Here is a 70,613-nt window from a genome sequence, read left to right as displayed (position 1 = left end):
GCTTGACTTCTCTGGGATCACCACCCCCTCCTAAAAAAGCAGTTTTCTCCCCACAGCATGTGGATTTTACCTCATCAGAGCTTCCCTGCTCATTTTTACTGCTCTGTTCTTTTTGGTGAGTAAGAGCATATCTGATTCAGCATTATTATTAATCCCATATGTAGCTACGACGGGAGGAAGGGCAGTAATTAAGTGCAGTCGTAAGTTAAAAGAATTGAATGTGTGTTTCTTGCTTGCCTAATATCTGGCAAACGCCTCGTGTTTACTCAGTCATCTGCCGCTGATTCGGCTGAACTGGGAGGTTTTTCTAACCCGCTGCGTGCTCCCTTTGTCCTGGCCATGGGCACTGGGGGTTGTGGGACACCCTTTATCTCCCAAAGTTTTCTGCACTCAAAGAGCTCCTGGCCTGAGCCAGCACCCACCCGCACAGGGGTACCCTCTGCCCTGCCCAGGGCAGCTGACTTCTGAGAAACGCAACAAACACATTTCAGACTCAAATCTGAAAAAATACCAACTTCCACGTGAAAACAAAAGCTCCCAGAGAGGCTGAGGATTTGTCACAGGCAGCAGGGAAAGGGGCAGCTGGGTGAGGATACTGGAATGAGGCACAGCAGGAGAGACCAGGGCTGGTCACTGATACTGGGTACCAGAGAGAAAATCAGAGCGGGGCTGCAGGAGGGAAGAATCGAGCTGGAGAGAAGGAAAAGGTCAAAGAAGCTCAGAAGAGCCAAAGGAATTACCAAAACAACAAAGAAACAACCAAAGGGCAGCAAGCCACGAGGACACAGAGAGCAAATACCATCAAGAAGACGATGGCACTGGAGGTGACACAGCATGTCATGGTCCAGCACCTAGCAGGGGGCTCCAGCAGCCCCCAAACACCCCAGCCAGTACCACAATCCCCAGTGCCAGCAGGTGGCTTTTAAAGGGTGCTGGGGACTGTTCCTGCAATCCTGCTCCTCACAGGTGGGAACCCAGGGCAGGTGAAGCAGATATAAGGGTAGGGGCATCAACCCTTGAAGAAAACAGGTTTGGGTAAATTTTGCGGGGGTTGGCCTTATAGTTTAAGATAAAGAGCAGGTGTGGGGGTTTAGTTTAGTTTTTTTCTGAAACAAAAGAAAAAAAAAGAGTTCTCATGCTCTGTGAGATGCTGGTGTGCGGTTCTGTTTGCAGGGGATGGTCCACGGTTTCACCTAAAGAGTGAAGCTGCTGCTCATCGTTCTTCAGAGCTCCCCTCCTGCAGCTGTTCTGTGAGACCATTTTGGAAAGGTCCTAGACTGAAGGTAAGGTAACGCTCTGGGGGGAAAAAGCACGAATTAAATGCAGTGTGCTGGTAAAATGAGAGCAATAAGGAGAACGTAGAACACAGACCTCCCCCTAGTCTTATGCAGGGAGCTTCTGAGCGTTCGAGATTAAGCTTAATCTCCCTGAAATGAGGATGAGTCACGAGCTCTCTCCGAGTCGTTTCTCTCCCTCAGGCACCGGAGGGTTTGGGAATTTGCCCTGGTGAGGGTCAGCATCTGCTCCGAGGTGCTTGGCCGGAGGGAGGAGGCGGTGCAGAAGCTGAGCGCTCCGGTTCCTGCCCGGTGGTGCGAGAGCCGCTCTCGCTCTGCGGGTGCAGGTCGGTGCTGGTCCCTTCTTTAGACGCTGCTCTAATGTTTTGGCTGTTAGGAGCAGCCTCGGAACGTCCAGGTGTTGGACTCGGTGTCCCCCGGGGCTGCGCTGGGCTCTGCCGGCCCCGGGCACGGTGTGCCGGGGCTCCCGGAGCTCCGTGCTCCCTCCTGCCCTGCTTTCCCGTGCTGCTCCCTCCAGCCAGAGGATCATTTTTCAGACAGCCCCAGTGCCTTGCCCTGCAGTCAGACTATTTAGTCTGGTTTTGGTGACCCTGTCTGACTGTTCAAGAATAAGCTCTCAGGTTTCTCTTTTCTCTGCAATCACTACACTTTTTTTTTTTTTTTAAACAAATACCTGCCTTTGAGCCTTTCACAAGGACTTAAGGTGGTCCCATTCTCCTTCCTCCCTGCGAAGAGATATACTCGGGATAGCAATCCTGTGCAATTGTGCCGTGGGAGTGCGGGGTTACCTTCCCTTAGGAGTCCCCGTAGAGCGGCCATTCAGAGCTAATGTTTACCAAATAAATTAAAAAAGCAGGAATTCCCACGTTCCAGTATACAAACAGCGCTTATCTCTGAGCACTAAAGCAAAGACACTGCAGAGTTTTCTTTGGAGAAGTGATGATACAATTTTTGGTTTGACTAACGTGCTAAAAAAGCCCATTGTGCTTTAAATGTTAATTCTAAGCTTTCAAAGATTCCATCAGCTCTTCCCTTTGTGCCCTCAGCCATCGCCCATAGCCCCCGGGACGGGCTCCGTTGTGCCTCCCCAGCGTGAGCCGGTGCTGAGTCAGCAGAACAGGCTCCGGCTCCCGATGGGTGGCTGCGCCGGCTCACCGCTTAATTTTCCTTTAATTACTATATACAAGTTGAAGTTGCTAATCGCCCATCGCGGGCTTTACGTTCCAGCCCTCGATACTCCTGAAATACGGCGGCTGCTAAATGTACGGGGCGGCTTTTGTGAAAAATCGGCCTCTGTAGCGGCTTAAAAGCGTGAAACATCCTTCTCCATAAAAAACAAGCAAAGAATATATTTTTAAAATAAAATGTAAGGGACTGATGCCATATCCCATAAAACGCTCGGAGCAGGGAAAGTGCTGACGGCGACAGGCTGGGCAGGACTCTGCATCCCGCACAAGTGAAAGTGAAGCAGCACCCGGTGCCGGGCTGGGAGCGACGGATGCGGCCGGATTTATTGGGCCGACAGCAAAGCACCACCGCTGGGCGCGGGTCGGTCAGCTGCTGCGTGCTAATGAAGTCTGCGTTAATTAGCTGCTGGGGATTGATTTTCCCCATTTGTCTGTCTGGGCCTCTCAAACGGGTCTGGAGGAACTTGGGGCTTGACCTGCACTGCGTGATGTCTCCCCTGGCACCCTGGCCTTGGGGGGACGCCTGGCACCTCGGCCCTGGGGGGAAAGTCTCCATTTCGGGAGCTCATTCCAGGTCCGGGTGCCCTCCTGGGGGGCCAGCCCCCACCCCGGGACTCTGCTCCCGCTCCTGCCTTCCCACGACAGTTTTGGGGTTGGGAGGGTATTTTTATGACAATAATTCTTGCTGCTGTGAAGGGAAAACACAGCGACTGCCCGGCTCTGGGGATGAGGCACCGAATGCCCGTTGCAAACTCAGAGTGTTTTTGCAGGGGACAGAAAAACAGCAGCAAATTGATTGTAAAAGGCACTGGGAGGGTCTCTGCACCCCCTTCCACCCCACCACCCAGAAGCTTTTCAAGTGGAACAGCCTGCAGCGAGTACAATAAACACCTCAGCCGCAACCTGTCTCTCATTTGCATATTAGCAGCCTTAATTTTGATGAAATATGCAAATGTATGCAAAATGAAATTCATCTCATAATGACACAAGGCGATTAAACAATTTTTATGCTTAAATATTCTGTTTAATGAAATCAAACAGACCCATGCGTGTGACAAATTTGCCTCAGCATGGAGAAATTAGTGGATATCAAAAAACTAACGCAGAATCCCAAACACAGGACGTACTGTGCTGGGCATTGAAATTGCCTCTTCAGCGTGAAAATAATCAGTGTTTCTGATAACCAAATGAACTGGAAATTACATTACAGAGAACCACTAAAATAAGTTAGTGGAGAGGTACTTTTTTCCCTGCTCTCCAAAGAAATCCCGTTCTCCGGCCATCTTTTATTTATGTTCCAGATGTTAAATTGAGTAAATGCACTCGCGGGTTCTTTTTGGTCATTTTTGTGCTTTAAATAAAAAGGTGATCATATAGCCTCGCTCAGCTGCAAACAAAGTGTCCGTGGTGGATCTGGCACCGTTGGATGAATCCTGCGCTGTCCGGGGCGTTGCGGGGCTATCCCTGCCGGCGCGGCACAGCGCTGGCGGTGCTCCTGCTCCGCGGTCCCCATGCCGGTGCCAGCTGCGGTTCACTATAACGACGTGCTCAGTTGTACATTTGGTTTATTAGATGCAGGAGCCTGGAGCGGAGTGCCTGGAAGTACCATGCATCCCCCTGTGCTTCCGTGCGCTGCTTAAAGCTGACGCCAGGCTCATTAAATGTTTCCTTTGCCTTTCTCTGCAGCCCGATGATCTTGTCCAGCCTCACCTCCCACACGAGCATCCCTGGCTGCGGTGGACGTGCCAGGGCGGCAGGAGCTCAGAGCCCCTGCCCGGCCCTGCTTTGGTTCTCCTCGGGACACCCACGGCAGAGCTGGGACAAACCGGAGCGAGGGGTAGTCAGCGCGGGGCTCACGGCATCGAACGGGGCATCGGGGCTGCTGCTGAGTGCAGTGGAGTTGCAGTGCCAGTGGCACCTGGCGCTGCTCCAGCTGTGAGGAGTTGGCCCTGGCACAGTGCTGTCTGCCCCTGCCTTGGCAAGGAGGAATGGACTCACGGGGGTCCCCATGTCCCCCTCCACCCCCCTGTGCGTGGGATGCCCAGGTCCTGTGCAGGGAACGGGAAGGGGCTTTGCTTTGCTTGTGCAGCTGTAGTGGGAAGGGTTTGGTCTCACCGACACAAACTACATTTGATTTTCCTTTCCTCATTCTACAACAAAAGCTTTCTCCCTGCTTCCAGGACAGTCCAGCTTGGTGGCCCGTTCCTCCTCCTCTCGCCGGCACAGTGCTCTCCGCTGAAACCAGCCCTTCCTCCTGCTGAGGTCGGAACCCCCCTGGCGAGGGAAACACGATCCGCGTGCTCCAGCCTGGAGCAGCAACAGTGGTTCTCGCTGCGGCACTGGAAGGACGGACTGCGGTGACCCTCCGTCGTAATGCCGAGCCTGTTCCCGTTAATGGTTTGTCCAGATGTCGTTGCTTCCCCCTCAGCTCAGAGATGATAATCCCGAGGTAATTCAATATCAGTCCCCTGCATACTTGTGTTTTATTTTTCTGCAGACTATTCTTGTTACAAGTAAGTTTGGAAAGATGATTTTCCCATGTTCCAATTGACTTTGTTGTGCTGAATAATGGGTAAAGTCACAAGGGGCCTTGGTGTTTTCTAGAAGCAGAGGTGCCAAAGCTGAAGGTGCTGAAGGTCACCTGGTGAGATGGCACTCCAGGATGTATTTCCCAACTCTCAGTCTATCTTCTTATTTCTGTTTTTGGTTTGTTTTCAGCAGGCAAAATGGATGTTTCTGCTGCTTCCCTTGGCTGCCTTGTACATCTTTCTGCCAGGAAAAGAGAAAACGGGGAATACTTAATCTGTGCTTGGGTCAAACACTTTATACCTCCCATGGAATATTGGCACGGCCGGCAGCCTGCACACCACCTTCCCCTCCCCTTGTCCTCGTTCCAGGGAGCGGGAGGACAGCACCGACCCTGGGTGTCGGTTTGGTGTCTGGTGGCTCTTGCTTTGCCCCACGATTCCCCTCCTGCCATGGAGGAGCCCTGGCCGAAGCACAGCACCCAGCTTCGCTCCAGTCGCTGATAGACTGGCACGTTTCCATGGACTGAAAAGATAGTGGGGTTGGAAACGATCTTTCCTTTCATCCGTCGTTGCAGACTCATCCCAAATTTTCTGTCTGGAATCTTTTTTGCCTCTCCCATCAGGACAGCATCCAGATTTTCCTGTTTCCTCCCTCTCACTCCCTCGTGTCTCAGCTCTTTCGGCTGCACTGCGTCCCAGCCGTGTTTCTCTTGGTTGTATCCTGCATTTTCCTAAATCTTCTGAGTCCTGTGTCTTTTGCTGTTGGTATTTGCAGCTTATCCCAGCTGAGCCTCGTCTGTGAACTGTGTAGATAATGTGTTTATTCTCTCCTTCAGAGTATCAACAGCGCAACACTAGTCCCAGAGCCTGCCGGTGCCGCACCGACCCCATTCCCCCCCACGATGCTCATCCCAGTGCTCAGCCCGACCAGCTCCTGCTCCCGCAGCGCTCCAGCAGGTGAGCGGTGCTGGTGCCACGGGGCTGCACTGGAGCCGTTACACACCCCCCCACCCCCCCACTCCAGGCATCGTGCATCTGGAAATGCCATCGGTGCCTCCTGACCCGCGGCCGCGTGTTCTGACTGCTGCGCTCTCCTCCTGGCCTCGCGCTCCCCTGCGCCGCGCGGCCCCGACCCCGCCTCCGCTCCTCCCGGGCTGTCAGGGCGTAATTGATGATTTTAGGGAGTAGTTGACTCAGGCTGCCTGGTTTTGCTCTGTGAATTCACTCCTGCAGCCTGGATGCGGGAGGCCGGTGCCTCACTGTTGGAGCATGGGGCGGGAGCTGGGCACCTCCGGCCAGGCTGGGGTGGCTCCAACTCTGCTCGGTCCCAGGAAAATGTCCCGATGGACCAAGGGCATCCTAGGGAGCATGCCATGCTGTGCCACACTCTGCCGTGCTGCACCATGCTGTGCATGCCATGCTGTGCCAGAGTGCCATGCGGAGCCATACTGTGCAGAACACATCTCCCCGGCCCCTCTGCCCAGTTGACAACTGGGAGCTGCATGAGCATTTTTGGCACCTCCCTTCCCCCAAGGGAGACCCCTGAGTGTGGGCTCTGGGTGAGCCCCTGCCAGCCCCAGCGAGGGGCTGGGTGCACTCGGTGCCTCTGCCCCATCCGTGCTGCCTCGGCCGCGGCTCCCTTCCCCTCTGCCAAAAATTACAGCGCGCTCGGAGCTGCAGCGCCGAAACGCGGACCCCTGCCAGGCCTCATAGCTCAGCCATGATGTAAGAGCAGAAAGTCAGCAAAACCCCCGCCGCCGGCGCGGGAGCGTTAACCCTCGTGGGGAGGCAAGCTATGGGGCGGAGGTTCCTGCCCTGGGTTGATGCCAGCTTTGCTCCTCCATGGGTGCTGCTCCCCCAGTGGCTCCCGGCTGCTTGCACCCACCCTCCTCTGCCAGCAGCCCGGGCACCTGCGGGATGTCCCTTCTGTCCGGGACCACCTCCAGGCTTTGTTGTCCACACTGATGAAATCAGCGGCTGCTTTTCCCTGCAGAGCGCTGGGCTGTGCCGGCTGCCTGGTCCATGCTGCGCTGTTGGCAGGGCTCTGCGCCGGCCATGCCAGGGGGCATCCCCGGGCTCCCCGCCGCACCCGTGTCCTCTGATCCTGGCACTCCCCAGTGGGTGCCGCAACCAGTGTCCTGACCTGGTGTCGCGGCCTCCTGCCTGTCCTCTGTGTTTAAATCATTCCCGAGGCAACAGGTTACGGGCTGAGAAGTCCTTAAATTATCTGAGAAAGTTTATGAACTTTCACAGCGTAAAATGAATGTGACATTTCCTCACCATAATAAATGTTCATCAGAACTGACTTGATCCAAACAACCTTGTGCTACAAAGCCATCGGGCCATGAAAAACCTTTGACAAAACAATCTCCTTTAAATGTGGCTTTGCTGGAATTAGGGCTGATTACGATCAGATGGCTTAGTATTTTGACCTTGTTATATTCCCATTATTTTGACAATTCACCGAATATTTGTAATATTTCACTCTGGATGAGTATTCTCACAACGTGAAGTATGTACAACTGCTGCAGTCACGGATTTAGCTTCATCAAGAAGAGCTGATGTGCCGAATGCTTTTCCTGCTGCGCTGTGCAAGCAGGCTGTTCGGGACTCATAAAAAGGATGCAGAAAGATGTTCTTTGTCTAGAGAATGCCTAGCAAAATCGCACCCCATGTTTTTCATGGTCAGGGCTCGCCCTGCACTGAGCTCAGCTGGTGCTGGGAGCCGTGGCAGCTCCATTGCAGCATCCACAAACTGTGCTGGAAGGTGGTTGAGGAGCACCGGAGAGTGCTGGGGAGAACTGGGGAGCACTGGAGAGCGATCCTGGCCCTGTCCACATGTGGTTCCTGCACTGAGGTCTTTTTTTTCAGGGACCAGACAAGCAATGCCTAAATAAATAGGCAAAGTGGATGCAATTCCAAGCTCATATCATGTTACAGTAATCAGAGGATAAAATTGTTTTTCTCTGTGACCTTGTTACAACCGTTTGCGAAGTCTGTGGAGAAAACTGCGTGTCTAAATCAATCCTCCCCTTGGAAAGCGTCACCGTTCCTCTCTCGGAAGTCAATTAAAAAGGAGTTTTAGACGGGGAAGGGGACACAGGAGCGTGCGGCGCTGTGGGGACTCGGAGCAGGTTGGTCGGGTTTGGGATGAGAACTGGGGGGAGCTGCCGTCCCGGGACAGGACCCGCTGTGCCGGTGCGGTGGGAATGGCATGGATGGGCGGGGCTGATAGCGCCTCTTAATTGATTTGCTTTTGATGATGTGAGCTGGAGTTTCTTGTAAGAACTGCCGGCACAACTGGAGGGCTGCCTGTTATTATCAGCCTAAATAAATGCGGGTTAGCAACAAATTTGAAACATCTGCTTGGGACGAAACCGTCTCTGTTCAGGCTTTCCCAGCGAAGTGCCTTCGGGAGCGCGGCGGTGCGGGAGCGCCGGCACCGAGGGATGGTGCGGGGGGCTGGTGGCCCAGGGCCTTGGCCACTTTGCAGCGCGTCTGACCGGCCGCGCTTGGGCTCTGCCCTCCGTGGGATCTCCAGTGTTCCAGCAACGCTGCTGGGCGGCACGGCCACCACTGCCCGCGGCCAAGCGTGACCCCGGCGGAGCTGGGCGGGGGTCCCACGGCCCCTTCCTCACACACAGCAGCGCTGGGAACGATGCGGTGCCGAGTGCCAGACCCAAGTGTCGGCAGAGCCCCCGGTGCCGGTGGGGCTGGCGATGCGCGGAGCCGTGGGATGCTAAAGCAGAAATCCTATGTGGGGTGGCTCCGGCTTCACAGCCGTTCCCGGACTGCCCCTGCACCACAGCAGCTCCTCCCAAAGAGCTGGAATCTGCGGGAAGAGCTGCTCGAGGGAGCAGCCCAGCTGGGAATTCAGCTCAGATGAGCGCCCGAGTTCAGGGGCGTATTTGGTGCTTGTTGAATACGAACAAGGCTGGAAATTGCAGCCCCTGTTAGTGTCAGCACAGCGCCGAGCAGGGCCGCTGGTGCAACTAAGAGTTTTATTTGGGTTTGGATGCATGGGATGCTCGGTAGGGAATGGAGAGTGACGCCCGTGCCGGTGCAGGCAGCGCGGTGCGCAGGCTGTGAGCGCGCGCTCGGGGTGCGCTGTAAATTAAGCACTGGAGGATGTCGTGGAGACAAGATCCGCGTTAACCTCATGCACCAGGAATTCGAGAAAGCCACCTTGGCCACCCTTATCCTTCCTCCCGCGGCGTCTGAGACAGGCCAGACCCTGTCAGCCGGTCATCTGCCCCCGTCCTCCCCAACCAGCTCTGCTCCTGCCTGCTCCCCACCACAGCCCTATCTCCTCGCCGCTGGACGGCGGCCAAGCGCGGTCGCTTCTCTGAAAGACTCGCTAAATATGTTCAGCGAAAGAATTCAATTAGCCTCTTTCTCTTCCACACAAAGCTTTTTAAGAAAAAAAAAAGGGGGAGAAAAGGAAAAGAAGAAAGCTCTCCGTCTTCCAAGTCCATCTTCTCGGCTCATTGTTGCAGTCTCGCTGCTCTGTTTGGGATCTGAGCGTATCTCCGGCTCGGAAAGCCGAGCCCAGGGGAGCAGAGCTTGCTCCTGCCTGCGCACCATGCGCTCCCCAGGCATTCCAGAGGGAGAGCTGCACATCCCTCCTCCCTCTGGAGGAGGTGATTTACTGGGACCTGGAGTTTAGGGGATGTTTTGGTTGGGATTTTTAGTTTTATTCGGGACTCCTGCGAGAGATGAGTCTGGCCGAGCATACATGGGTTTTGCTGGAACACACGGATGGTGGGGAACACAGGGACCGGCACCTGTCCCTCGTCAGAAGAGCATCCCTAAAAACCACCATATTCCCCTGTGCAGAGGCTCCCCCGGCTCAGCAGCTGCAACCGTGCTCTTGGGCAGCCCGGGTGCCCGGGGGGCTCGGGGCGGGGGCTGCAGGCGGGGAGGGCTCAGGGCGCAGTGGCAGAATGGCGGCTGCAGATGCCGCGTGGTCCTACCCCAAATCCTTCCCTTCCACATCAGCAAGAGCCGGTGAGAGCCCCATCCTCACCACTACTGCCGGTTCATGCCACGGCAGTGCCCGAGTCAGGCCTGGCACCGCCAGGGCAGGACCTGCACGGTCCAGGGGGAGCAGATCCCTGTGGATGGAGTCCAGGAGCGCCGGGATCGCGGCGAGGCCGGCCGGGGTGCCGGCTGTCAGGCTAACGAGTTGGGAACCAATTTGTTACAAAATTTATGGAATGTTATGTAACTGCGAGGAACCAAAAGACAGACTCTCTTCAAATGATATCCCTGTTAATAATCTCCTTCATCCATCACTGCTGCTCAAGGATCCTCTCGCTTTTATGCAGAACATAAATTATCGGGGGCGGGGGGAGGGGCTCCATAGGCGATGGGAATTATAAACAGCTGATTGTCCACAAATTACACCTCCCGCATCGGCAGCGAGCGCACGTGAGAGCAGCCGCTGCCTCCGCGAGGACCCGCACCGGGGCTGGGGACCGCGGGGCCGGGGCGATCTCAGGGCTCTCAGGAGAGATGTCCTGGGACCCCCCCGGGCTGGAACCCCCCGTCGGCCCCAGGACACTGCTGGTGTGCGGAGCCGCAGCTGCCACCCCCGTGTCCGGTGTGGAGCAGCTTTGGAAAAGTTCGGGTTTCCATGAGCAGCTCGAAGGGCAGCCAGGCTGGGGTCTGTGCAAGCGTCCCGTGCCAGGGTCTGCGCGGGCATCCCGTGTCTTTGGCAGCCCTGGAAGCTCAGCTGCTCCCTGCATTTATGACCAGGACAGGGTATTTTAGCTCTGATGATGCAGAATCCGTATTTTTGTTGTAGCTGCTCCGTGCCTGTGTTGCCCTGTGTGCCCATGAGGACAACAGCACCGGGACCCCCGGCACGGTGGACACCCGTCCCCCTCCTGGGACGCGTCTCTCCAGAACCGGCTTCAAATCTGACTGGAGACGTCAAGAGCATTGGAGCCTGGGTGTCAACCTCCCTGTCCCGAGAGGCCTCATTTCCAGAGGGATGGCACTTGGTGTTCTCTGCCCCCCTTTCTGTTTCCCAGGTATTCACCCAGAGTCGCTCATCGCTGCCGCGAGTCTCGGCCACCGCTTTGATTTCACGGCATCCGTGCGGCGCGGCCAGAGCTAACGCTGGTGTTGGCTTTGGTGCGGAGCTCGGGGTTAAGGGGAAGGGATCGAACCACAGAATATATAGTGAAAGCAGCTTTTCTTGTTCCTGCTGCATCGTGACATATTTAAGCTTTCATTTAGCATAAATACTGTAGGTCAAACATCAGACAGATTCACCAATTATATTTTCCCCCATTAGATGAAATATGTTTCTAATTTGGCGATAGTTTTGTTTTATTAGACCTGTGGCAGCAAGGCTGACCCTGCTTCAAAATAACCTTTTCAGATCATTTAGCCCTAGTCTTTTGCAAATAGAGTTTGATAAAGCAAAAATGTGCCAGTCTATTTTTTAAGTGAGGGTTATGTGAACCCAATTCCTTCCCTGAGTCAAGCTGGGGCCCCAGCGGAGCTTCGGAGCCCTCGGAAAAGCGTTGTGTTACAGCCGCCCGTTGCACAGCGCAGCGGACGTCGCCGACCCGACGGGCCGAGCTCGCAACTAAAATATTGTTTATTTTGCATAGCGGGTTCGGGCCAAAGGATTTTTGTCTCTTTAAAATGTAATAAAGCAGCGTATCAGCATTTCTGGGGTTTACACACTTTCAAGTCCGTCGGCCTTTGGATGCTGGTTGGCAGTGCCGCGCAGTGCGACTCGCCGGCCCCGGCTACGCACCGCCCGGGTTTCGTTAAAAACGGGGAAGAAACCTCTGCTCTGAGCCAGAGAGCAGCAGCCACCAGGGATGGCTCAGGACCAGCTTTGGCATTTTGTATGCGGTGAAAAACAGATAGATGAGTTATTTTTACTCTATGCAATTCCATTTTTCTCCCAACTTATCTGATCCGCTGATTTTACCCAGGGCTTTATTTCCTCCAGGCTCCGAGGCGGAGGAGCTCAGAGCTTCTCGGAGCCCGCGGCCCTATTCAGCCTCGGCGGCAGATATCCATCAGCTCGACGGCCGTTATCGCGCCGGCTTACAAATCCATGGAGGAGTTTAACAACACGGTTGTGTCCATCTGCAGAAGTTTTTCTTGGCATCCAAGGTCTTTTCCCTGGCTCTGTCCCTCCGTGGAGCCTGGGTGCCATGGGTGCTGTGGGTGCCGTGGGTGCCGTGGGTGCCTCAGCCCCACAGCCCAGCACGGAATGAGCTCCCCCACCACAGAAGATTCCTCCTTAAATAGAAGTTTCTTAAACTGTCCTCCCTACCTCTCCTGCCTGCAAAAAGTGCATAAAGTTCCTTCTCTCTTTCCCCGACTCCTTCAGTCGTGTTTCCCGTGGTCACACCAGTTAAGGTCCTGCCTCATCAGCCGCTGGCGGGGAGCAATCTCAGAAACAAATCCGGAGGGAAGCCACAGGGCAGGGCTGTCCGGGCCCCGTGTGCTGCTGTTCCTGCTGCCATGGAGGGTGAGAGCTTCCTGTTGCAAAGCAGGAATGACGTCATCACCAGTGCTTTCATCATCATGAGTTACTGTAATTCAAAATAACAATAACAGCAAAGCTTCTCATTCTGAAGTTAAACCAGTTAGGAATCGGGATGTGTCTTACACGGAAAATGTTTTTTAAAGCAGTAATTTGAATTGAGAAAGTCATGCCTTAAAGTTTACTGAAAATTTGTATTCTTAGCAAATATTAGTTGCAACTAGTTAAATATTTGATGAAGCACAATGATAAAGCCCAAATGAAAAGTATCATCAGCAGCAAAACGAAATCCATGTAAAAACGTTCTTGAAATCAATATATTCCCGTGAAATGTTCTCACGCCACTGAAACTGCAGTTTCCAATGGAAATGCTCCATCAGAAAATTTCCTGCTAAGGCTACAGCCAGCCAGGAACCCCAGAGTGGGTGCATAAAGCACAGCTGAGGATGTTCTTCAGTAATGGAAAAGTTATTATCCTAAGAGGACATTAATGTTTTTTCCATTAATTGGAAGAAATTCCGAGGCTATGGAAAACCTTTAAGTGATATCACCGTGAAAAATTTCAAAGAATTCATACTGAGAAGGGCCTATGAAATCCAGACTTTTCCCAATGAAGACAGACTTTAAAGTAAACCCCTCTCCCTGCCACCCCGGGGCCTCCACGGTGCAAGGACCAGAGAGAGAAAAGTGCACGTGCCCTTGGTGGGGCAGCGAGACGAGGACCAGGACACAGTTTTGGCTGGCATAGGGAGCAGCCATCCCATCCCATCCCATCCCATCCCACCCCATCCCATCCCATCCCATCCCATCCCATCCCTCCTCCATGCCTGGCCTCCCCGAGCACCAGGAGCCACGGGTAAAGAAGAGCCTGCTGTCAGCGCAGCAGCTCATTCCAGGTGCTGTCGGCAGCAGGATTCTTCTCCCTTGATTTATTGCACCAAATTCCTGGAAGCAAAGCTGGACAATGGACCCATCCCAGAGCAGCACGGCGATCCCTGGAACCCCTTGGGAAGGAGCTAGCATGGTGTGGGGCTGGCACGGAGCAGCAGGATGAGCCCTTGCCCTCCAGCAGAGGGGTTGCAGGGGACCCTCGGCAGCTTGGGAGGTGGCAGAGGCACACGGGGGGGAGCCTGATCGTGGCTGTCCCTTCCTCAGAGCCCGAGGGGCACCTTCTCCCCGGGCTTCCAGCAAGGGCTGGAGCTCAGCACCGCTCCAGGTCTGGCACCGCTCCTTTTGGCTTGACCCAAACCGTTATTTGTGGTGGTGTTGTTCCTTGGTTACCCACGGGCTTGAAGGGCAGGTGAAACCAGAAAAGTGGTTCTGCAAAAATGCCACGTCCCTCTGCCACGCTGGCTGGGCAGCAAGGACAGCCGTGCTGGTGTCACCGGAACGCTCCGGCCCCGGTCCCGCGGCCACGCGCGTGCCCAGCTCTCTGTGCCGGCGGGCGATGGGACAGCCAGCCTGGCTCACACACACCAATTAGCCACGTGCATAACTGCTTGCAGAACTGGGACCTTAATTTGCTTTTAATTCCTCCCAACTTGCTCAGTCCCCCAATATCTCCCCGCTCCATCAGACGTTCTCTGTTCCAACACAAATACAGATTTTTCTGGAAATGTGATTTATTTCCCCTAATTTTGATCTCTTCTTGCATTCTTCAGTTTAAGAAGCAGAACCCATGAAGAGTTTGGCTGACATGAGTATTTGTGGAAAGGTTTCCTTTTATCCTCTCTTCCATATTTTTCTCAAAAACAGCTACCTAAATCCAATAAGATTAAGAGAAAAACCTTTAAAATGGGTTACATTAATTTAGTAACTATATCCTTCGTAACAACGAAAGCAGCACAATACTCTTATGTAATAAGTTCTGCCTTATAAATGCATTAATTCTTAAACTATATTGTTTTAATAAACAAGGGCACTATTATTCTCAGAAGAGTTTTCCAAGAAGGCTTGTGTTGTTGGATTATTATTCCATGACTTCCAAGTTCACTGAGCGGAGCTATTTTTTTTTATACTCATATTGCAGTAAAAACAACAACTTTCAAATACTTTGTCAAGTAGATCGGGAATCAAAATGGAAACTATTTGTGTAGGATGAGGAGTGCTGAAAACCTCTCGTTTCATGCAATTAGATTTAGAATCTGGGGCCCGGCTCACATTTTTTTTAAAAAAGTGTTTTCAGAAGGCGCCGTTATTAAGGGTGGAGGTTTAGGAAATTCAGGTCATCGCGGCGCTTCCCGGGCTAATCCCACTCTTGGGGATGCGCCGGAGCATTGGAGCATCATGGTGGAGCCTGAGAGGTGCCAAGGCAGTGCCCCAAGGCATGGGCAGGACCCTGCTGCTGGGCACACTCATCTGGTGGAGACGGGCCCCAGGGTACCCCCAGGGACCCCCACCCTGCCTCTGCCCACTCCCTCCCGAAGGCTCGCCGTCCGCAGCGACAGCCGTGGGGGGTTCCCAGGGAGCTGAGTCCCCCGTGCTCCACCCCCGTGGGGGCTGTGGGGCTGCTGCTTGCAGCAAAGTTTCTGGTGGTTTGTCCCGGAGGAGGCTGGTGGTGGGATGCCAAGCGATGTGCCCGCCCGGAGCTGCTGTGGCAGTGGGAATGCTCGTGCCGCACCTCCTCTGCCGGCACCCTCGCCCACAGCTCCCCGGGATTCACCCTGAACGGGGACCCAGGCTCCCACGTGCGTGCGCTGCCGGCAGAGACGGTGAGACTTTAAAAACATATTTTGAGATCCCATCGTTTGTCAAGGATATTCCCTGCTCACTGGTCGGGCTGGAAAACGGCTGGAGAACCGGACGGTTCTGCTGGGCGATCTGCTGAGGGTGGGCTGGTTAGAGAGACAGCAAGAGAAAGTGATAATAATAAGATAATTTGCACATTTCCCCCAAACCAGCTTCGTGGCGTCGCAGCCCCCTGCCCGGCGTGTGCCTCAGGCGCAGCCCAGGAGGAGAGGGGCACATCCTCCCGGGGAGAAGACAAGCTCCAGAGCAGAGCAGTCGGGTTTCATTCCCGGTATTCCCCTGGTGCAGCTGCTGCCATGGCACAGGGCAGCGGGGGCTCCCGGGGTGCCTCACGGGGATTCGTGCCACAGAGAGCCAGGAAAGCCTGGAAAAGCTGCTGTGCCAGGGCAGCTCGTGCCACCTGGAAAGGGGGAAATGCTCAGGGCATGCCCACACCATTTAATCAGAGATACCCCATCAGTGTGCGGCCCCGGGGCTCCGTGCTCTCCTCCGGCCGTTCCACCTGCCGCAGGGGGATGAGTAGCCCCCACCAAGGCGGCTGGCACGGAGATGCCTGGCATGGAGCTGCCCTTCTCGCTCGCCTTTCCGCTGGCACGGGCCATTCTTTCCAAACCGGATGCAAATGAAGGGAAATCTCACCGTTTGTGCCTCCGTCGAGTATCTTCTGCCTTATTTCCTTGAATTATTAGCTCTCTTTTATTGGGTTTGGCTTGCAGGAGGATGACTATTTCATCCATCAAATCAGAATCTTTTTAACACTAATACTGAATTTATAGAAGTGGTTAAACGAAGTGTTGACAATATGGACAATGTGTTTCTGATTAACGCTGCAATTTAAAGTGGAACTGCCAACTGCCGAGAGTTACTAAAACAGAGCAGCATTTTTCCAGACCCAGTGGGCTGGAGCTCAGCGTCGCAGCACGAGCAGATGTCAGACGCCGCGCGCCGCGCTCGCGACAGGCCGACGCTGCGGCCGGGGCGGCTCCGCGGAAGCTCTGCTCTTCCCCCCGGGGTGATCATGTCTCTGCTTTGCTCTGCCCTTTTTATTGCCCTGCCTGGGTGCGTTTGCCGGTGTAGGTTACGAGCAGTGAAACCTTTCCCTGCCCTTCCCCAGGGAAAGGGGATGGTGGGGAAGGACGCCCTTCCCAGCCCCCTTCGGAGGAGGTGTTATGTCCCACAGGGGCACCAGCACCCAGTGCAGCACGCGCGGGTGGGTGGGGGAGTGGCGATGGGACCCAACAGCCCGTCCCTTTAGCTTTGAAGGACAGCAAGGCAGATTAAAATATCCTTTTTTTTTTTTCTTCATATGTGACACAAAAAAGGAGGAGTCGTACAAAAGAAATGGTGACGGGAACAAAAGGGAGAGGGAGAGAGGGGAGTGCCAGCGGGGCCGAGCCATCGCAGCGGTGCCGAACCGAGGCGGTGTGATCACAGGCGACATCAGAAGGACCATCAGTTCCACCCAAAATCTCCTCTGAGAGCACTCGCGGGACCGGCAGCTTTGATCCCCTCCTTTCCTCTCCTCGTTAATCGCCTTCAGTCGCAATTCTGAACCTCGGGAATCCAACAGCTACTGAAATATCAAGTACTCAGGGCTGGGAAAACCTTGTGGAGTGGGAGGTTTCTGCAAAATGTTTTGGCTTCTCCAAGTTCAGAGCTGCAGTTGGAGTTCGGGAGTTTCCTTCCTCTGGTTTCACACCTGCCGGCTTTGCTCCTCGTTCGAGGGGGGGGCAGTTTTGGAAAAAAATGATGTTATCTTCTCCGTGTGCAGCTTAGGGTCAGAGGAGCCGGGCAGCCCTGGGCAGGGCTGGAAGCACACACCGACTTGCCGTGTGGCATTGCCCGCACACTGCGCGTGCCGCTCCGCAGACACACGGGCACTGCCACAGCCCCTCCTCTGGGAGACGTCACTCGAAGAGAATTCCCTCAAAATTAGTCTTGATTGAATTATGCTAATGTAAATCCCCCTGTTTATCCCCCACTGATGGTCAGCGAGGGCGTTCCGGAGTCTCCAGCAAATGCCTCACCCGCAGTGACAGAGCCACGGTCGCCGTGGCACTAACTCTCGGTGCCCGGGCTGCTTGGGGCTTCCTAAAACTGGGCTCATCCCAAGGCAACACTGGTGAAGGGGACGATTTCCAGCCTTGAGACAAAATAAAACCACTTTTCAAGCTTCTCTCAAAGCTCAAATTAAAGCCAGGCTGACCCCTGCCTGAGCTCCCTTCTCTTCACCCCCCCACCCCTCCCCAGTTTCTTGCAGTCCTCCCCCACCCATCCCCAAAATGTCCCAACCCCTGTCTGGCCTTGTTTAAGAGTCAGCTTCAATAGTACCTTTGTTAAGGGTGAAATCTCATTAACTGTGAGGTAAGAGGAAATGAAAAAGTGTAAAATATCCAGATTTATTACCTGTTGTCTTCTGAGCATTTGAAAATGGGGAGCTGGGGGCAAGGGGGCGAGTGGTGTCAAAGTTGGGAGCCCGTAGGGCTTCGCCCGGCCGGGTGCGCTGCCTCCTGCTCTGAGAGCATCGCTCGCTCCTAGTGCCCTTTTATCAAAAGGAAAAAAATCGAGTTTTGTGCTTTTGGAGATTAAAAAAGCGAATTGATCTGAATGCATCAGGCTGGCGGCCCTGAGCTCCGTCACCCCGCGCACGTGCAGATAGGGAGGTTTATTTGCTGAACTCAGAAATTTTTCTCAGCTCAAAGGCAAAGGCTTTGCAGGACGGGTACCGCCTGCTTTTCTTCCTGTTTCAGAGGTGAGCAGAAAAGCAAACCCACTAAACTCCAGTGTCGGCTTTGTTAACGCTGCTACTAAGGGAGCAGCCTGCGGGGTCGGAGGCGAGAGAGCGAGACCCTCTGCTCCCCAGCATCAAACCCAGGTGCCCCCGAGCTGCTCGTTCCCTTTCCGGACAAAGAAAGGATTCCAGGGCTAAAACCAGGCAGATTAGAGAAACCATGAAACCAGATAAAACAGTTCTGCTCCCTGAACGACCAGTGAGCCTCGTGCGCTTGATGGAGCATCTCAAGCGGTGCAGCTGCCAGGGCTGAGTTACTGCTGGCACGAGGGCTCTGCGATTGCCCCCCGCTTGGCAAGGGGCATGTTGTACCAGGGTGGCGAAATGCTCAAACGCCCGCTCGGGGGCCCGCGGGACCCCAGCCCTGCTCGCCCAGCACCTTTTTGTGTTTGCACGAGCGCGTGCACATCTGTGAGTGCTCAGCTCCTGCGCAGTGCAAAGCCCGGGCTGCTCACACCGGGCGGTCGGCAGACGGGGCTGGGCAGGGAGCAGCCAGCTGCAAACACTTTCTGGTTTAAATAACTGTTCCTGCCATCATGCCAGCAGCCTGTAGGGCAGCGCTGCCCGTCCAAAGCTTCCCCGGCCCATATCTTCCTCGCTGGCTGCGCGTCTCCCACCCAAGTTTCTGCAGCAGGAACCGCTGCCTCCTTCTCCGCCTCGCTCCGGCCCCGGTGCAGCTCTGGCAGCGGCACCCACGGAGGCTGCTGCGTTGTTAACGGCTAAACCAGAGCGATGCTGCTCGGGGTGGCAAACCCGAGCCGTGCCGCTCCTCTCGGTCCTCACGCTCCCCATCTCCAGGGTGCTCCATTTTGCCTTTCCCGGTGCTCTTCCAACGTGGTTCCCGGTACATGATACCTGTGTAGAGACAGCTCTGCCGCTCACCTCCACCGGGCTGGTTGGATTTATGTGCTGCTTGCTTTTGTCCTTTAAATGAATTAGTTGTTGGGGAGTAATGAGACAATCTGTCCTCGCTCCCCGTGATGCACGGGGGAGTCGGTGCCACCGGTGACAAACGGCCGTGCCACCCGCCGGGCTGGCGGAGCCTCAGCACCGTCTTGTTTTCCAAACAAGTTGTTTTTCCTGGGCTCGTTGTTTTGCCGGTTCCCGTGGAACAAGGCTCGATGCCCCAGCTCCACTCGCACGCTGCCACTGGCAGTGCTTCGGGAGGGCAGCGACTGGGCACACGGCAGGAGCTGCCCTGGCTGGGCCCCGGGGCACAGGTCAGGGCTGCTGGGGTTCAGGGGGTGCTGCCCACCCGTGCCAGTGGGGCTGGGGGCAGCCCTGGTACCTGCACGCCCGTGGAGCTCGAGGAGGGGCAGACAAAAGGCTCCTGTCTGGGGGTGGTTTGCCTGAGGAGCGCAAACGGCTGAAAATTACAGCCCATCCTCGCTGCCCTTCCTTGTGGCCACCGGGGCAGTGGGATACGCTGGTCCAGCTGGATCCCGCTCCACTTGCACATCCTACCCCACCCCGGGCTCTGATGGTGCCGGCAGCTGTGGGGCATCCCGGGGCAGGGGGAGGTTTCTGCCATCCTGGCTCCATTGGTCCTGGACAGAGGGGCTGGGAGGGAGAGGTGGAGAGGAAAGCTCACAAGCCAGCAGCGTGGTGCAAGGAACCTGCCAACCCCCCATCGTGATGGCATGAGTCCCTCACCGGTGCCTCCAGGCTCCTTCCCCTGTCAGGTGTGATGTGCAGGGGGGTTGTTCAGAGAGTAACAGGGCTTACTCTAGCACAGAACACCACAACTTCTGCTTTCCATCACCCTGAGTGCCCAGGAGACTCGTGTTTACTGTGATTTTGTGTATTTGTGCCTCTCCAATAGAAAGAATCAATAATTCCTCCTAAGCAACCATCCCAGTGGGGCAGAAGAACCGGAGCCCCACAGAGCTGGGGCTGATGAGCTCCCCTGGCTCATGATGAGCAGCACTAGGGCTGACAATTTAGGGCAGGGTCGCCCAACCCTGCGTCTTCCAACCTATCAGCTCCTGAATTTGGCTTGTGGTGCCTCCGAAACATCACAGATGACCACAGGAGATGGTTTGCACCGTCCACAGCCTGAAGCTGAGACATCCAGCAACACCTTGCTCGAGAGCAAGAGGTGTCAATATGCTGTGACAGCCCCAAGGGAAGGCCCTGAGCCCAGGCTGTGCCCGGGGAGCGCTGCGTGCCAGCGTACGGGGGTGCGTGCCCCTGCTTTGTCAATGCCAGCACACAAACATCATCCTTCAGAGCCACAAGGAAATCCTGCCTTGGCAACGATGGGCCTGTGATCTTTGCTGGAGTTGGGACCCTGCTGCGGGGTGATGCCCACCCTACCCAGCCACCTGTTTGCTGTGGGACCCCTCAGACATGTCACGGTGCACGACAGCGAGCGGGGCAGCGTGCCGGGGCTCGGCAGCGGGCGAGGGGCTGGATGCGGTAGCGGATGCAGGGAGCGGGTTCGCATTGTCTCCGCAGAGGCGGCTTTAGATCAGGACATTAGCGAGTGGTGGGGCCCCGGGTGCCTGCTGGTTCTCCCCCCACCCACTCTGCATTCTAACCCTAATTGTCTGCAGCAACCTGTTATTACGGCGCCTTTAACATGATAGACACAAATAGGACGCACTAATCCACTACTCTTTGGTTTAAGAGTCATTACAAAGTGCTTAATTAAGTAAGCCTCACTTAATCACAAAATGTTTGCATGCTAAACGAGTTCTTGTGAAGCACGACACTTGACATATTCTGTACAAAAATAATTACAAGCGGGAGGCCTGGTACATTGAGCCTCCGAACATTTCATTTCAGGCCTTGCCCATTCATCACCAGGCTGGAATTAAAAGGCTTTCAGCGCTGAGCCGTGCAGAACTCCCACATTCCTGCCGGCTGAGTCACCGCGCTGCGCCACTGCCGATGCCATGCCGACGCGGTGCCACCGGTGTGCAATGAGGCTGCTGCAATGAGGCTGCTGCACCCCCAGCTCCCCAGGTGTGTGCCGGGGCCACAGCACGGGTGCTGCTGACATCAGCTGGTGTTTGGTGGGTATGGGCTCTGCTGAGGCTGGCAGCGGGCTGGCAGTGGGCTGGGGAGTGTTCCCAGGAAAGGGTGGCAAAGCGCCCGCGGCCCTGCGGAAGCAGTGCAATGGTGGGGACCTCGTTAGCGTCAGGGTCTCCAAAGGCAGCACTGTGGTCCCTTGGGATGTGTCGCCTGGAGCGGGCAGGGTGAAATTCGGTGCCTCCCTGCCCCGGAGCCTCCCCTAAAGGCAAAGCCACCCAGCCACGGCCACGTCTGCACCCTCTGCCCTGAGGGATGGTGGCGTTCCCAAACCCTGCACCCTTCTCCTGCACAAAAGTTGCCTGAATGGGATTGTGTCGGGAGCAGTGCGCAGACCTTTGTTGGACATGCCGGTGCCCATTAAAATCCCCATCCCTGTCGGGATAATTGGGAACCTTACCCAGCCTGCCTTTGGATGGAAACCCTCTAATTAGCGCTCGCTCTGTGCCACAATGCCCTCAGCGCCCCGTTTGTTTTCTCACACACTGCTGCTCAGCTCAGAGTATTCTGAGCTCCAGAACGCACAGTGCAAGGTGCTCAAGAGCATCCTCCAGCACCCCGGGCCTGTGGGGACAGCCCACAAGTGGGTGCTCCTCAGCACCCTGGGGTGCCCTCCTCTCTTTGGCAGTGTTTGGGTGGCCACTGCAGCACAGTACGCGAAAGCCAAGGAGAGGAAACGTTCTTGACGTGCTCGGGCTCTGCTGGGCATGGGGCTGCACAGGGACGGGGGCAGTAGCTGGAGGGGAGCAGGTCCTGCTGTCCCACCACCCCCGTGTGCCAGGGCCAGGCTGCCACTGCATCCCGCAGGATGGCCGGAGCCGGCACAGAGCGGCTGCCTGCCGGGCTGGTGGGGAGAGAGCTGCTGGTGTGGGGCCATCATTCATCTTTATCAAGAAACATGTCCTCGGTGTTTACCAGGGGAAAACAAACAATTTATATTAATTAGGAGGGCATTTGCGACCAGCCCCTTGCTGCAGTATCGCACCAGGGCTTTATCGCGGAGGAGACATCACTCGGCGACTCGTCACGATGGGAAGACAACTCGTGTCCCAACAGTGTAAAAGGCACCAGGCTTTGATGTTCAGCTCAGCCTCCCTGCGCTGCCCAACGCACCTTCTGGCACAGACAGGGCTCCCATCCCTTCCCGGGGAGCAACTCCAGGCTTCGCCCCTCCAAACCCCCCTCAGGAAAGGGTCCCTTTCGTTATTCCTCGGTGTCCCCTTGTTCGACATCAGTGGTGGTGCCAGAGCATCTGCCCAAACTTGGTTTAACTTTAGTGGCACGTGCCGTACCTCGCCCTGAAACCCTGGTGACGTTATGGGGTACGGTGGGACCGTCCTGTCGCTACAGACCACCCTGTGGTGACAGAGGTTACCTCGGTGGTGGCGTTTTGTGGGGGGCCCCTGCCCAGGATGGCTTCGTCACTCCCCCTCTCGCTGTCATCCTGCCGAGGAATCGGTGCTGACCGGCAGCCGCGGGTCTCGCTCCAGCGCAGGAGCTCGTGGAGATGATAAATACGCGGATGACAACGCTGCCGAAATATGCAGCGTTCAGGGGGCGTTGCCAGGCTGGGATTTTGTAACAGGGGCACAAGGGGATATTTTTTCCTCATTTCTTGTTGTCACAGCCCTACTCCGACCGAGCCGTGACTGCACCATCATCACTGACGTGTCCTGGGGGCTCAGCCCCTGCCCAGTCTCCAGGACGCAGGTCGGTGGCTCCGGCCCGTGCCTGGTCCCCAGCCACCCATGGGAGAGCTGGGGCAGTTTTGCCCCGTTGCCATGGCAATGGCTGCTCCCGCACACCTCAGCACGTGGGACGTCCCGCGGGAGCCGTGGGCACCGAGAGCCTCACAGGAAAACAGGGGTGCACGGCTCCTTCCCGACCCCCAGCACCCCCGTGCTTTGCAGGACGGGCCGATTTCAGCAGAGTTTTGTTTTGGGGGAAAGCTGGGAAAAAATCCAACAACACTGCAGCATCCTGGGTGACATTTTTGTCTCAAGTCATTTCAATTTTTAATTCTGAAACAGCTTGTATTTCAGTATTTTCATTATTTATCACATTACGTTTTGTGTTTTGCATTGTAACTGTTGTCTTCTATATTAATTTTGCATGATAAATTATTTTGCTTGAAGTCAAAATCAAAATAAAATCCAAGCAATTTTGTCAAAACTGAAACGTTTTAGTTAAGCTGCAGCAACGATTTCCAGCGTCTTCCTCCACAGATGATTCAAAAATGTTTGTTTCTGCTCTCATTCCAAAAAAAAATTTTGAAACCTGGAATTCGTGAAGCAGATCCACCGGGTGACTTTGATTTCCAGCTCAGACGGATGCTTTTCAGCCCTCTGCTGTGAGTGCAGGAGAGGGCTGGTGGGGGAGTGAGGAGGAGGGTGGGAGCGCCAGGCGATGCTCGGGGCCGCGGCCCCGGGGGTCCCGGGGGGAGCCAAGCCCCGTCTAACCTGCGCGAGCCATGCGCTTGGATGCAGGCACTGACACAGCACCGGGAAACACATCTGGTAGAAATTATTGAGCAACATTTCCAAACTTGGTCATCTTTTCTCTGACATGAGCACGGTTTGCCAAGGCGTGCTGGGGGTGCTGCCTGGCCGCGGCGGCTGCGCGGCAGGGGCAGAGCCGGGGCGGGCAGCGGGTGCCTGTGGCAGCGCAGTGGCGTGGGACCCGTGCGTTGGGTGGCCCCAGCGAGTCCTGGTGTGGGAAAGCTGTCTGGTAGGGATGGACCATCGTGCCTGGGAGGAACTCAAGTTGTCTGTAAACTTGATCTTGAATTAGACTAATACTTTCGCCCAAAAAGGAGGAATGATCATTTTTTTTTGAAAACCTCAAAGCATATCAGATTGCCGTTTCCAAAATGAGATTTTGCATTTCATGGAGGCATTTATCAGTGAGGTACTGACTCCGGGGTTTGCCTTTGTTTCTGGAGGCAAACCTTTAGGAAAAGGGCTCAACAACTCAAAATGAAACACGATATTTCAGTTGTGTTTCAAGCTTGATCCCAAACAGCCTTTTCATTATTTGTTGACCTAAATTCCACACGCTTGTTTTGGGTCTATTTTCTGTCACTGAAGTAAAAACAAATCCGTGATTTGTCTGGCGAACACTGGTACCCACTGGGTGCCACTTGGAGAGGGGGTGGGAACGTGCTCGTGCCCATGTGGCCTGTTCCCATGCTGGTGGCGTGAGGCATGGCAGGAGTGGCAGGAGCGGTGCAGAAGTGCACAGAGCTGCGTGTGCACCGTGCCGGTTGTGTGCTCCGGGAACAGCTGTTGCTATTCCACCACTCGCCCACCCATGGGATCTTCAGGGAGTTCCCTTCCCTTCCCTTCCCTTCCCTTCCCTTCCCTTCCCTTCCCTTCCCTTCCCTTCCCTTCCCTTCCCTTCCCTTCCCTTCCCTTCCCTTCCCTTCCCTTCCCTTCCTTCCCTTCCCTTCCCTTCCCTTCCCTTCCCTTCCCTTCCCTTCCTTCCCTTCCCTTCCCTTCCCTTCCCTTCCCTTCCCTTCCCTTCCCTTCCCTTCCCTTCCCTTCCCTTCCCTTCCCTTCCCTCCCTTCCCTTCCCTTCCCTTCCCTTCCCTTCCCTTCCCTTCCCTTCCCTTCCCTTCCCTTCCCTTCCCTTCCCTTCCCTTCCCTTCCCTTCCCTTCCCTTCCCTTCCCTTCCTTCCCTTCCCTTCCCTTCCCTTCCCTTCCCTTCCCTTCCCTTCCCTTCCCTTCCCTTCCCTTCCCTTCCCTTCCCTTCCCTTCCCTTCCCTTCCCTTCCCTCTCCCCCGCTGCCCATATTCCCCCTCTGGCTTTTCCTTTTTTTTTTTAGCTATTTTTTTTCCGGGCGACCTTCTCCTTTCCGCGTTTCTCCCGTTCCCAGCCGGGGCGCGCCGAGGGGCTGGAGCGGGGCGAGGGGCTCCGGCGCTGCCCCCGCTCGAGGAGCCCCCCCGCCTGGGCCGGGCCGGCCCCCGCCGCAGCCTCCGCCGCTCCCGGAGCTCCCGGGGCCGGCACCGCGGGAGCGGCCGGCGGGTCCGTGCGCCCCTCGGCCGCGCTGCCCCGCGGCGGCTCCGCGCCCGCGGAGCGGCTCCCTGCGGCCCGTTGCGCTGAGCAGGCGCGGGTGGGGGATCGGGAGCATCCAGGTGGTGGGGGATCAGGAGCATCCAGGCGGTGGGGGATCAGGAGCATCCAGGTGCAGTGCTCCATCGCGCCGTGCCGCGCTCTTGGCTGCTTGGCGTTGGCCGCGCTTCACAGGCGCCGCAGCCCGCGCCGAGCCCTCGCGGCAGGCCCATTACAAATTCCACTTGTTGACGGTTGCCTTGTTGCAGGATTTAATGGTAGAATAATATTTACACAGCAAACTCCTCTGGAGGTGTTATAAACACCGTAAAAAGGATTTTAGAAGCTTAATGAGCGTTAGTGAAGTCGAGACAGGATAATGTGGCAACTGTGCGCTGTAATCTGATTTGGCACCTTCTGCACAGCAGGAGTTAGTGGGTGGAAGAGCTTTTTAGGCTTTTTTTTGTTTGTTTTAATGTGTAATATTGTTTGTTTAGCATGGTGCAAAACAGGGGATGCAGAGTGGGACCTCCGGAAGACCAGCCAACCGCAGCGTGCAGCCAGGCACGGGGAGCGTGGGCTCCGGCACTCCTGGTACCTTTGATCATGACGTCACGGCCGCTTTGTGTTGGATACGAAAGGATCAATAATTGGGCCAGTTTAATGCGTGGTGGCACAGCCTCCGACTCGCTCATAACAGTAACATCAATAATTTCGGGATATTTTGGAGCGGGGAGCCAGGCAGGCAGCACCCAACAGGAACGGCGGCTCTCCCAAGGGGTGAGCGCATGGCAGGGGACGGGCAAGGGTTTCGGGGCTGGGGTCTCCTCTGACCACCATTGCAAAGAGTCCCTCGTGGGACCCTCCTCCCCTGCGCCCATTTCCTCATGAGTGTTACCAGACACGCTGGCACAGCAACGTCCCTTTCTAGATCTGACTTTATTTTATTCCATTCTTTCCAGGGAAAAGAAAAGCCCTGAAAACAAAATTACAACCTGCTCTTGCTGAAGCACCAACAAACGGTCAAGAGCGGACGAGGAACACCCCGTTCTGCTGCTGCAGGAGCGCAGTGGCCATCCCGAACCGCCTCGCGGTGCCATCGCGGCCATGCCAGGGGGTGAGCGGCTCCTGTCGTGCCCTGGGCTGGCAGGTAGTGTGCTGCAGCCATGCGTTTTCCTGTATCTTTTTAATGTTATAATTTGTGTTTCCTCCTTTATCTGAGCTAAAAATGCCCACTGCTCTATTTATGTGCACGCGTATCTATATGCGTACGCACAGACACACGCGTGTTTCTGGACTATTCTGGGATCACTTTGCGGATCAGCCCGGGATTTGGTTATTCACGTGCCGATATTTTCAGGCTCTGTTTCGGGGAGGCAGAGAGGGTTCAGCTTCTCTGCGGGTACCTCCTGCACTTCTCGCTGGACGGTGGGCAGCCCCCGGGAGGAAGGGGACCCGCTCCTGCGCTGCCCGTCTGCCACCACCGCTGGCGTCTGCCGGTGGGAAGGCTGATTCTGAACGGAAAACGTTTGGTGGGAACCTTTCTGTTTTGCAAAGCACTGCTTACCAAAGGCTATCTATCTTTTTTGGGTTTTTTTGTTTTAGGTTTTGCTAAAATGATTTTGCAGATTTTAGATTCTCTTTCATTTTGAATGGTTTTGTATTTTGCTGTTACATGAACATATAAAAGATCTTTTTAAAAAAATCTATTTAAATGCACACTGTTGAAAATAGATATTTCCTTCACCTTTAGAGCACAAACCAAAGGTGAAGTGCAGTGTTCCTGCCGTGAAGCGAACGGCTGCTCCCTGCACAGCTCCGCTCCCCGTGTCCAGCTCCGGTCCAGCCCGGCTTGCTGGGGCTGTTCTGCAGCCCGGGGCCCTCTGCCCGCCCGCTCGCTGCTGAAACCCGTCCCCTTCCGCCACGCAGGCTCTGCAGAGCCTGTGAACTTCGAGGACTTGGATTTTGACACTCGAGGAACTACCCTCGGCCGTTCCAATTTCTGAGGGACACGAGGAACCGTGAATCTTGAGGCTGACTCGCCAGGAGCAAAAAGCTGCCTTTTGTAAATAAGCCAATATTTTCTTTCTTTCAAGGGGAAGCTGACAAAGATCAATACCAGCCTGCAAAAGACATTGCCCTCTTAAGAATTAGCCCTTTGCAGAATCATTAATCCAGGAAGCTGTTACAGGGTGACAAGAGCATGGAGGCTCTGCCAGCTCTTGGAGGGATCAGAGCAACATCCCCTTATGCACAGAAAAACAAACCAAATGAAATCGCTGAGAAAATAGCTGCCATGCTGCGGGCTCGTTCTGCCCGAGGAGCTGACCTGACTTTAATTAAGAAAGGCTGGTTGCACTCTTGATAAGTGTCATTAAAGTTACCTGGTATTTTGCTTCCATTTGAGGGCAGGTAGGTCTGTGCAGGGCTGGATGGGCTGCGTGTCCCCTTGTGCCCTGTGGCATGGGACGCAGTGGAGCGTGCCCCGGTGCAGACTGGAGACAGCCACGCTTGCCCATCTTACTGATAAGGATGGAGCTCTAAGAAAACCAGTAAAATTATATGGCTGGATTAAAAAAAGGTGTTATTTTCATGTCTGGCTGCCCTTAGGCATTGCTGCAGCCTTCCCAAATGCTCCAGCACTTTTTTCCTCTCTGACCACCCTGGCACGGGATGAATGACAAGGGATGAGCTGGAACCCAGCAGCGAGTCCGCAGTGCTGAGTTAGAGTAACAGGGACCCCGACAGTGGGATTTATTAGACTCACTAGTCTCCTGGAGGAAAAGATAGATGCCCTATCCCTTGAAATATTTAATGGCTTAATTCTGCACAAAGCACTTAGGTATACGCTGTGACGATCGGGCGCTCAGAAACAAGTGGTGAGCGCAGCACAAGACCCTGCAGAAAAAAGAAAAGATGAAAAGGAAACGGCAGAAGAAGGAACAGCAGTAACAAGTGGGCACTTTCCCTGTCTGAGCCTGGCTGGCTTCTCCTCTGGCAGCAGCCAGGCTGCAGATGCCCAGGGTTTGGGTGCGCCAGGGCAGCTTTGAAGGGCAAGGGCAGCCCTGTGAGGACATGGGGGACGTGTCAGGAGCTGGTGCCCCCCGAGGCAGGCGCTGCCAGACCCCCTGCCTGGCAGTTCGGCTCCAGCCCCGCAGCAGCCGTGCCTGGACTGAGCTGCTTTCTCCCTGGAGGGTTTTATTGATCCATGAGAATTAAGCCATGCCCCTTTCCTACCAACACTCGTCTCCTCCTTATTTGAGGAACAGAAAACATTAAGTGAGGAAAACGGAAGGATCCAAAGCTCTGGCTGCAGCCCCGAGCCGGTGCACGAGCATCTTCCCTGTGCCGGGGGATTCACTGCCCCTGGTGCGAGGCCGGGCACGAGGAACGTGCTTGGAGGGAGCAGGGCTGACCCAGGGTGGTTTTCTGAACAAGGTGGGAATCTCGATTAAATCAGCGGGGCGCTGTGAAATGGGTTTACAGGTGTGAAGGTCGGCAGGAGCTGAATTAGCTGGTGCCATTGCCCAGCAGGAGCCCTCGCTGATCCTGCAAATCCAGGCACGCGGCCCCAGTGCTCACCAGGAGCGTGCGGCCACGGGGATGGGGCGAGACCTGCTCTGCAGGGACCTGCTGCAGCGTTCCGCTGCTGTTGTGCAGAAACTTCCCCTTCCCCTGGTCTCTGCAGCTCTGCCCTCTCCCTCTGGTTTGTGTCTGGACCGTAAAATGCAGGCGACTCTGGGGGTGTGCAGCGGGCACATGAAATGGCACCTGCACGTGGTGAGCCGCGGACGTACGGGTGTGAGAGAACGCGAATAATCTTATTTAACCAAGAAGAAAAATCAGCCAAAAGCTGCAACGGTGGCATGTCTAGTTAACAGCTAGAAATGAAAAAATAATTCCAAACAAGGCGTTTGTCACAACATTGAAGGGTCACCCGCTAAGCGAAGGAAGCCAAAGAGGGAAACAGTTCTTAGGGGTAATTACAGTTTCTAAGAAGTTTTTCACTCGCTCTGTAATTGTCGGGGGGTGGTGATTGGCACCGCGGTGCCGCAGCAGCGCCGGCGAAGCACCACAATAGAGCTGTAATTTACAGGCTGGAACCACCAAGTCAGAAATGGTTTGGGAATTATCACTAATCTGTACGGATTCAGCGGCTGGCACACTGGCCAAGGGGGCTGGCATTACAGATTCAGGAGGAGCCGTTCAGCGGGATCTCACGCTGCTCTCAGGCTGCTCGAGTGTCTCCTGCCCCAGACCCCGTGTTTTGGGGTGAACTGGAGCAAACGTTGCTTCGTTTCTGCCTCGGTGGAGAGCTCTCCACCCCTCGAGGCTCCCACGGGAGGTGGTTATAAGGAGTGAGGAAGTTGCCCTATCACTTTTCCTTGATGAACTAAATGATTAGAAGTGCTCTAACGCTGAGACCAGCAGGCACAAGGCAGTCCCTGTGCCTGTGCCCACCCCAAAACCGGAGGGCAAACCCAGGGACAGCCGCGTGTCCCAAGCTGCCAGCCGGCTTCGCGGTGCGGTGCGGACCTGTGCCACCCTGACCGTGGGCACGGGGTCCCGCCGGGTGCTGCCTGCCATGCTGAGCATCGCCCCAGCCCCATTGACCCTTCTGCTGGGCAGGGCTGGTCTGCTGCCTGCAGGGCCTGTGGCCAGACCCCCCCAAGGCCCAGATACATGATTTGGGGCACAATTATTTGTTTTTAACGAGTTGTTTTTCCAAGCGGTTCCATTCCGCAGGTTGTGTGTGACGAGCGAGGGCAGTGCGGGTTCCGAGAAGGGAATTTCTGACATAAAAGCTCCTCTTTGCTCTTGGTCACTCCGTCCTCTGCCAGCAGGGAAACGCGCAGCCCTTTCACGTCAGGCAGCTGCCTGTGTTCGGGAGAATTTAAAAAAAAAAAAAAATCACACTTTTTTCATTTGTGCTGATTTGCATATTAATAGTTTGCATATTAAACAACTACTTCAGAGGGTGGGCGGGCTAATGAATGCAGCAGTCTCCTCTATTTTAACTCAATTTGCCTCATCCATATTCCAATGACTTTGGGGATTGGTATTCAGTTTTCATTGAAATTATCCAAGCCAGACCTAATTTGTGCTGCCCTTCCATTAATCCAATTAATTAGCACCATTGATGTGTACTGCCTTTGTAATGCAGCTTTGTTCAGCACTGCTGCCGCTAATGACAGCCTAGTATCAGAGCAAATAATGAGCAAACCAAAGGAGCATTTGACCCTTGATGTACCCTCACACAATGCAGCAGTTTTTAGTCTGGAGGCCCTAATTTAGGTTCGATAGCCCAAATTATAGACAATAATTCAATATTCTTTGTGGGGAGCTGAGCAAGTGTCACCCTGCCATTTGTTTAGCTTATCATTTTTTCCTGCCTCGTTATTTATGGGTTTTTTTCTCCCCTTTTCATTCTTTTCCAACCTGGCCTCCCTGCTCCACCTCCAGCATTGATTTCTGACCTTGTTTCCACCGAGAGGTCTGAAGATCTCTTTGCTCTGAAGGAATTCATTAACCTTTCCCCCTGCCCAGAACAGAGAGAAAATCTTTATATTTTTAAGTAAGGCAAATAAACACTGTTAGTGGTCACTGGAGTCTCCTCGCTGGCTGCTCCCCAAGAACTCGACTGCTAGCTTAGGAACCACTTCTGGGGTTCCATTTTTGGGGGTAATTTTGGGTTTGAAAGCACTGTTTAAACATCGATTAATTTTCACCAGAGCCCAGTTCCCCCCTGGTGCTGTCCGTGCTCTGTGGCCGCTCTCCGCGCTGGGCACCATCGCGCTGCGTTCCCTTCGCCGTGGCACGGCTGCAGCTGCGAGGCTGGGGTCCTGCAATGGTTAAAGACCAGCGTGCACGTACACGTGGTGTAAGAGCAGCATAAAGCTGACCTCGTGGCTGCAGACCCCGGCTGGGATATGTCCCCGAAGTGCTGCGGAAGCCGCGGGGTCCAGCCAGGAAAGGGGGATGGGGGGGGGCCTGCAGGACCCATCCAGATGTTGCAAAAGCAGCTGCTGTGCCTGGCACGCCAGGTCTGCTGTGCCACTCCGCCCCGGCCCTCCGGATGGGGAGAATCTATGGAAGATGTTCAGCTATGGCTATCCACAGGTAGGACACTAAATTCATTAAGGTAATTAATTACATGGGGCACATTTGCACAAGTGTTGGAACTGGAAGGAGAAAGGCTCAGTCGGGAAGTCAATTTGCAAAAGGGTATGGAGATTTTGATGCTCCACTTCCTTTTAACTGGAAGCAAACCTGAAGGGTTTTTCAGGAAAATTCTCGGGAATTTGCAAAACTGTGTTCTGGGAAGACTGACAGGTGATTGGTCAAAAGTAATGTTTTGGATTTAAAAAAAAAAATAGTTCATTTTAAACTTTTAAAACCTCACAACAGATAATTTCCAAAGTTGCTACAGGAGTAAAGGTCAAACATGGTTTAACTGTTCTTTGTTATTCCCTGCTTTTCCCAAAATTTCGTTTGGGGAAAACCGGTGCGGTTTTGTGAAGTGTTTGCGCTGTGCACCAACGACGTTCCCTGGCGGTTTTCCGGAGGCCGGGATGGTGCACGGGTCCCGCCGGCTGCCCCGCTCCTGCCCCGCGTGCGCTGTGCCCGAGGACAGACCCGCAGCGCCCATTGCCGCGGCCGCTGGGACCGGAGACAGGAGCATCCTCCGCGCTGCCGGGTGGGGAGTCTCAGGCAGCGTCTCCTCCCGTGGCTCCGTGCTGCTCCCAATCACTTCTCAGCGCTATAAATCACACTATTGGAATAGACACTTATGCAGTTAGTTGCCTGAAAGATTTTACTGATTAACCTTAAAATATGCTATAAATCTTATTCTCTGACTTGCTTACGGAGCATCGAGCAAGCCAAGGGGCTCCGGTGCCGTCCGAGGCTGGTGCGCGCGGCGGGGCGGGCGCTGTCGGGGCGGGTGCTGTCGGGGTGGGCGCTGTCGGTGTAGGGGGACGGAGCTGCAGGAGCTCCCGGGCAGCCGGGGCCGGAGGGTGCAGGGGGATGTTCTGCTCTGGGGCCGGCCGCCGTCAGCATTGCAGAAAAAAGGTCTGTCCTCCCGTTGGGACGTACAGCCACGGCTGCACCACGAGGCCGAGGTCTTCAGCCAACCTCTGGCAGCGGAGGAGGGAATTCCAGTCTGTGCCTGTGCTTTGCTGGTGGCTTCAAAATAATCTCTTCTGTTCACCTCTTCGTCCTGAAAACCACGTTAATCCCATGGCGACGAGGTGAGGTGTGTCTTGCCCTGCAGCCACAGCGGAGCTGCCAAATTCTCCCCGACATTCCTGTGCTGTCCGTGGGGATGAACCATCCATCCTTTCGCACAGCGAGCCGCCGCGCGTTCCCGGGCAGGTCCTGGGGATCCCCGTGTGCGCGGGGCCTGTCGTCTCCCTGCGCTGGGGCTCAGGGTCAGTTTGCAGCTCAAAGGCACCAAACGTTGCGGCCGGTTTTGGGTTGGGCAGTCCGGCGAGCCGTCCCTGCTCGGTTGTGTTTTCCATGAGCGCAGGGCACTTTCGCTGCACTGGTGCCGCTCGGTGCCTGGTGAAACGGGAGGGAGGGGGGTTACCAGCGCGGTGGCTTGGTACCCCTCCCCTCGTGCCCTGCTGTGGGATGGGACCTTGTCTGCGGGGACACTCTGGAACCTCTGAGCTGTAGGAGATAACCAGCCCCTGAAGGAAGATGTTCCACAAACATGTTCAGCTCGTGTGTTCCAGCCCATGCCATTGCCCTGTGCTGCGGGCGATGTACGAACTAACACAGACAATGTGGCTTTAAAAATACCTCCGAGGTGTCTCTCCTCCCAGGGTTTGTGCTCTATGGAGAAGGAGGGGATTTTGTGGCCGGTCACCGGCCGTCAGCCCACGGCCCAGCTTCACCGCGCTGCCGGGTCGTTCTAAGCTGGCAATAGTCCCTCTTTGTGATCCTGGGGGCAAGGAGACCGAGTGAAGCATCCAGAGCGAGGTGGCATTTACAGAACACTTCTTTGTCTGCGATGGGACCGTCCTGCCGACCGGAGCGCTACCGCTGTGTGCCTGGCACTGGTGCAGTGAGATCCCGCTTAGTGGCATCACTCAGGACTTGTCACGTTGCGATATGTCACAACATGTCAGCCCCTGGCAGGCTGGATACCTGCTATTAACTCACAGACTAGGAGCAAACACGAAATACAGGTGGTGAGCGGAGGCAGTGCCAGGAGCGGAGCGGACGCTCTGGCGCCGGGGGCACGGCTCCGCCAGCCCGGCTTTGCAGAGGAGCCGCAGCCTGCGGCACGCTGAGCCCGCACGCGGGAACACCGGGAAGGAGGGCAGGCTTTCCGAAAATGCGTGGGGCAGAGGCAGCTCCCAGAACGGTGTCAGACAGCCAGGTTTGGGAAAAATTCCTTCCTGACACCAAAGCAGCAGTTTAATCCTGATGCAGCACCCAGGCACCGGTTGTCGGCGTCGCTGGAAGCCGCAGCACGTGCAGCCAAAGTCCCTTCTGGGGCGGCGGCCATGTCTGCTGCTCCAGGGAAAGGGGGAACAGCAGGAGAAGGCTGAGGCCGAGGTGTGCGTCAGGCGGGGGGATTCATTCCTGCTCCTGCTTCTGGCCCGTGGAAGGAAGCCCCTGAAGCACCAGTTTAATTAATCGGCTGCCCGTGAGCGCAGTACAGCAAACACAGCAGATCAAGTCTCCTTTTGCCCCGGCTCGTGATATAATTCAAGACTCAAATCATAGGTTTAATTACAGGATCGCCCTGCCTTGCCGTGCCGTTCCTCCCAGGAGCCGGGCAAGCTCTGGCTTGAAGCCGACGATGCGTCTTCCCTCCAGGACCCCACCTGGAACGCCGGGCTGCGCCCTGCGGAGCTGCGCTGGACTGCGCTGGACTGCGCTGGGGAGAGCCCCGCTGCTGGGGATGGCATCCGTGGGGATGGGAACAGCCAGGACCTGGAGGCTGGGGCAGAGGTGTCCCTGTGGGACCCCTCCTGTGGGACCCCTCCTGTGGGACCCCTCCTGTGCGAGCCCTCCCATGGGACCCCTCCCGCAGAGCTGCTGGGAGGGCGCAGCGGCTGGTGGCACTCCATGCATCGCTCCCTCTCCAGGATGCCCTTCCCAGTCTGGGGAGCCGGGGCAGCAGCTGGGGGAGAGGAGAGCCGGGGTCCAGCACTGCCAGGAGCCCAAGCAGAGCACACGAGCTGCTGTTGAAATCCTGGCACCTCCCCACGGCGCCGCTGGCTGTTGCTGTGCACCTTTGGAGCCGCTGCAGCCGCGTCTTCCAACAGATCCCGCGGGAACAGCCGTTCTCCATCCCCTCCTGCCCTGGGACAGACCTGGCCAGCGGGCAACGCGGATGGATCCCAACCATCTGGCTGAGCCAGGGACGTCCAAGCAGAACAACCACCGACACCCGGGACAGGTCGATCCTTGGTGTCACCACGTAAACCCTTCTCTTCCATAGGGCTCCTCATGCTGTAACGAGCCAAAAACCAGCCTGATTTTTATTTGTTTTATTACTAAGCTGATGAGGTTGTTTAGCCCTTTTTATGCCCCATTAAATTCCGTGTTTGAAATTCTGTGGAGCGCTGGCGCTGTGCGCGCGGACGTGCTCCGTGCCCGTCAGCGACGCTCGCGGTGTTTGTCTTGGAGCACCCAAGCCCACGGCCCCTGTTTACTCCCAGGATATTCTTTTCTTTCCGAGGCTGAGAGAGATGAATGCTCTGTCTGTTATTGTTACCTCTTCTCACTTTTTTTTTTCCATGCTCTCATCACTACTTTGAGTGCTTCTTATTTTCCTTGCCTCTGAAAGAAGCCATAAAATTCCCCAGACCGTGTGTGGTATGGTGTGCACTTACAAATTACCATTGAAAAATGAATTGCCTTGACAAAATCTAATGTTTTGTGACACAGCACAAATATGCATTTCATTCTTGAAGAGAAGGAAAAGGAGCTCATTGGAAATATTAAATTAAGCAGTGTAACAGCTGAGAATAATTTGGTTTTCTGCTCTGTTGCTTGTGATTTGGTATGGAGTTTGAGGTGGCAGGGCAGTTCCTGTTTAGAGTATAAAGCACTCAGATGCCTCAGATTTTGTTCCTTGCTTCGGAGCAACTTGTTTCCACTGGTGCTGGAGGCTGGGTGCAGTTCAGAGCACGGGGTTTGGGTAAGATCCCAGAGGCGGAGAAAATTGTGGCCGGTGTGTGGAAGTGTTTACCGTCGCGCTGCAGCGGGGCGCGGGGGACGGGTGTGCAGCCTGCGCTTTTTGCTGGTTCTCTGGTGGTTTAGAATAAAAATCCATCCCCATTAAGAACAAAGCAAAGCAGGACCGGCTGTGGGAATTCCTGCTAACAGCTCTGAATCCCCGCTGCAGAGGGGCATAAATAAAGCCTTTATTCTCTTCAATCATCCAGCCCTTTAATTACCTGCAGGGTTTTGTAAAGTGCCTCCTTCCCCAAAAGAAGGGCCTGGGTGGCTTCTGGCAGAGCAGTGCAGGTGTGAGACTCCCTGGGGTGTCACTTCCCTTGTGTCCTAACAAAGTCCCGCACTCATTTCTCCTCCCTCTGCACCCATCACCGTCGCCTCTGGGCTGATGCTCCGGCTCGGCGAGGCTCCACAGAACGCCAGGCTTGGCAGGGCTGTTCCCTGCAGCGATGGTCCGAGGGCAGAGCCCGGGCAGGGCTTGGTGGGTGTCCTGGGGGATGAGGGCAGCGGGATCGCGCGGCAGCAGCGCGGTGGGCAGCCGGCCCCGTGGCGCAGTGGGATCGGCTTCGCTCCTCTCTGGCAAAAGCCAAGCGCAACCTGCCGCTAACGCCAAGGAATCTTTGGCACAAGGATGTGGGTAGAAAACCCACAGGAGTGTCAAAGCCATGGACAGGCTCCAAAGTGAGAGCAGTGTTTGACGGGGGAGAATATGCTTTGGAAAATTCACTTGATCCTTGTTTGGAAGCAGCACTGAGCAGCACACGGAGCCCTTCGCAGACGCACACATGCTGCCTGGAGGATAGCGGTACAAAGCAGAGCACTGGAAACATGTTGTCATCTGCCTCCTCCCTCTCATTCCTGGCAATCGAGTAAATATCCAAGGAGCTGCTTAGATCCCAGCGCAGGGAAGATCCAGCCCAGCCCAGCACCAGTGGCACAGACACCTCCGGCGCTGGCAGTCGGGTGGGCACAGCAGGGCCTGGCTCCTGCCTCTCACCGAGGGCACAGTGGCATCGCACCTCCCGGTCTGCTGGAGAGGGACTGGGCAACAGCAGTGTGCCATGGGCAAGCTCAGCGCTTATCGGGATCATTCACCACTTGCCAGGAGCGCTGGTTTCTTCTCTCCCGTAGCCAATGCTGAAAGCCAGGACTAGACATGGCACAGCTCGTGTTGTTTTAGCATCCCTCTTTCTTAAAAAAAAAAAATAATTAAAAAAAAATAAAAAAAGAAAATCTGGACAACTTCCCAGATTGTACATCTGTCCGTATAATTTACACCACGAGGATGAGGAAGTGAGGAGGGCTGTAAACTCTTTCCATCTGTGCAATGTGTGTGATGATTTTTCCATCCCTTACTCGCCTCCCCACCAAAAAACCCTGGGCTTGCGGGGGGTTTGCCAGCCAGTGGGCAGCCCCGGCATGCCAGGGCTGTCTGCGTGCGGCGGGTGGTCTGTCTGCCAGGCGCCGGCTCCCCTCACCTCTTCCTCCTGCGGGGCAGTGCTCGGGCAGCTCCTCCGGTGCCCGTCCCATGGGAGCACCCGCCACCTGCCTGGAGACTGCAGGCGGCTGGAAATTTTCCTTTGTAACTAATTTGACTGAAAAGGGTGTTTTTTGACAATTGGGTCCTTTCGCAGGACGGACTTTCCTTTGAAATAACCCAACTCCTGGTAGAGCAGCCCTCTCCAGAAGACTGAGTTTGGGAATGCTCCTTCAGGGGGGCTGCTCCGGGTCCCTCTCTCCCTCTCGTTCCTGGGGTGCCCCCCATCAGCAGGGCTCCCCTCCACTCGCAGGGTCCCCAGCCGGGCTGTGCTGGCCCCCCTGCCCGACGGGCACTCAGAGCTCTGAGGAGGGCTGGCAGCAGAATACCAGCAGGATTTCCTTGGGGACAACCCTGTGCTCCTGGCAGCGGGAGCATGGCTTGTCGGCATGAAGTGGGACTCGTTGGAGCCGGCCCTGGGGCAGAGGGGCTCAGCTCCGTGCTCTGGGGCGATGGGCTGAGCTCCAGGGTGATGGGCTCAGCTCCGTGCTCCGTTCCTCATGTGAGACAGGATTTGCTAAACTGGGGCTGCTCCCCCAAGCCAGCAGCTTGTTATAAATGTGCCGATACCAATATAGGGTGAGTGGGCGTTGAGCGGGGACCTCGTGTACCGCAGAGCTGGAGGGCTTCTGCAGCTATATCGGATGAGAAGATGAATGAAGGAGCGGGATGTTGTCACCTCCCGGCGCCCACTCGCTCCCTGGCACACCAACAGAAGTTGAATTTCTTTCAAACTCCCCATGAATCACTCCCAGGCGCGCGGGTGGGTTCGGAGGGTTTCTCTGGAGCTGGCGGGGCTCCATGCACCAGTGTGTGCCAGGGCACCCTGGGACTGCCTGTGCCCCGCCAGTGCTCGTGGCATCCTCGTGGCACTGATGGCCAGCTCAGACCCCTCTCACCCAGGGCATGAGGACAGGAGTTGACAGGCTGCCTTTGGGGTGGCCCCGATCCTGTCCCCATCCCACCACCCAGCACAGCTGATCCGTGCTCGCCCCCGGACTGCAGACAGCTGCAAAAATAAACCCCAGCGATGCCGTCTCTGCCTTCTCCTGGGCATTCCGTGCCTGCATGGGGACCTCTTCCAGGAGCAGTAAAATGAGGGCTCTGTTCATGGTTCCAGGAAAAGGCTGGTGCCTTCCATCTCAGCAGGACGGCTCCCTGGCACGCGCACGTCCCGGGTTTGCAGCCCTGGGCAGGGAGCAGACAGACAAGATTTGTCCTGCCAGGTGCTCTCCGGTGAGCTCTGCACAACCCTTTCCCCACCAGTGTCCAGCAGCATCCCCATCCACAGGGCCACTGCTGCCCTCCGCGGCAGCGGCTGCCAAGGGTGCCCGGCGCTGCTTTGCCGGAGCGCGCTGGCAGCGGGAGCAGCACCGATGCGGTTAAGCAACACTAACAAACTTTCTCGGCCAGGCACTCAGGCGGGCGCTTCCTCCGTCTTGACATTAAATTCCTATTGGTGTGACTCATTAGCTATTTATTTATTTAAAGCCACTGAGCTATTTGCAATATTTTTAAAAAGCAAACGCAGTGTGTGGGCAGGGGAGCTGTTCTGCCTAAACGTTCGTCTCAGTGACACTGATGATAACTTATCAGAATAAATAAGGAATCTTCCAATCATTTTTTTTTTTTTTTCCTGGGAGAGTGTTTAGTGCATTCTGTAGGAAAAAGTCACAATGTTTCCTTCTCAAAAACTTTTTACCAGCCTGTGTGTCACATCCAGGTTATATCCCTACGTGGGTAGCTGCCTGCATGTTCCCCGCAGCCCAAATTAAAACCGGAATACATCATCTCCTCCCTCCTCTCGAAACCCTCCGCTGCCCCGCTGGGTCCCTCCTCGAGCAGCCGCTTCGGTGGGGCTGGCTCGGAAATAGGTGCCATAAATGACATTTTGTGCAGACCTGGCTCTGGTGGGCGTTCAGGGCGCCCGCACGGTCATACTCGGAGACCGAATTTTTGGCTAGTTATAATTCGGCCGTTGCGTTTCGCTTTCACGCCAGCAGCGACCTTCTGAGGTTGCGTTGCAGCCCGGGAGGTCTGGAGGTGTGCAAAGGCTCAGCTCGAGCGTGGAAACCTGAAAAATCCAACACTTCACATCCCCTTATGGTTTTAAGTTATCTCATTTTTATGTAACCCAGCTTGGTACAAATCCAGGAAATTTTTATGCTACCATTATTTCCAGGGAAAATATGGCTTTTCTGCTATTTTGAAGTCTACAATTTCACTCCACTGAAACAGGAGCGTCTTTAAAACTTGAAAGACGGTGAACTCATCCGTGCGACAAGAACCCAGGAGCAGTTTGGTTCATAAAATCTACCAAAGCTTTCCTTCGAAATACCGGGAACCCAGAGGTGGAAAATGCCCGCTCCTGCCCGGGAGACCGTGGCTGTGCTCTGCTCAGCGGGTGCCCACAGCACTGCCACGTGGCGTGTGACACTGGTGCCGTACCCGCTGCTCTGGCATCTCCATCCAGAGAGACCCAAAAGTGCCCAACACAGATTCTTACTGATCAGCTTTGTTTCTCACTCCTGTTCTGCAAATTTTCAGGATTCCCCCACCGCCACAGTCTGGTTATCGCACGTTTCGGTGGCAGAGCGCAGGGAAGGGTGCTGGGCTCACCCCGCAGACGTGTCCCTGTTGCCCGCTGGTGGCCCGCGCTGCGGGGGGCATGGAGTGATGTGGGTGGGTGCAGCGGTCCTTCCCGCAGAACCCGGGGGCTGGAGTCAGACCCTCAGGCAGCTGCAGTCTGAAACATCTGCATTAGTTTTCAGGCAGATGTTTAGTGCCAGGGTGGCTGCCCGGGGGTCCCTGGCTCTCAGACTGGCCCGGGGGGCTGCAGCCCCCACAGCTGCCGTGTGTGGTGATGCTCTGCGGGCAGGGGCAGCATGTGCAGTGGGAGGGAAGGGGCACGGAGCGGGTGTTAGGCGAAGCCCCCAGCCCGGGGCTGTCCTGCTGCTCCTCGGGCCGAGGGTCGCGCGTGCGCAGCCGTGCTGCAGCGGAACGCGGGGCGCTGGGGGGGTGGCAGCGGTGGGGGGCACACGGGCGGGGGGCTGCGCGTCCCTGCTCTTGCTTCGCTTCCGACTGCTCCCATCATTGCCCGCGATGGCATAAAAGCCATCCTGCCGCGGTGCTTGGTCCAAAAAATGGACTGATTTTCTCTTCAAACTCGGATTTACAAAAGAGAAGTGGATACAACGCCTTGCCGAACGCCGCCCTCCGTAAATCTCCTGCCCACTGCACCAGTCACATCATGTTACATTATGCTTTGAAACATAACGCGATGTGACTGATGCAACGTATGACGGATGGTGTATCAGGCAGGAAATGCAGAAGGACCCAATTTTCTAAAGAGCATTGTTACAGAAACAAACAAGATGCCCTTTTAACTTGTATTGATTGATTGCTAAAGAATAAGCTCTGCTCATACTTTTGCAAGTACCGTAATTAGTTGGTAGAGCTACCTGGGGGGGAAGAGCCAAACGGGCACTGCTTCCTCCTGCCGCGAGGCAGAGGAGGAGGAAGAAGCACAGAGCAGGCGGGAGGTGGGATGGTCGCCCCAGTCCCCGTGGTGGGCACCTGGAGAAGGTTCGATCCCGGGACCGTCTGGCCCCCGTGGCAGCGGAGGGGCTGGCAGGCCCCCACCCACTGTGGCGTTTTTGGGCTGCCCAAGCATCACCCGCTGGAAAAGCACTTTCCTGGTGGTTTTCCATTGCTGGCACCGCCGCGCTGGCTCGGACACCTTCACTGAGACCCTCCCTGCTTGCACCTCGCCCGGGGTCCCGTGGCCTCGTCGCTCGGGTTTCTGCGGCTCTTTGCATAACAGTTGCTCCCCCCCCTCTCTTTTCTTTTGATTAGCAGCTAAAAATCACGGCTGTGTCTGGCAGGACAATGCCTGTGACAGCACAGGGAATATTAGGGTCAAGCTTTATTAAGAAAGGAGCTATTGAAATGACATACTCAAACATATTGCTATTAGGGACTTGAAGAGTATTTGCCTCATTAATGTAAAAGGTAGCTAGCAATCTTCTTGATCAACAGTGGCAATTTATTTTAAAGTGTCCATTTTCTGGATGTCAGAGGAAGACTTTTATTTATAATCTTATTTTCAATTTCCACAAAGAACACTTCACTCATGCTCTGCGCAGGTTTTTTTTGCAGACAATAACCGATTATAAAACTGTGCTCTCCCCCCCACACACATCCCCCCTTGTAGTAGTGTTGACATATGGAAATGAATCAAAATGTAATAGGCATAATTACAAGCATTGTGCGCAGGCTGCAATTAGTGTCTCTTCAAAGCAGACTTGTAATCAAAAGACACCAATAGAAGAGGGGAAGGAACGAGTGGACGCTTCCCGGGACGAGCCTGGGCTGGGAAGAAGTTTCCCGCGGGGTGGGAGCGGAGGGTGCCCGGCCGGGGTGCGTGCGGGTGGGCGAGCTCGGCCCTCGCGGGGACGGGCGGCAGCGGTGCCAGGAGCAGCCGGTGTCCCCGCTCCGTCGGCGCGGGCCGGGGCGGCACGGACCAACTTTCTTCCGAAGACAAAGGCTGGGAGAGGCGGGCGACGATTTCGTACCACCACTTGCTGGGGAAAATGCAGAAAGAGCGAAAAAATACCTCGATGTCACGTTTCAAACGCGATATTTAGATTTTTCAAAGAAACGAAATTAATTGGAATTATCTGCTCAACAAGTCAAAACACAATCTGAAACAGTATTCAAAACGGAATAGCGACTTTCGGCGTAAACAGTTGCTCTGTTCATCTCGGAATGAGCTTGTTAGACTTTTCAGTTCACCAAAGGTCAAAAATTATTTGTATTTTATTTTTTTTGTGCGTTTTGTGAACTGGAGAATCTGTTATTCACATGGCTCTAAACATAAGATACCATTTGAGCACGAGCAAAATCCCATTACCGTGTGTTCCTTCAAACTCCGGTTAAGGCGGCGGATCTAAACACAGCTGGTTGACAGTTTTGCAATTCAATTTTTACCTGTCAGAAATGTATCAAATCGAAACTATTTTTGCAGGAACATTTCTATGTTAATAAGTTTTTGCTTTGAAATAAACCCCCCCACGTTTTAATAAGGTTAAAGCATTATCTGCTGGCCTTATGGGAAGGGACTGCTGGATTTTCATTTTCAAATTCATTTTGTTCCCTAATAGTTTTTAAAAATCAAAGTCAGAATGAAATATTTTTTTGGCTATTATTCAGCTGACGGGTTTTGTTTACCCAAACCACACTTCTTTTTGCCCAGGAAAAGGTTGAGGAGGAATTGTTTGGATCAGGAGCACAAGAAATTTTTGGATTTTAGGATTTCTCTGGGAATCTCCCGGTGCTGCTGGAATCCCCTCCTGCAGCAGCCCCACGGGATGTGGCAGCACCAGACCCCACTGGGGAGGAGAAGGGTGTGCTGGGCCCCGACACCTTTTGGCACCTGCTTGTGCCCCAGCCATCCCGCTGGTGGGTGCAGGCTCCAACTGGGGGCTGTGGGGTGAAGCCGGCCCTGCCCGCTCCCACTGCCACCAGGAGCTGGTGGGATGCTTGGGGGGCAGTGCCCACCCCATGGGCACCAGCACCGGGGAGGGGATGGGGCAGTAAGGGTGAGGCGCTGCCTTTGCCAGTGCCACAGCCTCTCTGGGAGGGTGGCGGGTCCCCGGCGACGGCTGCTGGGAGCAGGAGTGGCTCCTTCAGAGCTGGGGAAGGATCAGTCCCTTCAGCAGCGGGGCTGTGTAGGAGGACTTATATTTGTTTGCAGGAGCCAGATGGTTAAAGAAGAGAGTGACATGATTGCAAGAGCAGGAGCCGTGAGAGGAGAGGGGGAGAGAAAGTCACGGGGGGAAGCGAGACCCGAGGAGCGTGGCCTCGCACACCCCGTGCATCCCACGCACCCCACGCACCCCGTGCATCCCACGCACCCCACGCACCCCGTGCATCCCACGCACCCCACGCACCCCGTGCAGCAGAGCAGCGTCAGCAGCAGAGGGGTCACTTCAGCTCCGCTTCCCACTGGGATTCATCCCGGGGCGCCCTGGGCCGTTGCTCCTGCAGTTGGACATCCTTCCTCCCCGAGCTGGGATACACGGAGAAACTGAAACGCAGGAGGTACTAATGCTGGAAAAGTTATGAGGACAGAAGTGGCGGGCATGACCTTGTCATAGTCATGAAGTTCATGATCTTAAGCAGCTCTCCGTTTATTAATGGAAGAGCCATTTATTAACCTGCTAAATTCAGTTACGCTGGCATAAATCTGAGGTAACCCCATCGAGTGTGGATTTATACTGGCGAAACTGGAGGGACAGCCTGGCCAGTGTCTGTCCACAGCTACGGGAGGGCAGGACAGGACGGCGCGGTGCTGCACCAGGGCCTGGAGACAGAACGTTACGTGTCAGTAGCGAAGTGAAGTTTAAAACAGCAGCTCGATTTCTGAAAAAAAATAGTGTCCAGGAGCACAAACACCGCGTGTGTCTGCCGAGAGCGGAGCTCGGCTCGCCTTTGGCCAGCGGGAAGCGCGAGACCAGACCACCCGCAGCATCCCCCGGGGCCAGCAACGCCTTTGCTCAAACCAGGTGGGGCGAGGGCTGCTCCCTCCCGGGCATCCTGGTGCCACGCTGGCACTGCCGCGCTCTCAGCAGCCCCTCGAACACCCACAGCAGCCCCCCCTGCGCAGCCGCTGTGTCCCAGCGCCCGCAGCCCTCAGTTGTAAGGGGCAGCGGTGGGCGAAGGGGTATGTGCAGCTCCAGGCAGTAAAGCAGGGAAGGAATTAAGCACCAGCTCAACAAATCCCTCTATTCCACCCGCATCTAAAGCCTCAGGTCTCCTTCTTCCTGCACGGGATCGTGGATTCTAAACCAGCAGAACATGCCTGTTGTGTTTTATTCCCTCGTTCCCAGTGCTAAATACAGGCTGCCAGGCAAAGGCAGTGCCAAAGATGCTGGGGAGGACAAGAAATTTTCCTCTGAAATTTTAACTCTTCCTTTGGGTCTTCGAAGGAGCTGAAGAGGAAACATGAATCTGAATTTGGAATTACATTTTAAGCCTTCCTGTAGTCTTTTAAAATATCAGAAGGAGTGAGAGCCTGCTATCCTGACCATCGAAACCGGGCACAACCTCCTCTTTAAATGCACATAAACCCCCCGTGGCTTACTGTCGCCCGCCCTTATCTGCCTGCTGTCCCGAGGCTGACTCCATCCCCGCGCGCCGCGGCCCCTATCGCGGCCCTCGGAACGGGCACCTCTCGCCATTCCCGTCACGCGCCGCGGGTCGCCTGGCCCCGCTCTTATCAGCAGCAGGCACATGGAGCGCTGGGGGATGCCCCGCGTCCGCGTGCGCTGGTTCCAGAGCCGTCCCCGGCACCGGGCACGCGGCGAGCCGCCGCCGTCACCTTGGCAGTCTGGTTTGTAGCTGTTTTCTGAGAAAGCAGGAGCTGGAACTGAATAGACCTTGGCAACTCCTGCGGGAAAACGCCTTTGAAGCGGTTCTAGAGATGCAGTAAAAGACTTTCCGTGGGGCGTTTGTGTGCAGGTTTCCCAGGGAAGCTGAGGTGCTCACGGGAGGAGCGATCTCCAGCAGCTGCCTGGTTTGGGTGCAGCTGCCCCCTGGCACCGAGCTGTGCCTGTGCCCGGGGGTGCTCCTGCTGAGCCAAACCTTCCCTGCCTGGGAGCTCCCAGGTGCAACTGTCCGAGGGTCTGGGGCCGGTGCTGGGAGAGGTGCCAGTGGAGCCCTTGCCCCCAGCCCGGCTGCCCTCCCTGCTCGGGGGCACGGGGCAGAGCTCAGCTGCTAGGGAGTCATCCTGCTCTGCACCCAGTGCCACGGAGTGCTGCTGCATTGGGCTCATTTGCTCCCAATAGCACCCAACAGCATCTTGTGTGCCCCAGCCCATGCCCCTGCCACCCACAGAAAGCCCCACCAGGGTCCCACCGGGGTCCTACCGGGGTCCCACCCACCGCAGGCAGCTCGGCGTCACCAGTGCGCTGCCTGCCGGACCCCCACACCTCCTCCTTAGTGACCTGTGGTTGCTCTGGCTTTTCCGACGCCTGGTGCCATTGTGCAGACACACAGGTACATCGGGGCACTTGTATCATGCTGAAATAACCCTGTAATCGTGTAATTAGTGGTGCCTTATTTCAGTGTCCTGCAGAACCACATCGGCCCCTGGATAAAAGCAGAGGATAAACATGCTCAGTCTCGAAGGAGCGTCCCCTCCCACCGCACGCTTCCAGGAGCCACTACGGAAATAAGGACCTGCTCGCCTGTGACAGCCAACGAGCACTACACGTAAGGAGCGTTTTCCTGACCCATTAGTGGGCTTCTGAATAAAGACACGCTCCTCCCAGCACACCTACACACTCCCGTGTGTGCCACTTTCCTGCTGCCTGCAGCAGAGCATGCACACACACATGCACACACACACGCACACGCATGCACATGCATGTGCACGCACCCCCCACCCCTCCCCAGCTCCCTGTTCCACCTTCTCCCAGTTGGATGCTGGGAGACGCTGGGTGTTGCGTGCAGGGAGGAGTGGGCACTCGGCACCTCTGACAAGCACGCCCACGCACGCCCACTGCCCATATGGTTTTTGCACACATACTTTTAGCTGAACTTGCTTAGGAAGCATTTTGTTCTTCAGACCATTGTGGGAAAATTTATTGCTGCCTGTGATTTTTTTCTTTTAGCATTTTTTTTCCCCTCCTGTCATTGTCTTCTCCAACTCTGCTGGAAAGTGTAATTGAAAATAGGCTGCAAAGCATCGCTGTGGCCCCCTCCCCCAGGGACGAGTGTCCGCACCTCCTTCCTGCTGCCTGTTACGCGGAGATCTCCAACAACCCACCCGCCTCTGCTGCTTTACACAACCGTGTGGGTAAAATACTCCAAGACCCTCAGAAAGTCCCTCTCCACATTTAGCAGATGCTGAAAAGCGAAGCTCTTCCCTCCCTTCTAAATTCTCGGGGTTTGCCCGCACACCCCAGTGCCACCAGTGGGCAGATGGGCAGCAGGGAGCCGCGCTGGGCTGCCCTCCACTCTCGGGGTCCAAACCCGACTGAACCGCCCTGCAAGCCTCTTGTTCTCTCTATTTTTAGGATTGGGTTCCCCCCAACAAGCTGTGTCCTACTGCCAGACCTTCCCTTTCTCCTTCCCACTCTCACTTTCGCAGTGAAAGGCAGCGCCTCCATCCCTGTTAATTTTATAATTGTGAAATATGTCTCCTCCGAACTGGTGCCAAACCTCACCTTTCTAAATCTTCTTCGAGGCAATTCTAGTCTGATTTGCTTCAATGAAAAAGATTCTTTTTTTTTTTGTTTGTTTTCTGTCCATGTATTCCAAGGTCAGAAAGGATTTCGGACCCAGCGCTCTGCCCTGCGCGTCGCGGGCTGGGAATCTCTACAACCCCGACAGCGCCAGGGAGAGCAGAGCCCGGCCGGGGCTGAGTGCCGGGGGGGCACCGGCACCCCAGGGAGTGGGGATGGGGTGAGGGATGGATCCTCCCTCGGGTCCCACCACCCGACCCACCACACACACACAGAGTTTCCTGCAGAAATTGCACTGGGTCAGACCATTTGGGAAGAAATCTAATCTTGTCTTAATTTTCTTAAATAGTATAAATTCCTAAAGAAAAGGCATTTGAAAGCAAAATATCAAAATGTGACATTTGGAAAATGTTAAAAAGAACATTGTTGCATTGAGAACATTGAGACGCTTTGTTTCAATTTCCTTTGAAATTAAACTTTGTCACAATCACGTGTTGCCACGGGGAAGTTTGTTCCAGTAAAACAGCAGTTTCCAAAGAAACTTCTGGATTCTCCATTTGTGCCCGTCAGCAGTGGCACGACCTCAGAGGGGCCGGGGAAAGGCAGATGAATGTGCAGGGTCCAAATTCTGCCCGCGGGCTGGCGCAGCACGGTGTGCCTTGGCCGTGCCCGTCGCATCGCTGGCAGCTCCAGCGGGCGCAGGTGCGTGGCAGAAAGCGCTGCTTTGGGAAAAAACAGCTTTTGCGGAAAGATGGACTGGGAGCCTGGGCTCCGGGATGCACACGAACCCAGCCAGCCTCCGCCGAGGTGCCAGTTTTCAGTAAACGTGCACAAGGACAGCGAGTTGCGCCGGCGTTTCACAGTACTTAATAAAGTCCGTGTAAATCCGTGGATTTTAACTTCCCCGTTCCGGATTACAACAGCCTTAAACCAGGCATAAACAGCAGCCTGGCTGTAATTGCTCTGGCCCAGTTAAGCGCCGCACAGAATGAAATAAATGGGGCTCCGTTTATTTACACAGCAGTTCTGGGATTTGCATTTACTCTGCCATTAATATTTAAAATAATAACCGTGCCCCGGAGCCTGTTTTAACCCCCGCAGCTGGCACCAGCCTTGGGGGATGGCAGCGGAGGGGCAGCGCAGGGAGCGGGGGGGCCAATTTGGACTCCAGCCCAGATTTCACCAAACTTTTACGTTTTGACTGGAGAGCCTGAGCCCCGCCGGGACGGTGAGCTTGGCACAAGAACGAGCCCTCACCCAGCTCCGCGTTTCCAGTCAAACCCAGCACTCAGGGGGATTAATCCGAATTTTTTCCCCAGTCTCCAGATTTGTGTCCCAGCTCCGCAGTTCGCTTCCCCCGCGCGTATGCAGCGATCACGGAGCACCAAGGCACGTGCTTGGAATGCACCACCAAAAACTAAGGTTTTCTTTTCCTCCCATCCCACCGTTGGGTTATTTACGCAAGTTAATTGATTATTTTGTCATTGTTGTTGATTCTCTGCAGCAGGAAGAGAAGCTGAGCTGGCACGAGAGCTGCTCGTATCCAAACGCAGCTTTCTGCAGTCAGCAAAAAGAAGGCAGAAAATGACTGTTCAATTAAATCACGTATTTCGGGTAAACGTTCCCTTCGGAAAAAGTTGGGCTCTGCTTTAAAACTGGGTGGCACGATGGGCTGCTATGAAATCATCCCAGGCTTTAGATGGAAAAGAGCATTTCGTGTTTAAGTGTTGATTAAAAAGCAATATGTTACCGCACAGCTTCGCACCAAATGGGAGGTTCTTGTCCCCCGCCGCGTGGTGACGCACGGAGATTATCACGATATGCCCCGGGAGTTTTCGGAGCGGTCCCTTCACAGAGCCATTCCCCGGGTCTCCTGGTGGGGTATTTGCTGCATCGCGGTGAGGCCCTTTAGGATGAAATTAATTCAGTTCAGCAGCTGACGGGCTCCAAATCGATCCGTTCTGCAGCCGGGATGGTTTATGGCCGAGAAGGACGGCTTCAGCACATGGTTCTGCACCGGCACGTCTGCAGCCGCTGCAAGAAAACCTTGTGGAAAAAGGTATCCACAAAACTGCCCCTTTTATGTCTGGGAAATAACAGTTATTTGGCTGCTCCAAAGGCTGCCGAAGCCTCGCAGGGCAGCCCTGCGGAGAGCAGTGCCATGGCGCAGCCAATGCCATGGGCTCGTGTTCCGCCTGTCCGCCCGGCTCGGCCGCGCTGCGTCCCGCTCGTCGCCATCTTTTCCTTGCTAGGGACAGCCATGAACGGGAAAGGGGGAAAGGTGGCAGAGAGAAAGGACGCGGCTGGGCGCAGCGTGTGAGGGGCTGCGGGAGGGCGGGCGGCAGCACCGCGGGCTGCAGAGGGAGGGGGCAGCGGGGATACCCCTGCCTTGCCCTCCCGTGGGACGCACCACGGTTAAGGGGCAGAAGCCATGGGCAGGGCAGAGGCACGGGTTCACCTTCCCCCATGCCTGGCTAAGAGCAGGCACTGCCCACCCTTCCAACCGGCCAGCAGCTTTTCACCATCACCGCAGGATGTGATGGGAGAGCTGTGGAACCCCCCTCCTCTGGATGCCTCGGGATGGAGAGCCCGGAGGGGCCGTGTGCCAGGAGCGGTGCCTGCCGTGGGGCTGCCCCCCGCCCACAGTGCCACCCTCCCAGCCGCTGGGGCAGGAGGGATACAGGGAGCCACATGCCATGGCAGGGCTGAGGAAGGTCCCTGTGAGCACAACTGCATCTGGAATCGGGGCTTGGAGCAACGCCGTGGCTGCCACATCACCACCCTCACCACTCTGCACCAGTGCCACACACCTGCCGCTGCCTTCGGGTGCTGCACAAGCTCCGTGCCGCTGCTGGCAACGGTGACCGCTGCAGCCAGACGTGCCGGCTGCCCGCGAGTCACCTGCGCTGGGAAGCAGGTTTTGATTACGGCTCTCGACTCTCCAGCCTGCTTCTCAAATGCTAATGTGGCTTTTGATGTCCACGTCTTCATCCTTCAGCTAAAGCAGAATCCAGCTTTGGACAAACGCAGCACCGCGCCAACTTCGGCTTTGCAACATGAGCTCCCGTCCTGTTCCTTGACTTGATACCAGCATTTTGTCATTTTTGAGGAAATAACAAACTTGAAAGTATTCGGTTTTGGTGCAGCAATTGCAGCTTAATTGCACGTCTCCTTCTGCCCACACAAATGCTGAAAAGTGACTTGGCAAACTTTAAAGGCAATCCAGGGACTGAAATGGGAAGCCTTGACAAGCCAGCATTCATCAGCTCTGACTAACGCGTCTGTAGTCTCAAACCTGCTGCTGTTCCTGCTTTGGCCTGACATCTTGCTGCCCTCAAAGAATTTCTTTTGAGTCTCAATCAGCGGCTGCCGGGTGGCTGTGTCTGAAAGGTGCCCCCAGCATTCAGGCTGCCAGGTTACCCACAAACCAGCACAAAACCATTCCTGGGGCAAGGGCCATGCTGGCAGTAGCCCTGGCATTAGAACGGGATCGTTTTGCTGAGTGGAGAAGATGGAGGGTGCAGATGCCCTGGAGCGTCACCAGGCTTTATGCTGGTGTGGTGCCAGAGGACGTGGCGGGCAGCGCGGCTCCCTGCCCGCGGCCGCAGGGAGCTGAGGCCCCCAGAGCCCCCCGCGTGGGCTGGTGTGCCGGGGCCGCGGGGGCAGGGGGGGGGGGAAGTCCCTGATGTCCCCAGCTGCCAGGGGGAACTCTGGGCAGGGCAGAGGGGAAGAGGGGAGGGAGGCAGCAGGTGCTGTGCCGCAGGAATCTCAGCATCACGGACCATGGGAGGGATGCTCTGGTCGTGCCGCTGTGCTGGGAGGCAGCGTGTCCCCAGGGCAGTGGCTATGGGGGCTGCACTGGTGACCCCTGAGTCCCTTCCCGTGCAGGGGGTCTCCTGCCCTGTATGTTGCTGCTCTGGGTGCAGGAGACCTGTCCCCGAACAGTCTCATGCTGCTGCCTCCACTCTCCTCCGAAACCTTCCGCTCCTCCCGGCCCCTCGCAGCCTGCGTCTCCACGGGCCGTCCTGGAGCAAACCCCATGGCTGACACATTCCCCGTGCTGTTCTCCATCACAGCCATAGCCACACTCGCGTTTACTATCGCCCACCCTTCAGGCTTTTCGTGCCACTGGAGGTCAGAGCGGGCTCCGACAGGTGCAAGAGGGTTTTCATCTCCCAGGTCTTGCAGGGCAGCTCCGGGTGCTCGACGCCTGGGAACGCGGAGCCCAGGGAGCTGAGCCACACTCACCCCTGTCTTGGCTGGAGGCAAAGTGTTTGCCCAGCACAGCCGCCCGTGCTCGTGTTTCCCCAGGAGAAATCTCAGCCAAAGTGCTGGAGAGGCTCCGGTTGTGCTGCAGGACGATGGCACGGAGGGCATTGCTGAGTTGCTTTGCTTCTCCCAGACACCGGCTGCCCTGCGATGGCAGGGGGTGAGCGGGTCCTTGCTGCCCGCACAGCTCATGAGAAAAACGCTTTCATGACCCCCTAAAACATTAATCCCCCCAAACAATCCTGCCCCACACGAAGGCAAAGTGGAACTGTGCCTGGGGACCCCCTCTGTCTCCAGTACACCAGGGCTGCCCCATTCGGGGCAGATGCTGTTCCCAAAGACAGGAAGGGCGGAATGGGGGCGGACAGGGCAGGGCTGTGCCAGGCGGGGGCCCCGACGGCTCTTCGGAGCCCCTCACCACAGCGAGCCAGGGGGCTGAGGCAGGGAGGGAGCAGGAGCAGAGCTGGGGGGTGGCCGGGGGCGAGAGCCACCCGTTAATTAATTGCAGACCCCAGCTCACCTTCCTCAGAGGTTTGTGACCGGCACAAAGTCCGGGTGCACGTCGATTCCTTTTTTTGCTTGGACTTCTCTGCATGGCTGAGCAGGGGTTTAGTGTACACGGCGTACTGCTCACACTTGGCATGGAAAACACCGAGTCTACAGGCTTTTGCAAGTAAAATATTTAAGATTTCCCAGCAAATGGTGCATGCAGTTTTTCAGGAAGATGTTTTGCTGTTTCCCCCACGATCAGACTCATCCGGCATGTTCGAGCGACGGCCTCGTTTACACACGGCATTGGAGGAGTGGGGGGGGTGGATGTTCTCTTCTTTCAGAAAAGGCACAATTTACCAAAGGACAGGAATTATGTAAAGCAACGTGATTTACTCACATCCCGAAGCCTGTAAACAGTGTGAGTTATGCTGCACGGCGCTTTTGAAAAGATAACTGGGAAAGGAGGCCCCTCGCTTCACTTTGTGAATGAGCGACTCCATTGTGTGATGTTGGGGTTTATTCCGTTTCACACTGTGTACACGGTACTTACTGCACGCTCGTAACGAGCAGCCGAGGAAATAGATCTTTGCTGGAGGCAATTGCTTTCCCAATAGTGATAGAAAACATCATGCGGGGCAGACTTAGAGGTTATGATTTTAATACCTCTTCTCATTGTGGAGCGACGTGCCCCATGCTCTGGCACGCCGGGCAGCCCACTCCCTCCCCACCACGCCGGTTACCGTGGCAGTGGGTGCAAGATCCCCCCGTGGATCCCGATGCCGTGACTCTGCCGTAGAGCCGGGCTGAGCCAAACCCGTGTCCTGCCCCCACTACAGCGTTGAGGCCACTGAAGATCCTCGCTGCCTCCTGCCCAGGCCCTGACAGCGGCACCCACAGCCTCTGTGCCAGTGCCTGTCCACCCGCTCCCTCCTCCCCTGCTCCGCTCTTCCTCCACCCGTCTCCTCCTCACGCTCTCCCGTAGCCTGGGTGAAAATTCAGCTTTGTGAAAAAGCGTTGAGGTTTTGCATGCGTTCTGCATGAGACTCAAAATGTCGTTTTCTGGGAGAAATCTGTTGGGATGATGTAAATGTGTTGGGGACAGGGTGGATGTAGGGGCCAGTGTGAGAACCGTAGAATCTCAGAGGAGCGAGTAGGATGACCGGAGAGACCAGGCACTTGGACCATGTACTCGAGGGCTGCTCTGGCTGTGTTTCTGGGAGGCTTCCCATGCTCACCTTTACCTGCCGTAGAAATTCCAGCCCACGCCACAGGCACCCCTCTGAGGGCCCTGTGTCGAGATGGGCACATTGTGTTAGCTCTGCTGTCTCCCATTTTCTCACCAACAGAGGGGCAGTCGGAAAATCCCTGAACAACAGAAACTCCTCTGCTCCCGCAGCCCTGGAGGACTGCTTCCCATGGCGAGGTCCTGGGATGAACCATCGCTCACAGATGATGCTCTGAAGCATCCCTGTCACCCCCTGCCTCAGCCAGTCTCTGCGTGGGGGTGCTGCTTGCAGCCTGCGGACCCTGGGAGTGGGCTCTGCCTGGCAGGCTGGCACTTTGCACCCTGCTTGCGACGAGCAGCACGTGGCACTGCTCTCCGGTTACCTCTGCGGAGGGAGAGATGGGACACAGTGGAAAAGGCGGGTATGAGGAATGTAACCGCGTGGAGGGGCCCGGGGACCGACTGCCCCTCCTTCGTGGATGCCGCGATCGCGGGGCTCCGCACGGACGCGGCGAGGCCCCGGCGCTGCGTGATCCACCCACGCGGGTGAAACCACCGCGACCCTCCGCGGCAGAGCCAGGGCTGCGATGGCGGGGCTGCCGTTGGCCGCCTTCCCGGGCGCCAGGCTCTTGGCAGGACCCACGGCTGGGGCGGGCGCAGGGCTGGCAGCTGGCTCGTGCCCGGAGAGCCGCCGCCACGGTTTTCCAAGACTCCCTGTTTATTTGTTCTGCAACAGCTTGAAACCAAATAGGGTTAATAGCCCTCCCTGTGTCCTGGTGAGATGAAACTACCATTGGGAGACCCAGGACAATTTTTATATAGGATTAGAAAACAAAAATCAATATTTAATTATCTGTAAGCTTTTTGTGTCACTGCATCCTTAGCTTGCTAACTGTGAGTGCCGGCTGCCATGGAGAAAGTAAGTCATTAAAGGTGCAGTATCTTTTACTGGCCTTTTATGGGCCCGCAGTAAATAGAGTGCATTATCACTTCTCACACCCCAGTATTGTTATTTATCTTTACAATCTCTATTTACCTCTATTTATGGTAGGTTTCTCCTGTATATTATATGACTAGGTTAACTTTAATGGGGTTCATTAAAACAAGCACTTAGCAAAACTTTGGAACACCCTCATTTGGACAGACGGCAAGAAACCGAAACAAGGAGAGGAAGAGGAGAGACACTTCATGTCAGCAAGTTCCCAGCGCTCGGGAGGTGAAGGGTGGGTGACGGGAACACCGGCAGCTTCAGGGCTGGTGACCCCAGCCCGGGGCTTCCTGGCACCTCCAGCTGCTGTGGGAAGGACCATGGGGTCTGCCAGCACGGATCTTGGGGAGAGTCTGTCCTGGGGAGAGCAAGGAGGAGGAGGAGGAAGAGGAGGAAGAGGGATCCTTTGGTGGGTGCCGGGTGCTCAGTGCCAGGATGCTCCCAGTGTCCAGGGAGCCGTGAGCGCACGGCTGCAAGGGGCGGCTCAAGGTCTTCCCCCTTGTCCCTGTTGTACCTTTTCCCCCTTAAGGCAGATCCCCCAGCTCCCCCCCGACACCCCAACGCCATCGCCATGGAGCAGCCTCCCACCCTGACACAGCCCCACGGGACAAACGGACACAGCACCCAGCAGCACTCCACATGCCCGAGGAGCCTCCGTCACCCTTACCCAGCCCATCCACCTGTACTGGTACTTCCATGAAACACTGGTAGCGACATTCGAAAGACAGTAAATAAATACTCTGGGAAACGAAACCTTCCCCCACGGGGAGGGGAATGGGCAATTAGCGGATCTTTTTGCTGCAGTAGTTAATTTTTTACAAGCCTCCCTTATTTTCACTGTTTCCCCTGGTTAATAATGACTAGCAGCCGCTTACACCATAAATAAGTTCCACAAATTTCGCAGATGCACCGGGCTGTTTAAGCAGGGAAATTGAGCAGCATATGTCTGAATGGTTAATTGACTTAATTGCTGTTAGTTGGGCTATTAGCACACTTGATCCACCCCAATGACCGCAATACTTTCTTAATGGTGTTCATTTTATTTGGATGCCAAGCTCCAGTTACCATTACAGGGAAATTTCCAATTGCTGATTACCTCATAAATATATAATTGTAGTCATAGGCTAAATAAAGCCAACAGGCATTAATAATGAACAGCGTTTGACTAAGAGCCTTTAAAGGATGATGGAAGTTTCTTTAAAGACCTTAGCTATTCTTGAAATGTAAATAATCTTTCATGCTTCTATTTTTAATGATGCTGCATCCTTTTTCCAGTCGGCATCGAGCATCAGCAGAGGTAAAATTGTATCCCGCGGCCAGGTAACGTCCAGAGAAAATAACACGGAAAGGAGCCTCCCGAGCTCTCCCTACTCCACCCCAAGCATCTGTTCCCAAGGGACACCACGATTATTTCTTTCAGGCAGATACTGGTGTGCAAGGGAGCGACCAGTGGCACAAGTCTCCCATGCAGGTTTTGGTAGAACACTTTTTCCCGCACCTTGTCTGCAAGGAAAGGAAAAAACAAAGTGCCCCCGGGCCAAATCCTGCCCTTCTGTGCCCGTGGGGGGCTCGCGGGGTGGGTGAGGGGAGCAGGTGGAGGGTACTGCATCAATCCTGACGTCACACATGAGGCTGTCGAAACCAGGCAAGCGCGTCGATAACTTCAGCGCTTGTCACCTCCCTGCCCAGCCCCCCCCATAAGACAAGCCCCAGGTTGTTGCCCCATGGCCGAGACCTGGCGAGGGTGGCCCCGAGAGCAGCACTTATGGTAGGGGTGGGCGACCAGGACCCCCGCTCGGGGACCAGCCTGGCTGCAGCCCCGGGTCCAGCCACCCCAAAACGGGGTTTGTCCATCACCAAACAAACGAATAAATAATCACACCTACGAGAGCAGATCTGCCCCGGAGGGCAACGCTGAGGGCAAATATGATTCACCCAGAAGATGAACGGCGAGAGAAAACCAGCCTTTTCTAACTCCAGTGTTGTTACTGGCTCTAGAGACAATTTAATTATCCTGGGCTATTCTTAACTGACCTAGTAAAATGAACCTGCCTAGCTCTGTCCACAATAATTACCTACGATTTGCTAATTCATGTGGAGAAGAAATTACTCCTAGATAGTCTGTTAATCTTTGATTCCTAACCATGAGCTCATTTACTCTGGACTTGTTCCCTACTGGCGCCAAACAGAGAGAATTACATTAGTTATTTGCAGCTATTAGGGAACTAGTTATAATTAATGTTGTCTTTGATGATAGCAGGATTTTACGCAGATGCCTCAGCGGTGCTGCTGTGGGTGGGTGGTGTGGCACAGCCACGCTGCCAGCTGGGGCAGGGAGGGCTTTGGCCGCTTCTTTTAGTCCAAGAGCCTTCTGCACCGACTGAGATTTGGGGGATTTGAGTCTGTTCCCTGCGTTCTTGCGTGGGGTCGCCGGTGCAGGGCCAGGGAGGTGCTGGAGCGAGGCTGTGTGCCGCTGCGCCGACCATGCTGGCCCAGGGGAGCGGTCACCCTTGGCAGTGTGGGGTGAGGGTGGTCCCCACGTCCTGGAGCAGCATCCCATCCCTGGCCTCGCCGTGGCGTTGAGCAGTGGGCCTGCGTTGCCTGGCACTGGGTGTCCCGTGGGAGTGAGAGGGGTGACTGTGGGCTGCCCCCACGGGGGGAGCGGCGTGGGGGGCTCTGCCGTGCCCCGCTGGGGAGTCGTTTCCCTTTTCCACCCCTCCAGCCGGTTTTATGGACACTGCTGTGCGGTGGAAAGCACCGCTGGATGTGCGCGGGGATGGGCGCTGGGAAGGGAGGGAAAACCCAGGAGCCCGGAGGCTTTTGAGGAGCAGGAGAGCGAAACACCGCGGGTCTCTCCGCACCCGGGGCCAGCCCCCTCCTTCCCCTGCCCCCCGGCCGGGGTCCCGCGGGAGGGGGGCGGCTGGAGCAGCGGAGTTGCCCAGCCCGGGGCCGGCACAGCGCGGGGGCAGCGGACGAGCCTCCTCCCGGGAAGAGTCACTCTCCCGAGGGTGCCCCCGCTCCCGAGGGACGCTGCCCACTCGGGGTCCCTCTGCAGACCCACCGGGACCCCTGCGTGCCCCCCTGGGGCTGGGGTGCAGCTCCCCCCGCCCGTCCCGGCCTCTGCCCGGCCCCCGGTCCGGCCCGAGTGTGGCCGTGCCCCGGGGGGGTGGGCAGACCGCTCGCCAGGCCCAGGGACAACGAGAAGCAGATGTTAGTTTCGGCAGAGAAAAGGACTTGGGATATGAAATAGTTTCACCTGGTGCCTTCATCTCCTGGAAAATCACATGTGCCAATTCCTTTTGAGAATGATCAAAGCCAGGCACGGCGTTTCCTCTCTCCTTGCTGATCTGCTCGAGCCTGTTTTATCAGATGGAGTTTAAAGCAATAGTGTGTTTTACTTTAAAACAGACTTAAAAAATATTCTGGCCTTTCGGCTTGACCGTTCAAACCATCTGGTTTCATACGCTTCAGATGTTAGCCCAAAGAAGAGAGGTGTTAACAATAAGCGAAAGTACCTAATAATCAGTTTAATACAATGCTGCGTAGTACTTATGAAGTTGGCATATCCAAAATTATTACCAGAAGCCCAATCTTAATCCTTTTTAAGTTGAGGGAAAAATGGATCAAAAATTAGAATGATATCAAGCATAAAATAATCTTCTGTCTGTGTTGCACTGATAAAAAACCAGAATATGTAATTACCATGTAAAAACTGCTTATGTTTGTGATTATATGTTGCTGCCATCTCCAGGTCCTCACTGTAAATGACTTAATTGGGTTGTCCTGATATATGGATGCCGAGAGTGGGAGCGTGCTGGATCTCGCAGGGGTGCCGATCCCCGCGCCGGGGCTGCCACGGACGCGTGCTGGGCTGGGTGCCTGCCCAGGGACCGGGGAGATCCAGGACACGGCCCAAGTCGTGAACCTCTGGGATGTGCTGCAGCCTGTCCGAGGGGCTGCTGCGCACCCTCCCGGGGCTGGGGTGCTCCTGGGCTGGGGAGGCACTGGCAGCTGGGCTTAGGGTCGCTTTTTCTTCCTCCTTTATAATTGCCATACTCCACCATGGATATTTATTTTTTTTCCCCTGGCTATTTTTGAGGAGAGTGAGTAGAACGTCTGGCAGAACGATGGCACGAGACTCTGGAGCGGCGGTGGGGTGGACGTGGCGTGGGGACGCCCGCAGCACTGGCCATTTTTGAATTTAGAAAGTGCCCGCGCCTGAAGGGGTATTGAAATCAATAAGGGAACTGGGAGGGAAGGACAAAGGATCGCAGTGCTCTGTCTAGACGCTAAATGTACTTGAAAATCAAGTCATGGGATTATCTCCTCATAAGAACAGACTGGGCAGACATACAGCAACCAGTGTTCAGGACTGAAAGGAAATTGAAAAAAAAAAACCCAAACAATTCAGAAAGCCGGCAAAACTAAAAGGATGTGCTCTTTTTGTTGCTTTGAATAGCGCTCGGGTAGAGAAGTCACTGCCTATGAAAGAAAAACGGGAGACAAAATTTCAGGGTGTTAGAGAAGCATCTTTCCACCCGCACACGCACATGGCAGCAGCAGGGGAAGCCAGCATGGGCTCCATCTCTGCTGGGAGAGATGGGTGGGAGTGGGTCAACATCCCCTTTCCAGCCCGGGCACCGCTCTGGGCAGCTGGACCACACAGGGGCAAACAACACCTGCGGGTGCGGTGTAACCCCAGTTTACAGTTCGTTAGCAGACGTTTCCTCCAGCCCACGGAACAAAGGGTAAGGACACGGAGTCCGGAGTTCAGCCGTGGAGGAGGGGGAGATGCTCCGGCTGGGAGTCGCGGGCAGAGCTCGGCTGGATTCCGCCGTGCCCAGGGCAGAGCCCAGGAGCTCCAGGTCTGCTGGGCTCATAGCGGGAACGGTGACGTGAAACAAGAGAGAGTTGTGTTTCTACACGGGATAAATGACACCCGAACGCTCTCCAGGTAAAGGAGATACCCAGGGCTTCTCTGTGCGAAAGCTCAGATCTGCATCTCCCCGCGTAACAGATAGCTGTGTATAATAATGAATATCTGCCCATGGATAGACCATGAATAAGTACAACATGTATAATGCACCAGGATTACGTGATTTTTTTATGTATAAAAATGTCTTATTAGCTTTCTGGTTTTTCTCCCACATATCAAATAACAATACCCCACTTACAGCTGAAGTATGCTCCTTTTTACTACCCACTATATTTATTACAGCTGGGAAAATAGATTTTTTCTTTTTTGTTTGGTTTTTTTTTTTATTTGCTAAGTTTAGCCATTTTTCTGGTGATGACGTTCAGCGGCATAGAAAGCAATGTGCTCAAATAAGTTCATCATTCTCAAAAGCCTTTGGTGTCATTTAGTGAGGAATTCTTGCTCCGACAAACATTTGAATGCAAATTATGGCCATTACCACAATTAAATATTTATTTTTGCCCCCAAACGCGAAGCTAATTTCATGACTAACTCAGCAAGGTAGGAAGCAGCAGAGGGGAGCGTGGCAGACGCCGTGCACGTGGTGTGTGCCGAGCTGTGCCGTGGTGCGTGCCACGCATGGGCACCGGCGCAGCTCCTCGGAGCTGCTGCGGCAGATGGGCTGGGAGCAATCTGGGATGGGGTCTGCTGCGGATGAAGCTGCCGGAGCGTTTTCAGGGCCTGCGGAGCCCCCTGCCAACATCCCTCCCTATAGCCGAGGTGCCGGGGGGAGCTGGGAGGTGATGGCCTCGGGGTCCCTGAGCGCTTTGGTGATGGCCATTACTCACCAAGTCCTGTTGGAAAGGGCGTTTTTGCTTTGGTTTTTCCCAACAGATCTTTTTGAGTGAAGAAAAACCATGATGAAAAGTGCGGAAAACATGAACAAAAGTTTCATATTTGCCAAAAAACCTCGTGCTCCTCAGTTCCTGACTTTATTAAAGAAAACCTGAATCTTTTATTTGAAAAACAGAGAAAAATTTGACAGAACTTCTGAAAAGATCTCTTTTCTAGCAACCCCAAGCCATGCCTTCCATCAAAAAAGGATGACACCCTTGTTTTGAAGGAGCTTTGCTCACCGTACGTCGGGCGGGATGACACGAGTCACGCCAGAGATGGATGGGTCTGCTCTCAGTGTGTCTTTCTGGAGGCTCTTACCAGCCCTAAGTTCTTGGGCAGAGAATTTTTCATAATAGCTTCTAAAACTGCAAATCAATAAATGATGTTTGCTAAACAATCCAGTGAAATCAAAGTTATAGCTTGAATCTGAAAAAGTACCCGCTGCACTTTTTACCATTTACTCAGCGCTAATATTTACCTGGAATTAATTCTGTTCCCTTCCCAACTAAGAGCGCTGCCCGCCGGGAGCAGGCTGGCTAGCGGGGGCTCTCCGTGCTCCTCTGGGCTGAGAATGTTTTGGATGAACATAATGTGTTCTCTGATTTCCCAGGATCCAAAATCTATTTGATGGTAAAGGTCAGACGAGTTTTCAGTCGTGCAGACAAGCTGCTGAGTATAGATGGCCAGAACCACGGAAATATGCAAATTCATTGACTCGGACAATTAATATTTAAGCTAAATTAAAACTAGAAGCAGTGAAGACGCAAGAGCAAGGGCCATGCCCGTCGTGTCTCCTCCACCTGGCACAGCCCATCCTAATCCTTTGGTCCCATCTGCACCCGGGCTGTTTGTCACCAACAGATCAATAATTTGGACAACCCCTTTCCCGTGAGTTTTGGGTGCTGCGATAGGAAGTCGTTTAAAATCCAGAAGAATTCTCTTTGCTGCACTACTTCTCGCTGCACAATTCATCTGGAGACGCAAGGCGGTGGGTTCAGCTGGTGGATCTGCTGCCAGCGGGCACGGGGACTTCGCCGGCCCTTCCTCCATGCCTGCTGCTCTGTAAACATTCCTGGATGTTTCCAAGCTGGGAGGAAAATCCAGTAAGAAGCTGGTGGGGTCCTGGGCCACCCCACTTCCCTCCACTGGATCAGTTGCATCTCCGGTGATGGCCTTGCCTCCTCCCAAACCCCACTTCTCTTACAGCAGGGATGGAGAAATCCCATCTGCCATCTCTCCCTTTGGCTTCTCTTTTATTTTACTTTCTCGTATTTTACTTTCTTTTATTTTACTTTTCAAACTGCAGGTTTCCACCGTATCTGGGTGTCTTTCCCCACTGTGACTATATCTGGAAATCTCTCATTTCCTCCCATTTCTTTAGCAAGTGGATTTGAACTGGTGTAGCTTTTCTTAGTTTTTCTGTACAGTGCACGAGCTCCGGCCAGGCTGGCAGCTGCCTGAATTTTTGGTTTTGCCATAACGCTCCAGATTGCTGCCATCCTCTTATCCAAACCCTGCCTTGCAGCTGGCAGAAAGGGGATGTGCTCCCTGCAACTGCCTGGTCACCGGCCATTGTGTTGGGGAAATTCCATACGGTGAGAGCGTCTCCTCCACAGCGCTCGGCAAAGGTGGGGCAGGAGACAGGAGTGACTCTAATGAGGGGGAACGTCTAAAGAAGTTTGTGAATGGACTGGGAAAGTCATGGGCTTGGGATCACGTTGCGTCTGCTGAAAGAGCTCCGTAAATGGAGTCATTATTGGTGGCGGTAACTGATCCGCCTCCCGGCTGCGAGTGGCGGAGATCAGACATGAGCTGAGCACGGTCGCTGAGAGGGGAGCGTTCCAGGGCGAAAACGGGGCGGCAGGAGAAACATTAGAGTTGTAGAATAGAGGGGCTGTTAATAAAGACACAAGGGCAGCTGTGCACCGAACAGGGTTGGGGGGGGGATATAGGATTTCAAGAGTCTGGGTCGTCTTTCCATGGAAAGCTGCTTTACACGGACTGTAACCCTGGGAACGGGGCCCCGGGGCACGGCCGCCCCGTCCCGCGGCCGGGGGAAGGCAAGGCAGGGCAGAGTGACCCCCACCCTGCAAGGGGGTCCCCGGGCAGCGCTGCCGTGAAGTCCGCTTGGGCTGGGGGATGCCACGTAGGGGAGGAAAGGGCCGTTCGGTGCTTCCCACCCTACACGGGACCTTTTGTCTCGGGGACTTGGGGCTTTTTGGTTGTGCACGCTGAAATTGGTGGATGGGGAGGGCCGTGATGAGCAGGGCGCTTTCGGGAGGTGGAGGTTTGCTGGGATGCCGTGCCCTGGCACAGCTGGGGCTGAATTCGGGATCGAAGTCACGACGAGACAGTGAGTTTTCTTCGTCAGAGCTTTTCAGTTCATTACTCTCCCTCTTGCTTTTCTGCAAATAAGTAAATGCACTTAAGGGGTTGCTGCAGGTCACCTAAGCTCGCTGTCATGTGTGCACTCTCGTCCCGTGGTAATTGCACAGTACTGTTACCGATCTTAAATGTCAAGAAAGTGATTTAAATATAAATTTACATTTGCTGCAAACTCAGAACGCGTACACAGACGGTTACTGCAGCCCGGCTAATGCACCACAGCCTGCGAAGAGTGGTAATTCGATAGGGATTCGCAACCTGAGTTATGTTTGTCTGTACAGCAAATTTCCGAGGAAGATGTCACGGCTGCTTGCTGCAGGATGGAGCATCACAGCAAATCTCCACCTCTACCACGAAGTCATAAAATCATACAGTCACAGAATGGTTTGGGTTGGAAGGGGTTGGAAGGGACCTTCAACATCATCACAGCACAACATCCAGCCCAGCCGTGGGGCAGCCCTGTGGGTCTCAGCTTTGGATTTTTTCAAAGTGGATTCAGAAATAGCTATTTTGGGTCTGAAAAAGAACACGTTTCCCCTGAATTTCAGAATCACTCAGCAAATCGCAGGTGAACTTCCCACTCGTGGCCAAGCCGGGCTCCAGTACCACTGGAAGCCACCGTGATCCACGTGTGGAGGGGAGCCAGGGTGTCTGGACAACCCTCACATTGATGTATCCAAACTCTGGAGACATCGATTGTGCATCTTTCGCGTCTGACAGGCTCTCATTAACAGCTTTGATGTGACTCCAATGCAGAGGATAATCTGCGCTTTCCGAGTTGAGCGTGGATTTCCTCAGGCACGCGGGTAGCTGCCACCTTTCCCCTTCTCCCTCTCCCACAGTTTCCACATGAGTAGTCCCAGAAATACGCTCAAACCCATTTAGCAAATGGATTTTTTCTTGTGAAGTGTTCAAAAATAGTCACCCTTTATTATTAAAAATGGTGACTGGTGTATCATGACTCAACAGTCTGAGGGCAAATCTGCACACTGTATATCAATACTTCACGTAAGCAACTGGAGGAATCAATAGTTCAAGTATATTTCTGTATTTATTACATATTCAATCGACTAACTCATGCTCTTTCGTCAATACATTAACTGATAATAAAACTCTGTTTACTATAGAAAATATTAGACACTGTATAACAAATAATGGAACAATAGCACGTGCAAGTATTGAGCTACAAAGGAGCAGCAGGAGGGAACTGCATCATACCCTCCTGGTCAAGCCCACCTTGTTTGATTAAAGGAAAAACAACGCGCCGTAGATAAGGAATTAAAACCATAATGTGCCAACACCGATCTGGAGTCATCAGAGTGGGAAAGACCGAAACGAACGGGTTCCCCATTTCAAGTCTTCGCGGTGTGCGAGACACCTGCTCCGAAGCGAGCTGCTCCCGGGTATCCTGAGGGCAGGAGTGGCCAGGAGCGAGGGCCGCGTTTGCAGAACCTGCTCTCACCCACCACGAGGGTCCGGGCTGACCCGCAGACCGCGGCTGCCAGCGACGGCGCTGCGGGTACCACGGCTCTTCAGAAGCGTTCCCGCAGGGAAGGAAAGGACGGCTCAGGGGACAAGGAAGGATCTGCTGAAGATCATCTGGAGTCCAATTTATTTCTGCTGCAGTCCTGGACAGGTAACGTAGACCTCAATGTGTGCAGCTCGGGCAGAGACATCCTCCCTCTTGCCCGGTTTCTGCTGGTGAAAGGCGTAAGCGTTTTGGGGCAGTAACCTTCTTTCAGGGGAGGTGCCTGGGCCCTGCAACAAAGCCCTGTCCCACCAGCAGTGGCCGTGAGCCTCCCTGAGCCCCTGCGCTGGCACACAAAATAGCCTGATAAACCCCCCCCACATGCACGGTGGGTGAGAGCCCAGGGCCAGCCTGGTGCCAAGTGTGCCAGGAAAACCTCACTGCAGCACCGACACAACTGAGCGCCGCCAACACTGTCTGGGCACCGTGTGGGCAACAAAAATCACACGTTTAGCGTAAACCACAGCACTGAGCACAGCCAGAGTGGGTGCAGTGTCCTGCAGAGGGGGGTGAGGTCTGCAGCAGGAGAGAGCGGTGGGATTCGGACACAGCTGATCTGGGACAAGCATTGGCTTTGATGGTTTTTTAGCTGAGGAAGCCGGACTGACCCCACAGTTCCAGGGGAAGGGAACACCAGGAGGTGGCAGGTCCGGGGCGTTCAGACAACACCAAGCATGGATGTTCACAACTCAGCGGTGCATGACTGAATGTTCTCAGCTCTGTAACCCTGTTCCCTAAAAAAAACATCAGGGTTGCAGACACTTTCTGGGTCTTCTTGCTCCACAGGGTAACCCCTCGAAATACACACTGATCCTTAACAGCCAGGAAGCATCTTGTTACAATTCACAGGGTATTAATGAGCAATCTGGTACATATGGGAACAAATGATAGCGCTCTGCGTTAATACCAGGGTCATTAATGCATCCTCTAACAGAGGAAATAATTAGGGTGAATTACAGCTATAAGGCTGCATTGGCTGGTGCGTGTGTGTGCATAGTTCTGGGATCCTTCTCCGAATTCACCCACACCCAGCTGGGATCGAGGTGGCACCTCGCAGGGCAGCGGTGTTGCCGTTGCACGTAGGCGAGCAGCCAGCACCAGCCACGCTGCCGCCGCGCCGCGGCGGGTAATTAGCAGCTGAGATGGCCTCTGTCCTTCTGAGAAAGCTGCCGATGGTTTCGAGTCAAATGTGAAAGAACAGTTTATTTGGTGTCACTTTTAATTAAGCTCGATAGCGAAGCCTCTATTAAGTGTGAAGAATGTGTCCTATGAATGCACTGCACTACTATTAGTTATATTTTATTTTTATCATTGTTATTATTTATTAGTCTGGAGACCCAGCTGTCCATCGATTCGTTTCCGAGTAGCCCAAATGAGGCTGAGCTGTCGTAGATCATCTTCGCCTGAGGCTGACACCGGCATTTTCTCTCCCAAACCATTTACGAGGAGCGTGCGGGCTCCGGAGCAGGTTTGGTTGGAGAAGTCTCTGGAAGCGAAGCAGGTGCCGACAGACGCCGCGGCCATGCCAGGCGGTGAGGCTGCACGGGAGCAGCAGGCTGGCTGGCGCTGCAGCCCGTGCCACTCCGTGGCACCATGCTCCCCGGGGCAGCCGGAGCGGGACCCGGCGCAGCGGGGCAATGGGAGCCGGCGGGCCAGGGGCCGCTGCCCCGGCTGAGCCATGGCCCCGGCAAGGGCTTTGCTTGTGCAGAGCACTTCAGGGAAGAACAAAGAGCTCCTTTTTGGTCTGGACTAAGAATAATACCGTGTGCGATGCAGCCTGCTCAACGTCGGCGAAAACCCTTCTGTGTTCGGTTGGAGCATACAGTGGTGGTCCCGCTGCAGGAGGGCAGGGACCAGCCCCTGCTCGGACTGAAAACTCAGTGTGGAGGGGGTGGGGGGGGCATTTTTCTGGAGCTCTGCAAATAGTAATAACGCACAATCCCTTTATGAAAACAAACTGGGGAAGTGAAAGCATGAAAAGTAGGATGCAGAGAAAATTGAAAGCCATTTCGTGTGCAGAGAACACGGGGCGAAGGGGCGAGGAAGGGCTGTGGGCTTAACACAGCCGGCACCAGTTGCACCACCAGCACGGGGGTTCATGTTTGCTGGGAAGCCAGTGTGTCCCGGAGCCAAGCGTGCGCTGGTGGTTGTTACCATGCTGCTCTCCGTGGCTTCCGTTCAGCAAGATGCTCAAACGTGATTATCCTTTTCCTGGAAAGCTCAGAAAAATGGTGGGCACAGTGTTTGGAGCCTGACTGTCCCTCAGCCTGCGCTGAGCTCGGGCTCACCAGCTGCCCCAGTGCCCCCATCTCTGGGGTCCCTGAGCAATGGGGTCCTTGGCCAAGCGGCGCGTGACGGGTGCCGGTGCGGACGCTGCGCTGCGGCGCGGGGAGGCAGCGCCGGGGCCGTGCACCGTGTGTAATGCAATGACCAGCCCAGGAATCCGTGTCCAGCTGCGTGTTTGCATCCCTTCGCCCCGGCGCTGTACGAGGGAGAACGTCTGCGTCTTTGTCACTGCTGATTGCCCTCCGCTTGTTCTTGCCTTTGATAGTTTCAGACAAGCAGCCTTCACCTGAGGACATGTCAGAGCCTTGCTGGTTACTTGTCCAAAGGGGAAAACATTCTTTATCTCCTTCAGTAGCTCGTGCTTTGTGATGCAGCAAAACCCTCTGCTGCTGGAGCTGCAGCCTCCGCGGTGAGCACCAGATTCGCGCTACGCGTGTTTCGGCGATTCCGCAGATAGTCCATGTGTCCAGCCGACTATCTCAGGCGCTGTGAAATGAAGGAATAAAAACCTGCAACATTTTCAAAGGGAAAAAAAGGGCTTAATTTCCAGAGACGGTGTTTTTTGTGGCGAAGGGGAAGGATAGCTGCTCACGCTGCCAGCCTCTCCTTCGCAAACAGATGCGGATGCCGTCGGAGCGAGGCGCCCACCTGGCATGTGTCAGCTGAAGGTGGCCCGCGGGCGGGTGGCAGAGCCCTCGCCGACACGGCTCGCTGCTGCCTGCACTGCCTGCCCAGCCGTCACCCGGGCAGGAAGGTGCCGGGCATCCACGGACAACCTCAGGCAGCGGAGCTGCCAAGCTGAAACAAATCCGGATTACTGCTCATCACGCTAAAAGACGCACTTTTGCCAGGGGCCCTTCGGCATGGCTCACAGCCTGCCAGGGCACCGCTGCTGGAGATGGGGGATTGTTGGCTGCTTTCTGCCCCGGGTGAGAGCTCACCCGCAGCCTCCTGCCAGTGCAACGGGGCCGTGGGTGCAGAGGACCCGCTGGTGAGACCCCCTGGGTCTGGGCAAAGCCCACGGCTGGGCTGGGAAGCTCAGGGAGCTGGCGAACTGGGAGCCCCAGCGCAGGCAGGATGGTGGGAGCGGGGTGTGGGGCTGGGAATGGACGTGGGCTGCATCGTCAGTGCCCCAGTAAAGCCAGTTTGGATTGTGGGGGTCACCGCAGCCCCCCCGACCTGCCCTCGGTGCTCCCGGTGCAGCCCTCAGTGCCCCGAACACCCGCTGCTTGTGCAGATCTATGGGTAGTGTGTGTGTTTAATAAAATACAAACTTACATTTCCCTTTTCAAATGAAATTAACATACTTTATTGCCAGCTATAAGAAATATTCCTTAAGGGTAAGAAGTTTATAAAAAATTTAAAGTAACAAAGGCAAACTTATAAAAAATTCATCTTTTAGTAGTGATTGCTCTATAAAAAAAAAGAGTGAGTTTAAGTGAGAATGCAAAATTCAGAGAATTAATTATGTAAACAGAAAAAAAGGCGCAATGGCTGAGAACTAAACTAATTAGCAGCAGAGTCGCCCCGCCAACGTCAGCCCGGATCTGCCAGGCTTCTGCTTGGTGCCAATCGTGTCCTGGAGTTGTTTGTCAAATATCTCTGCTGAGGTTCAGAACAGCGTTGATTTAATTACCGGTGTGGTGAGCAGGGGGTGGCACCAGCTTGTCTCACCTGTGCGCCGTTCTACCGAGGGCACATCCGGAGGAGCTGCCCAGGGCTGCACCCTGCGCCCACTGCCGTGCCAGGGGATGGTGGGTACGGTGGTACATCCTGCGCAGGCACAGGGAGCATCGTGTGTCCCGGACCTCACTGAGATCCAGGTAAAACGTGCTCATGGTCCGTCTGGGACCCACGGCACGTTTCGGCACTCCCGTTACGTGGCTTGCTGCGGCAGAAGAGGTGACGTGTGGCTTCGTCCAAGTACTTGAGAGGCACCAAGTTCAGCACCTCTGATCTGCCGACAAAGCGCCGTGCCAAGGCTCTCGCTGCTCCCCCTGTTTTGCCGCTGGTGGTGGGTCTGGAGTCACCTGCCCAGAGCCCTGAAATGGTGAAAACAACCCCAGACCCACACAAACAACAGGGAAATTCTCCTGCAGCTCTTCTGCCCCACGGCCATCCCGCCCTGCTGCAGGCAGAGGGAGGCTGTGGTCCAACACTCCGCACTCCAAACCCTCCCTCCCTCCCCACTGCAGCGCAGGTTCAGGGCAGGAGAGAGAAGAGCGAGGCTGGAGGAGGAGAAGCCGCCTCGCCGGTGGAAGCGTGGGCACTCGCCTTGGCTCAGCCTCCATCCCTCCGCTTTGGCACAGAGGGAGAGGAGAAATCCTGAGATGAAGGAGCTGCCCCCCCTGGCACAGTCCCAGGAGCATCCCCCCGCTGCTGGCGCTGGCCTGCGGACGGGCACAGGGGCTGTCGAGGGTGGGAACAGCGAGAGGGGTCCTGTGCCGGCTCCGTTTCCACCCACTTCTGCAGGGGTGGCTCTTGCCCACCCGCGGGACCCCCACCCGCCCGAGCGGCTCACCGAACGCAGGGCACGCGCCCCTCCGCACGTCCTGGTTCTTGCCTGGGCATTCCGGGCCGGGCTCTGCTCTCCAGCTCGCCCAGGTTTAACGATTGCCCTGCTGAATTCAGAACAGCCAAACGCAGAGGACGGGACCGGAATGAGTGAGAGACTTTCCACTCACAGGCACATCAAACGTGTCATTGGGATGGACGTCACTCGCTCATTCCAGCCTGCGTCTCGCATTATTTTTCACTGTAGGAAAATTTTCAGGAGGAGAGAAGAAACTTAAGGAAGACATTTCGAAGCGAAGTTGAACAGAACGGGGCTGTGGGGAATACAAATGCTGCTGAAGTTTCTTTCTGATTCTTCCTGGTCGCCCCTGCAAAACCCGGGTCGGTTAAAAGCGACCCGAAGGCAGAGGCCGGGACGTCGGCCCCGCAGCCCCGCTCCGGTCCCCGCGCGGTGGCATCCTGGCAGAAACAGCCCCAGCCGGCTGCTCGCTTTGGAATGGCATCCGATTTCGCTGCAGTTTTGCTTTTTTCCTGTGTGCTCCACTGCTCCCCCGGTAACTTTCCCCGGGTGATGGCCCCTTGGCAGGTGACTCGTGAGAAGCACCTCTCCTCTGTGCCCCAGAGTTTTCCTTATTGGTTTGTTTTTCTCCAGCTGGACAAAGGAGATGACTTAGTGGAACTGAGCAGTGGAAAAAATTGCCGTTCCAGCGCACATGGGCACTGGTGAAGGCAGTGGCCGCGGGCAGAGCTGTCAGCCCCTGCCTGGGGACCTGTGCACCCACTGCCAGGGACCCACCGGTGGCCCAGGGCTCATGGGGACAGCAGGGACACTGTGCCTGGCTGGAGGTGGCACTCTGAGTGTCATGGTCACGCTGAGCCTCTTTAGGTACCAGATTACAGCGTGCTGGGGAGGCCACACCAGCTGGTGAGCACCGTCCCACTAGTGTCTCTGTGGTGGCACCCGGTGTGGCTCCCACCTTGGGTGAACACGGGGTGCCTGCTCCGTGCCACTCGCTGCAGTGCCATCTGCCACAGGCTGCGGGGTCGGATGAACGTTGCCCTCCTTCTTTGGGCACCAGCGAGCGTGGCCGGGTTCCCGTGGTGGCACCGCTCCTGTCTGGGGAGGCAGGAATGCTGCCCCAGCTAAAGAACCCCGCGGAGCTGCTCCCATGTGGATGCTGCAGCAGGTGCCGCAGCGGGTGCCGCAGCAGGACGGGATGGGACGGGGACGGGGCAGGGACAGGGGCCGAGCGCTGGCCCTGTATCCGCCACAGAGCACCCCTGGTGCTGCCGTGTAAGAGGCAGAAGCATCATCTCAGAGGGGGAAGGAGCAGCTACATTTAGACGGTGCCTGAACGGAAGCGTTTGAATGTCGCCGGAGCCCCTCGCCCACTCCTTTTTCTCACCCGCTCCGCTTAACGCATTCCGGGAAAACCTCCTCTCTTCCTCTGTGGTTATTTTTGCCCGTGAGCTGCAGCACGAGTAGGTGTGGATCACCCCGCCATGCCCAGCTGTGCCGTGCCAGGGGCTCGCACAGGTTTTGCAGCGTGAAGAAGCTCCGTTACCCCATCGCCGTCCCATGGCGAAATGCCTGGAAGGATTCGCCTTCCCTCCTGCAGCCTCTTCCCTCCCTGGAGCTGGTTTAACGGGAGCTCCAGTGGTTTCTGCTCCACGTTGCCCTTCCCTGGTGACTCCGCAGACACCTGCAGTCCCAGGGTGCTGAACGTCCCTGCCCCGATTCCCTCTGGCTGCGTGGGGGCACGGTGCCTGTCTTGGGGGGGGACACGGATCCACAGGGCTCTGCCCGCTTGGTGAAATGCCTGGAGAAACGCAGGTGCCAATGGCCTGGCAGCCCCCCTCGAAGCCTCCTGATGGCAAATCAGGGACGGCCGCCACTGCCGAGCGTTCACCGGATCACGCCAAGCTGAAATAACCCCCCAGCCGGGTGTGCTTCTGCCAGCCCCTCCGATTAAACACCTCCTCTCCTGCCCGCGGTGACAAGCACCAGCAGTGTGATGCCCATGTGAGCAAACACCCTCTGGTGCCCTCCGCTCGGCATCTCTGCCCTCCATCCCGTTGGCCTCTGAAGGGACTTTTCATGAGGATTTTGAGCAGTTCCTTCAGGTGGGCACCTGCCAGGCCAGCACACCACGACCGAAGCCCGCGGTGGTGGCTCTTCCGATGAGCCTGGCAGCCAGAGGAAGGCACAGAGACACACGGTGCTTTGCACTCACCTTTGCTGGAGACGCGGGCACAGGACTCTGCGTGCTCTGCTCGGGCCACCGGCTGTGGCACCGCGGCCAGCATCAGACATACACCGGAGCAGTGGGGAGCAGGGACGGGGGCACGATGAATATTTCATGCTGCAGTGCCAGACCTTTCCATTACCAGCAGAGCAGAGGGCTCAGTGCTTCCCATGTTTGTGGCCATACACGGGAACGTCACGGCAGGTGAGCCGGGCTGGCTCCACTTGCCCAAAACCAACAGCAGCCAATATTGTAATTGTTTGCACAGAACTGGCCGGTCAGCCCAGCAGGACAGGGGCATCGGCTGCACGGCTTGCTGGAGGCACAGTGGTACTGGGCCACCGACATGGGAGGGCAGGGATCGCTCTGCCAGGAGTTAGATTAGATTTCTGGGCTGATAATAACTCTCTGGGTTTCCTCGGGGCTCTGAAAATACGTGACAAAAGAGAAAACGTTCATTACGAAGTGAGAGCGGGAAAGGTTGGGCTGACCTCCCGATGGAGCACTGGCCACCACCACGAAAAAGGTCGCTGAGAGTGTTTTTGCTGCCTGGGTTCCCTGCAAGGGGACCTGGCTCCCAGTCCGGGGGGGGTGGAGGGGACGGGAACCTGCCCGTGCACCGGAGCGGTGGTGGGACTGTTTGGCTGGTTTTAAAGCATGGGCTTCGCTGGGGTCCGGACGCTGCCCGGGGACCCAGTGACGGGCAACAGCCTCTCCCTTGGCAGAGACCCACAGCTGG

This window comes from Tauraco erythrolophus, chromosome 19, assembly GCF_009769465.1.
Source record: "Tauraco erythrolophus isolate bTauEry1 chromosome 19, bTauEry1.pri, whole genome shotgun sequence".
NCBI lineage: Eukaryota > Metazoa > Chordata > Aves > Musophagiformes > Musophagidae > Tauraco > Tauraco erythrolophus.
The sequence above is the reverse complement of the archived record's forward strand: the minus strand, read 5'-3'. Positions refer to the sequence as shown.